The sequence below is a fragment of the Pomacea canaliculata genome, linkage group LG1 (genome assembly GCF_003073045.1).
Source record: "Pomacea canaliculata isolate SZHN2017 linkage group LG1, ASM307304v1, whole genome shotgun sequence".
In the NCBI taxonomy this organism is placed as follows: Eukaryota; Metazoa; Mollusca; class Gastropoda; order Architaenioglossa; family Ampullariidae; genus Pomacea; species Pomacea canaliculata.
This window is the reverse complement of record NC_037590.1, coordinates 13,200,569-13,255,203: the sequence shown is the minus strand read 5'-3', so window position 1 is coordinate 13,255,203 and position 54,635 is coordinate 13,200,569. Positions and strand designations below refer to the sequence as shown.

The following is a 54,635-nucleotide window of genomic DNA, read 5'->3' as shown; positions in this document are numbered from 1 at the left end:
CCATGCCATTCATATCGACGTGTCATTTCATCACCCAAATTACAGTTTGGATGTCCCTTTCCGTTCCCACTGGCGCCAATGATCGGAACGCCATGCCCCTGGGAGTGTGTTGTCGACAAAGTCCGGTCCGTTTTCATGCCAGAGCGAGCGGTACACGTTATTACATGGTTTATCTTCTTGGAGTCCAGATTCTCGCCGGGTGATAGTTATTATGTGATCTCGGGGTGCTGCTTTTTCTGACCTACGAGGTCCTTCGGAGAAAAGTCAAGTTGCAAAGAATAAGCAGTAAACTATCATATTCATGAAGCATTATTGCGCATTTGATGATAATTGTTCACCGATAGTACCGCGCGGAGGTTTGCAATCAATCACTTTTTCTTCGGCATACATGAGAGTTCTCGGTCCATAGGGAGAATCTCCCGCTTTAGGCAGTCTTGCAACAACTCTACACGGCTATCGCCATTCAGGCAACGTCATACCGTCGTTTAATTAATTAATCCCTTATTTTCTACTACACTGTTTCCTGCAAATGCAGCGTGACTGTATGCCTCTTACGTGGAGCGAAGCACCTTCACGATGAGGAGGTCAGATAGAGGGAAGGAGAGTTCTGCATTTTAAAGGAAGTCCCTATAGAAATTGCTGGTGGACTTGTATCTACCAAGTTTTAAAACCAGCCCTTAAGTTATTCATCCACTAATTGCCCGAGTTTGGGGTGTATGTCACACTAAGGCTCATGTGGAGACCAGTGCATAATTGCGAAAAGATCACTCTTTAGTGCGCATGTTAAGTGCATTATACACTGGTAATATCTATTTCTCTCGTTCAAAGTTGTCACAGTGAATGATTTGTAATGGCATATAGAACATCTAGTATTGAGTGGTTCTGTTATCGGGTAAGCAAATGCCTACCAGGAAGGCGTAGTTGAATTGCAGCTATGACCGCAGAGATCGTGAGAGTGTTACTTCTTCCAGTTGCCGGTTCCCCTACAGCGGATTGAGAAGGGAGCATAAAACTGTGGGAGTTGGGACCACGTAGGTGTTATGAAAGATGTTGGCCCCCTACAGTGTCCATAAAGTATTTTCCCAAAAACAAGCCATCATCAAGTCTGTCGAGATTCTGTCGGGGACATGGCGTCCGAGAAATTCGCAATACCGCGAAGTTCTTCTCATGTTCGTCGGTGACCGTTAGAAACAGAAATTCCATGCGGGCGCAGAGAGAATTTCCTACAGACCGTCATTGCTGTTGCTTGCTTTCTTTCTCTATTCCAGAACAAATTGTATCTAGGCATCTATTGCCCGGAAATTTTTTCGATTAGGATCAGGAATGGTTGTCTCGTGGGTCCGAGCGAAATTTACGTCGACGCCGCGTTGTACTATATAGCTGTCGCCAAAAGGATTTTCGTCCCGTGTTTGTCAATGCTGCGGTTTCTTTCACAGAACAGATTACCTTTGCAGTCTTTGGATTTCGCCGAGACTATTATTTGTCAGGTTTCTAAAGGATCGAGAAAAATTTTTGCTCTCACCAGCCTGAATTATTGAACTACGGCACTCTAGCTTACGATAGGGATACCGTGGCGGCCTGCGGAGCGACCTGTTATTAACGTGGTGGCTGCGTAGGAACAGCCAACAAGCCAAGTTTCGTAGTTTTCGAGTCACACTGCATAATTTCTCTTCATCAAATGTACTTGGGCGGGAAGACACCCAGCAAGCACAAATACCAACTGACAATAATGTTATACCAGGATCCGTGCTCGTACAGATTGTACGTGGACCTCGAATATCGGCACCCTGCCGGCGCAATGGTATTAATTTGTGGGCATTCATCTATCATACACACTCTGACGGACATACAATGCCATAAATTATTAGGGCTGTTTTATTATTCTATTGCATTTGCCACTCTCCGTCTAATGGTTACAGACATGCTAACTGAAAATGAAGGAAGTGTAAAAGAGAATAGCTAATCATCAAAAATAAACGAGTGCATCCTCACTAGTACTAGTCAAAGTTGAGAAACAGAGACGTAAATCATTTCACAGTATTATGCCAGATATCATCTTAAAAGAAAAAAAACTTCCGTTCTGGCACTGTTCGTTACTGATTTTTCGATCATGTGGTGAAATTCCAGAAGTTCACAGCGTCTCCCTAATTAATCACTTCATGTGTCACATAGTCGTCGTTAACAGTTTCAGCTTAATGTCCCTACATAAGGGCGATTACAAGGTTCCCGCCTCCTGCGCTACGCTGAACACGTCCTATCCTAGAGCAAGACGGACTCTCTCGTCCTGGACGCTCTTTACCCGGGCGGTACAGGCCACTCGCTGCCGCGAGATTCACCTCACGAAAAAAGTGACGGTTTCTATACTACCGCGCTGCACATAGAATGTCTTTTTCCAGTCGCAGAAGGCTTTGAATCTTTTCGGTTGTTCTCCGCATTCTCCCCTGCCAAGTGAGCGTATCCTTTGCCTCCCGGTGATCCTTGGAGTGGTAGGGAAGATCTAAAGACCATTTTTAAGCGCGCGAGTGTGGGCTGAATGACCGACGAATATTTTTTTGGGCGGAAAGCCGGGATGGAAGCAGGCTGCTGGCCGCCGTCGGGTCTCGATCGAGCCTTTACGACGCAGATCCTGGACACTCAACGGGGGTAGGACTGGCTTATTAACCCCAAGAATTTCTAGATGATCGGTCGCATCAATCTGCTGATCCGTGCCCGAAATACATCATCTGGTCATACAGTTGTGAGTTATTTTCGCATCTGTTTACTATAAACACACAGAGGGCCTGCGATAAAGGTCTCCGGGACTTCACAATTTAACATACATTTTGTAAGATTCGTAATTGACCTTAGTAGACGACAGAGAAGCACAGAAATGGTAAGTTAAACCAGTAAAACCAAAAATAAAAACTTCACCCCAAAAAATTCTGTTCTCTTTGATTTACCGTCCGTATCTCTTTTCTTCACTGTGCACGTTCCCTGGCTGACATTCGTATTGTGCTATATAGGCGTCGAGTTTTTCAGGCTTGTTGTTCGTCCATGCAGTTCTCCACGATGGCACATGACTTCAATTCTTTTGGGATGGCTGCTGAATTACGAATTAGCTCGAGAACTTCCACTGTAAGGTTTGTTAGTAACGTTGAACTCACTAATTGGCTTAAGTAGATTAACTTATCGATCCGGGCGAAGAGTTAAATAAAAAGTATAAATAGACCACCAGTATGTTTTTTTTTTCGGAATTTCCCCGGTATGCAAAGACACTGTTACAACAATTTGAAGAATCTTCACTGCACTTCACGGGTCCAATGTACTCACCACTAGACATTTTGAAGGGCTTCGGACTATGGACAACATCATACAGTAATTTGGATCAGAAATTTCGTCTTTTCGTTACAAAATAAGAAACGCGCTTCCCTATTGATGTCGAACGTCTATAGTCACCAACAACAGGAAAGTTTTCAAAAGATGTGTTCTATACCCTCTTAAAAAAATTAAAAAACGATTCGACAATAACAGAAATTTCTCATGATATGGTCAGCAATTCCAAATTGTACTGGCGAGCGACGAGGGGATGAATGTCTAAAATTGTATTTGTTGATCTGTGGCGTCCCGCTTGGCTGCCATTTGTGTTTGGTTTCGTTGGCGATAGCACATGCGCTGCATACAGGGTCAATGTCCTCCCATCTTACTACACTCCTTCTGCAGACAACCCTTCTCATCCTTCACTCTTTAAGCTACACGCTCATACAGGGTTATGCAAAACTCTTGCCTGTGACGTTGACAGAAGCAAGAGGAAAGTGAAAAGATGTAGAAAAAGGGGACACGCACGACCGAAAAGTGGGGTTCGAGGACCCGCCACTTTGCTATGGAGACGCACCCAGCGCATATTCAGCCGCGCAGGAACTGTACACCTGAAGCGTTCACAAATCCCATTCACAGAAGCAGCATGCTTCACATGACATGATCACATGACTCGCTGTGGTCGCCACGGTGCGTCCTCTGAAAGGATCAATCAGAAGTTAGTGCATGACGCCTTTCCGTCCATCCGACCAGTCAGAAGAAAAACTCACATGCTTACCACGCCTGTCTGGTTGTGTTAAAGCGGGGAGGAGCAGTTGAATGGCGATTGGATCTGGCAAGGGCCTGTCTCTCCCGCAAGCGCCTTTCAAACATGTTGGTGCTCCGCGCACTGATCAGCTCCACCAAGAGCGGTTTCATCGCTGAGAAACTGTCTTTGTCGTATTGGCGCGGCCACGCTCCGTGGGTCATGCGAAAATTTTGTCTCGCTTTACAATATTCTAATCATATTTGAGAGAAACAACTTCTGACCTTGCACACGTGCCGACAGCCAGCAAAGATTAATTCGCAAACCTCGACTGGTTGGAGCAGCAAACAATTATCTGTGGATATTGCTCTTCATTTTGTCGTTAAATCCGAGAGAGGCAGCGAATCAACACCTGGAACGAATGGCCCGAAAGACAGACTGAAGGAAAGTTGGATGGAAGTAGAGAGCCAGAAGAAGAGGAAAGATTACAGTGGGTAGCGTAGGCATAGACATGTGGAGGGAGGAGTTCGTGGACAGCCGCTGGTGTGGTTAAACATCCCCATGGGCGCTTTGAGGGAAGGTCAGAAGAAGGAATGGATTAGAACTGGGCCGAGTCACCGTTGGTCAACGCAGCATCGAAAGGCCTGGGGGTCACATGAACGGATTTGGTCACTGGCCACGTTACATAGAACTCTCAGCTTCATCTCATGTCCGCGTGAGATGGTCGAGGGAACTCGGGCCGAAACTTTTTGCTTCCTGGGGGAGAGATCGGAATGAGGAACATTGATGTTACAACCAGGGTAACCAGATGCGTAGGTAGAAATTGTAGGCGTTGGCCCATGAAAGACCGCTTGCGTGTAGCGTTAAATGGTATTCGATAATATGAAACGTCTCTGGGTGGGCTGTTGAAGTCGCCATATGTACTCCGTGCTTTCAACAGCAATGACTGCATTGACGCAACTTACAAAAATGGGGTAGGAGTTAGCAGGACACACACACATCGGGTACACACACAAAACCACGTATGACTTTTAGTCTCTTGTTTTTGCTCCTCCACTATGTGCCGGGTGCAACCCACACCCTACCCCCAAGGCAGATCACCTGGTTTCTGTGGCCGAGGGTGGCGTCGCACGTCTCCTCCTGGTCCCTGTCTCCGATACCCTGTGGCGTTTCATTGGGCCTGTGGGTTGTAGAAAGTCAGAACTGTCTCGTTGACTCGGTGTGTGCAAATTGCATGCATAAAAAATCAACAATGTCAACCTCGTCACTGCAGTATGCAAAAACGTTAGAAAGTACAGTCTTTTATTTATCTAAAAACAAGGACTACACTGCGGCCCGCGCAGCCTTCCCTCTGCGATGCGTAAGTGTAGAAGCAGGACTTGAAGATATCGGTTGGAAAGAGTCAGAGAACAAATGCTTGCAGTGTGAACTGTCACCGTCAAGCAACTGTCGTGTAAGCCAGAACAGTAAGACAAGACCCCTTAAGAGATGGCTTTTTGTCAATTACACAACGCCACGAGTGCGTGTTTCTGCATCGCACAAGACGCGTCCGATTGTCTGAGTTGAAGACCTTAGTGAAGTATTTTCCGGTCGAGTCCCGGTTGTGTGTCCTGGATGACGTCAGTCTACGACCCCGCGGTTCTGTGTCGCGTAGATCACTTGGGCTCACGCTGGAAATGTCATTAGGCTCATTTGACATCACAGCCGTTGGTTTCTGTGCTTGTCTGCTTCCGCTCGGCGCTGACAAGTTCTCGCAGATTGGGAGCGACTAGCTGGAGTGCCAGATTGTTCATGAACTGTGGAGGACCCGGGGCCCCACTCTGTCACTTAGTTTCTTTGGTTTGGTGTTCGGTTGTAGGTACTGTTGTCCGTGTTTCGGATGTCTCTGCCATTGACTGGGGCAAGGAAAAGCAACGTCCTGGACTGCACTTTTTCCGCGTGATAAGTGGTGTCTGGGATGCCCGGGGAGAGGATCGGGGAAGATTGATTGTTGCGCCGGGAAATTTTTGCGGTCGTGTCACGCCGATCGTTGTTCATCTAATGTGAGTAGGAGAGCGGGATGTGTTCCCGGGCAGTTGGAGGTAGCCACGTGAATATCGGTGGGGGTGACAGTGAGCGACGGGTTGTTGTACGGTCCTGCTCCGTTCCTGCCCGGGACATTGCTGTCGAGTTCGTTAACAGTTCCAGCCGCCTCGGTTGCGATCGACGTCACGGCTTGCGTGGTGACGACGTGTGCGTCTGCGGTTCTAGGCGGAATAGGTTCGGGGTTGTACCAACGGGCCCGGATTTGGACGCTGTGATCTTCTGCACCGGAGACTGTTTAGACCGTGTGTTTGGCAGTACCCGTAACGGATGTCATTCGCCGTGTGTGTTTAGCGCAACGAGGTTGGTAAGTTGCCTGAAGAGGTGGTGGTGTCAAAGAAGCATCTGAAGTGCAAGAAAAAGAGTGAGGATCGATGCAGACTGAGGTGAGGTGGGTTGAGTATGGGGGGGGTGAGAGCACGAGGCGTAACAAGGGACAGTGGTAGCAAGCACACACGAATCAGCGCTGCTTTATAGCCTCTGTGAAAAGAGGGAAAGCAGCAACGGATGAATATAAAAAAACGAAATTAAGAAGTGATGTGACCCTACCCCGGGCTAATAGCGGCCAGTGTCACAGAGGAAATTGGTTGATAGTAACGTATAATCATATAAATCATAATAATTATTTATTTTTTTTTAAGGGGGTGGGCAATTGGTGTTCCAAAAAAACGCTGCGTACTCTTCGGTGAATTGTTCCGTTCAGGATAACTACAGCACTGGCAATCTCGGTCCTAATTATGCGCAGATCAACCACTCTCTTCTAAAATACCATGCACAAATGAGACAGTTAGTTTCAAAGGCTTGGTGTCATCCGGAACTTCTCTCAGGGTTATGTTTTTGTGTAATTCCGTCTTATCAAGGCAGCAAAGAGACTGCAGGTTCTGGCAGTGCCGGCTGGGTAACGTCGTGGAGATAGGTGGTACAAGATACAGTTTCAAAAGGCTTATCGAGGTCCTCCGCTGGCTGGGACAGGCTGATTCTCACTAACTTCCCTACTCCTGGCCAAGAGCAATCCCCGTACCCGTCTCCCATGTTACCGGAAATCTAGTTCTTATCCTGTTACTGTGTCAGGCCTTCCAGTATCCTCCTCTATCTTTTACGCAGTACGATCCCACAACCAAGCAGTCGGATACGTACCACAAAAGAAAAACACGTACCAAACAGCCCGTGACGCAACCGATCAACCTTCCCACGCCTGCTGCCCATATACACGCCAGAGCGCGCGCGGGAGAATTCTTCGCACCCTATCGCAGGCAAGGGAAATATGACGCGTCTGATGCAGCATGTCATGTGACGTCAGTCACAACGGTCCAATCAAGCTCGGGTCATCATGCAGCCCCGTGGGTGAAGTAGAGGCGAATGGGTGGCGGGATGTTTTTGTTGGTTCCAAAGTCACGGAAAACCCGCCTGTAAATAGAAGGGGCGTCGACATATCGGGGAGGGGGAGTGGGACGAACTCGATTACCGGATGTACTTTCGGCTGCTCTTCGCTTCACTGCAGTGCTGCTTCAATTCACAGCCTGCCAAAGCGATTGCGCAAACAAGACGCAAGTCGGGACTCGTCCCGATCTGATTGTCAGTCAGAGGTCGTTTAGGCCACAATCCACTTGCCATCAGGGCTCCGCTTTTGTACGCGTGTATGACCGTCGACCTCCTCTCTACCGTCCGACTACTTTCCTTTCAGTCTTTTGCCTCTCTTGCTCGAAGGAATTCTCTGCAAATATTTTGGGGGGGGGCAAAGGAAGTTCCTGCCCCACCTAGTGATTCCCTTGGGGGGGGGGCGGCGGCCTGCCCCCCGCTGCCCACCTGGTTTCCTCTACGCCACATGGCGTGGTGAGGGGAGTTCGAACAGTGACACAAACGTCACACCAGCACTCAAATCAGCAGAAGGAAAACACCGTGTAGTAGTTACTGATGTTTGCACAGCCCTTTAAGCCGGGCTTAGATGAGACAGTCTGACGGCTTATGGTCAGCCTGTGGTCATGGCGCTTTCACTTTCGTGCAGGTTTTTGCTCCCCCTGTCCTTGGCGTCATCGCAGCTCTGCAGCTTATAATATCTCTCGGGTGAGTCCACGTTTTTCGGGCGTCGTTAATATGGCAATGCAGCACTCTTCCTCGCATGCATACATAATTTCGTATATTTCACGGTCTTTCACAATCGTCGTTGTTGTTAGTTGTTATTGTATTTTGTTTTAATTAATTATTATTGTTGTTGTTCAAGGGGACCTCTTACTCATTTTTACCTTACTCGTCAAAATGAAGACAGCGTGTGCAGTCACAATGCAAATATAGCTGGTGACGCATGCAGTTAAGGCTCATTTAGAATCCATCTTTATTAACATTCTCTGCTGGGACATGTGTTTCCAAAGTTTCGCTTCATGCGCGTGCCAGACCATAAGTCCGTGACTTTAGAATAACATCAGATTTGGCCCGGACATTCTACTCCTGCTCTACTGCTGTTACACGGACCCACGCTTATTGACTCCGGATATTTTTAACGCACTTTGCCCGCCGTATTTTTACAGTCGAATACGTCGCCCGGGGACGTTTTTACGACGCACTGATAATGTCGGAACATTGTTTTACATAAATAGCTTGGACATTTTTATGTGCTATAAGTTTTTAACTATTTCATATTAGATAACGAGCCATCTTTAATGTTGGTTGCCTTGACAGTCTGTCCCAATAGAAATGCCACTATTGCCGTTCCGTGCTCCATCTCGATCGCTCGTCTGTTATTGATATGATGTAAGACCAGGTGTAGCAGTCAATGCTGTCCATCTTGCTCATGATGCTGTTCCATGTAGTAGTTAGTTGCCCGGTATATTCGTATTATTGCACTTATTGTTGTTTGCGGCGACGTTTTTAAAAAAAATAAAAGTTAGTTTTCATCACAAACCAATAGTGTTCATGGCAGGCATTTTTTATTGCTATATAGTTTAACCATCTGTCGGCTGTTCTGTTTCAGAATCTCCCCTTTCCCCAGTCATAGCCGATTCCGTGTTCTCTTCTTTCCTTTTATGGTTGTTGTTGATCATGTGATGTGTGTATTGTTACGGATCCTTGGATCGGTTCGCTCGTCGTCGTTGTTTTGTTGTTGTATAAGGACCCTTATATATCATCTTTGCATACTTCAAATAAACAGTGTAGCAGTCACATGCAATATATGGTGATGCATCATAGTTAAAGCTTTCATTCCAGAAATCCCATTTATTAACATCTCTGCTGGGACATGTGTCTTCCAGAATGTGTTCCAAGTTTCGCTCACATGCGCGTGCGCAGACCATAGCCCGGACATGCGCATTTGGCCCGGACCATTCTAACCGGAACATTTAGATTTTGCCCGGACATTCTATCTTGCTGTCGTACACGCATGCTGAAGGAACCCCCCCGGTTACACGCACTATGACGGATAATTTTAAACGCACTTTGCCCGGATATTTTCTATTTTACAAGCGATAGTCCGGACGGTTTTTTACACGCATATGCCCCGGACAATTTACAACCAATATGCCTGGAATTTTATTGCTATAAGTTTTTACTCTTGTATCTCATCGACCTTCATCTTTATGTGTTCAGAGTCCAATATGCACGTCACTAGCCGTTCGGTTCTCTTCTTTTATTTATTGATGTGGTTTTTGTGTTGCGAGACATGTCTCGTCCCATCTTCACATGAATCATCGATGCTGTGTAGTATTTAGTTTATATTCGTCTATGTCGGTTATTGGTTGTTGTTGTTGTTGGTTGTCGTCGTCAACTCGTCGTCGTCGTCGTTGTTGTTGTTGTTAAGGACCCCTTCGATGATCATTTTTGCAATACATACTCAAACTAAACAGGTGTTAAAACGGTTGACAGTCACATCACATGCATATACTGGTGATCGCATCAGTTAATTCCTTTCCAGTTCAGAAAATCCCATTTGTACTAACAACATTCCTGCTGGGACATGTGTTTCCAAAGTGTCCGCATCATTTTCTTTTTTTGTGCGACAGTGTTCCAATTTCGACTCCACTTGGTTATTTGCTTAGACATTGTTTCCAAAGTTTTTTTTTTTTTTTTTTTTTTGTTCACTGCGTGCGCATACCCCTAGACACAACGGACTATTTAGATTTGCCCGACCATTCTACATTTGCTCTATGCTGTTACACGCACTATACCGACACGATATTTTTTAAACCACGCAACTTTGCCCCGGAATTTTTTACATGCGATATTCTGCACATAAACGATTTTTTTACAACGCACTATGCCCGGAATTTTTATAACAACCATATGCCTGGACATTTTTATTGCTATACTCGGCTGCTAAAATGTTTTTACTCTCAATGTACCTCATCTTTATGTGTTGTTCAAGTGCGTCCCAATGAATATGCACGTCACTAGGCCGTCGTCCGTTCCATCTTTCTTTTATTATTCGTGGTCTGTCTGCAGACAATGCTGTCATCTTGATCACATTATGATCCGCTGTGTTCGTTATAACATGTTTATATCTTCGTATTTATTGTTATTTATTGTTATGTTGTTGAGTCAGTACGTCGTCGTACGTCGTCGTCGTCAGGTCGATCAGTTTAGTAATGTTGTTGTTAACTCCCGAGACCTACTGATCATTTTGCAATACTCAAATAAACAAGTGTACCAATCACATCAGTCACATGCAATATACTGGTGATCATCATAAGCATCAGTTAAAGCTCATTTCCAGATAATCCAGAAATCCATTTATTAATCACATTCTTGCCCCTGCTTTGGACAATGTTGGACATTTCCAATCACATTTCGCAAATTTGCGCCTCGTCATGCGCGTTGTCCGGCGCATCGTCGACCATACCCGGAAACATTAGCCTCATTTGCCCCGGACTTCTATCTTGCATCTATCTATGTTAAACGCACTAATGACCGGATAATTTTTAAAACGCAGCACTTGCCCGGATATTTTTTACAAGCGAATATCGCCGCGACGTTTTTACACGCACTATGCCCTCGACATTTTTACAACCAACTATGGCCTGGACAATTTTTATTCATCTGCATACGCAAGTTTTTTTACTCTGAGCTGAATACCTCTCAATCTTTATTTGTTTATCAGAGTCCCAATATAGCACGTCACTCGCCGTTCCGTGTTCTCTTTCTTTCATTTATTATTGATGGTCTGTGTTTGACAGACATGCGTCCATCCGGGTCCATTGATTCCACTGATCATGATGTGGCTCCTGTAGTATTGTCTATATTCGTATTATAGTGTTATTGTGCTATTGTTGTTGTTGTTCCGTCCGTCGTCATCGTCGTCGTCGTTGTTGTTGTTGGCTTCGTTAAGGACCTTATGATCATTTTTTTAGTTAGCATCCTCCAAAATAACACCAGGTGCAGTCACATTGCAATGTATCACTGGTGATGACATCATCAGTTTAAGATACTTTCCATTTCCAGAAATCCCAGTTTATTAACATTCTCTGCTGGGACACATTGTTCCAAAGTTTCGATGCTCATGCGCTGTGGCGCAGACCATACCCGGAGGACATTCTAGATTTGCCTGGCGGATCATTCTATCTTGCTCTATGCTGCTTACATCGCACTAATACCGGATATTTTTATATCGCACTTATGCCCGAAATTTTTACAAGCGATATGCCCGGTACGTTTTTATACAACGCACTATGCCCGGTACATTTTTACAACCAATATGCCTGGACATTTTTATTGCTATATTTTTACTCTTGTACCCTCATCTTATAATGTGTGTTCAGAGTCCCAATATGCACGTCACTAGCCGTTCGTGTTCTCTTTCTTTTATTATATGATCGGTCTTGTGCAGCACAATCGCTGTCCCTCTTCCATATCATGAGCTGTGTAGTTCAGTTTTTATATTCGTATTATTGTTATTGTTGTTCATCCGGTCGCATCGTCTTATGCCTTGTATCGCACAAAATATAACAGTTACAGTCACAATGCATAAACCTTTGGTGACTTGAACGCTCTCCAAATTCGCTCAAATGTCGACATTGCTCTGTGTTATACCGGATATTTTGTTTATAAGCGATATCCCGACTCGCACTATGCCCGAATATTAATTGCCTGGCCAATAATTGGTGTATGCCAATGCTTCACTGTCAATGGTCTGTCGCTGATCATATGATTGTGGTTACACCTACGAGGTTTCGTGAGCTAAGATCAATCGGTCGACATCGTCCACCTATAGATCATTTTTGCAATACTCAATAAACAGGTGAGCAGTCACATGCAATCGTGATGCCTATCAGTTACTAAGCTTCATTCCAGAAATCCCATTTATTAACATTCTCTGCTCGGGCATGTGTTTTCCAAAGTTTCGCTTCATGCGCGTGCGCAGACCATACCCGGACATTTAGATTTTGCCGACAATTCTATCTTGCTCTATTGCTGTTTACACGCAACTATGACGGATATTTTTAAACGCACTTTGCCGCCGGATAGTTTTTACAAGCGATATTGCACGGACGTTTTTACACGCCTATGCCGGACATTTTTACAACCAATATGCCTGGACATTTTTATTGCTATAAGTTTTTACTCTTGTACCTCATCTTTATGTTGTTCAGAGTCCCAATATGCACGTCACTAGCCGTTCCGTGTTCTCTTTCTTTTATTATTGATGGTCTGTGCAGACAATGCTGTCCATCTTGATCATGATGCTGTGTAGTATTAGTTTATATTCGTATTATTGTTATTGTTATTGTTGTTGTTGTTGTCGTCGTCATCGTCGTCGTCGTTGTTGTTGTTGTTAAGGACCTTGATCATTTTTGCAATACTCAAAATAAACAGGTGTAGCAGTCACATGCAATATACTGGTGATGCATCAGTTAAAGCTTTCATTCCAGAAATCCCATTTATTAACATTCTCTGCTGGGACATGTGTTCCAAAGTTTCGCTTCATGCGCGTGCGCAGACCATACCCGGACATTTAGATTTGCCCGGACATTCTATCTTGCTCTATGCTGTTACACGCACTATGACCGGATATTTTTAAACGCACTTTGCCCGGATTATTTACAAGCGATATGCCGGACGTTTTTTAACACGCACTAGCTCGCATTTTACTATTGCCCGGACATTTTTATTGCTCATGCCTGATTTATTGCGTTTTTTACTCTTGTACCTCATCTTTATGTTGTTCAGAGTCCCAATATGCACGTCACTAGCCGTTCCGTGTTCTCTTTCTTATTATTATTGATGGTCTGTGCAGACAATGCTGTCCATCTTGATCATGATTGTGTATAATAGTTTATATTCGTATTATGTTGTTTGTTGTTGGTGTCGTCGTTCGTCATCGTCGTCGTCGTCGTTGTTGTTGTTGTTAAGGACCTTGATCATTTTTGCAATACTCAAAAAACAGGTGTAGCAGTCACATGCAATATACTGGTTGATGCATCAGTTAAGCTTCATTCCAGAAATCCCATTTATTAACATTCTCTGCTGGACATGTGTTCCAAAGTTTCGCTTCATGCGCGTGCGCAGACCATACCCGGACATTTAGATTTGCCCGACATTCTATCTTGCTCTATGCTGTTAACGCACTATGACGGATATTTTTAAACGCACTTTGCCCGGATATTTTTACAAGCGATATGCCCGGACGTTTTTACACGCACTATGCCCGGACATTTTTACAACCAATATGCCTGGACATTTTTATTGCTATAAGTTTTTACTCTTGTACCTCATCTTTATGTTGTTCAGAGTCCCAATATGCACGTCACTAGCCGTTCCGTGTTCTCTTTCCTTTATTATTGATGGTCTGTGCAGACAATGCTGTCCATCTTGATCATGATGCTGTGTAGTATTAGTTTATATTCGTATTATTGTATTTGTTGTTGTTGTTGTCGTCGTCATCGTCGTCGTCGTCGTTGTTGTTGTTGTTAAGGACCTTGATCATTTTTGCAATACTCAAAATAAACAGGTGTAGCAGTCACATGCAATATACTGGTGATGCATCAGTTAAAGCTTTCATTCCAGAAATCCCATTTATTAACATTCTCTGCTGGGACATGTGTTCCAAAGTTTCGCTTCATGCGCGTGCGCAGACCATACCCGGACATTTAGATTTGCCCGGACATTCTATCTTGCTCTATGCTGTTACACGCACTATGACCGGATATTTTTAAACGCACTTTGCCCGGATATTTTTACAAGCGATATGCCCGGACGTTTTTACACGCACTATGCCCGGACATTTTTACAACCAATATGCCTGGACATTTTTATTGCTATAAGTTTTTACTCTTGTACCTCATCTTTATGTTGTTCAGAGTCCCAATATGCACGTCACTAGCCGTTCCGTGTTCTCTTTCTTTTATTATTGATGGTCTGTGCAGAGTATGCTGTCCATCTTGATCATAATGCTGTGTAGTATTAATTTATATTCGTATTATTGTTATTTTTGTTGTTGTCGTCGTTGTTGTTGTTGTTGTTGTTGTTGTTGTTGTTGTTGTTGTTGTTGTTGTTCAGGACCTTTATCATTTTTGCATTACTCAAAATAAACAGGTGTAGCAGTCACATGCAATATACTGGTGGTGCTCTATGCTCCCCTGGAGTTTTAGTTATTGTGCTACAAAACAGTGGAACTCTCTCATTTCATGCCTACCATTGAATCCCTGAGACGTGCTCTAAAAACACATTTGTTCCATAAGCATTAATCAAACATCTGCCCTGATTATTTCTCGGAACTATTCTTCCTCTACATCCCAGTTAGACAACTCTGTTCCTCGTCTGATGACCGTACACCGAGAGTATGGCTACTTCATGACGTGAGCATGCACGTATAGATCCACGTGTGTATTGTGTGTTATTATTAGTAGAGAAATAGCATATTCACTTGCACAGTGTCCTAGCGGAGATTTTATTCATTCATAAAGTCCAGGTTCTTTTGGCGGTAAGATGCACTGCATGGTATTCTCGCGGTTTTCAATGCATTGTAATATCAAGCTCGGTGTGACAGTTTGTTAATGCTTAGATGTTGTTAATTAGACGAGCAACTGCGTTAGCAGATGGCTGTGAACTGCAGTTAATTCTCGTACTCTCAAATTAGTTTATCTAAACTACTAGCTTACCTTCTTGTTCCGTAGGTGGGCAAAAATCTTTTCCTTTCCAGCTTCAATTTAAACCTGGCCTTAGAGTTACTACACAATATAATCACAGAAGGCGTCACCATCAAGTCAGAGAAAAATACCCGAACCGACGAATGAGACTGCAACTGTAGTGTGGACTGTGTGAAGGCAATAGTGTAGAGAGAGCCAGACTAGTCGCATTCACAACATTAAGACACTGATCTCACGATTGTATCACCCCTTCCATCCTGCCCCCACACATCAACTTGCTATCTTTCTATCCCAAGCAATGATAAACACATTGATTATATCCAATATATTCTAACTTTAATCCGTTAATTTTCAAACCGTTTGCAATTTTAATCGAATACAGAAATAGAAAGGAAAGTCTTTTTTAAACTCACATATTCACTGACTCGTTTGATCGTCTGTTAGCTCAACTGACAACATTCAGTTAGTTTGGATTTGAAAGTATATTCTTGTTAGATGACAACGGCTCTTCTACCCGCGGTGAAGGAAGAGCTTTTACCACAGCGAACAAAGTTGTTGGTACCTTGGCAGGTGTCACAGTGGCAGTGAACTGCCCGTTATTTCCATGTTTTACATAAGACATTCGGATTTTCTGTCAAAGCATTGTATACGCACCAGGAGGTCAGAAAGTCTGAAGTTTTGTGAAGATTAATTGCGAGTGTGTTGGATAGAGCAACAGTGAAAGCTAGGGATGAATTGTAAATGTTTTGACTGAATAAACTGAAGTAAAGTTCAAGCTATCATTTCCAATACCATATATATGTACACTTCAGTTTATGCCAAACATACAAAATAAAAATACCTTCTAGTCATTCCATGAAAGTCACATTTTCGGCGAAAGAATGACACGAACCTTGTGGTGCAGAAAGGTGAACATGGTGTGAATACAAGTTTAAAGAACAATGTACTGTCATTACATCCTCTGCAGGCAGATCGTATGTCTGGAGGCAGATCGTATGATCGTATAGGCTCCGATCTTTTAAATTCAACTTTTCACTGACATTTATCAACGAACTATTCCAATATTTGGCATAGCTGACAGTGCCACTGTTAGGCTCATCGTGATGTAGATGATGTCAAACATGGTGTCGGTGACAAGATTGAGAAGACACCACTTGATGACTTGCACACAGGACCATCTGCAAGCAGTCACAACTATGATACAAGTCAGTTGAAGCATGGATGGTGGGTTGTAGCATCTTGCACATGACTCAAAGACAGTAAAAATCCTCGCCTCAGTCGGACACTACAGTCCACTCGGGTCTACATGGACTTTGGTTAATTATTCTTCTTGTGAGGCGGGTATCAGGCCTTGTACACAGCGGGGTCTCCATCTGCAATGTTAGAAACATGTCCATTGTATGTAGCTACATGAATGTAAACATCAGTCTCGTGTTAAACAGGCCAACCCGGTACTAAGTGAAAATTGTACAACCGGAACATGTGACCATTAGTCTAGTCTACATGAAGCCACCCAGGGTCAAAATGATTTCCCATATAACATCTGACTAGCTTTCGCCATCTGCAGTGACATTTTACTTCAGATCATTGAAATTAGTTCGGTGAAATAATCGAGACGAACAAAAAAAAAAAAAGCTCTATCGTCGTGGGCAGCACATTGTGTGAGGCTAAGAAGCAAGGTGTTACGAGGAACAAACAAATAGACGAAATTCGATGAACAGGCTGATGACAATTTTTTTTTCCTCTATTTGTCTTTTGGACGACGCAAAGCAAACTTAAGACTGCTTACGTATGGTACAGTCCCGTTCCGAAGTTGACCCGGTGGAAGGAGTGATCAGGTCAAGGTTACGCAAGACGCACGTAGAGCTTTCCGGGTTGAGGTCAGTGTTGTAGAAGCCGATTGGACACTTCTCGCACCTTGTCTCATTCTCCAGTAACTGCTGACCAGCGGGACAGTCCACTGAAACATGAACACGTGACTTCATCATCCTTATCTTCAGACGGACGGACGGACGGACGGACGGACAGGGGGAAAACCTTAACTGAGACAGAGTACGCGCGCGTAGCGATTGCTGTTGTGTTAGACACAAAGTTTGCGACAATGCTTTATGATGTCCTTACTCCTACTTGGAGTTGAAAACTCATCCTGTCTGCCTTGCATATCACTAACATACGGCGAGGACCAAGACAGGCTGTCATAGTATCTGTGGAGCTGTTAGGTCCCGCTCCGACCTGTCGTAGGCGAAACTATGAAGTTCTGTCGTTTAACGAAACCACGCCACTGACCCCGGTCCTGCGCCATTCTGCACATCTCCTGGAGGTAACGACCTGTCCACTTTTTGACATTACTCGCCCAAGTAATCTTTTGCCCACCTGCCCTTTTACTGCCCTCCACCAGGCCTCGCGTTGCGACTTTTGGAATTCCGCCATGCCTGATTATGTGGCCGAACTATTTTACTTTCCGACCTTTCACGACCGTGAGGAGTGACTCCTGGGGTCCCACCAAGCTACGAACCAGGTTTCGTACACATTCGTTTGTTTTCTCCTCTCTGTAGGAGATACGCAACATTCGTCTGAAACATCGCATTTCGAACGATTGGATGCATTGCTCATGCGTTCGATGCAATGTCCATGTCTCACATCCGTATAGAAAAACTGCTATGACCAGAGACTTATACAGAACGAATTTGGTTTGGAATATCTTATTGCTATCCCACACTTTATGTAATCTCATCAGGGCCGCTATTGCGGCCGTAATGCGTGAACGAATATCATCTGTACTAAGCCCGTTCTTGGTGAGAATCGAGCCGAGATACTTGAAGGACTCTACCTCTTCCAATTTCTGCCCGTCCAAGCTGATTTCTGCCTTTTCTTTTCCAGTGCTGTTCACCATGACCTTGCTCTTCTCCATGTTGGTCTCCATTCCATAAGCCTTTGAGCATGCGTGACTAACATACACTAACACAGTGGTTCTCAAAGTGTGGTCCGCGGCTGACAGTCGTCATATGTCAGCAAAGTGATGTTTAAAGTGATGCATTCCTCGCATTAACATTTTAATTACAAAGAACGAGGTGTACGTAGTTTTATGTCATCTTATTACTATATTACTTTTACAAAAGGACATTTAGTTTTGAATTAAAATGAAACAAATGCGGCAATTTAAATTTGAAATTCATAGTACAGACTGACTTTTAGGCCTTGGTGGTCCGCCATAGTTTTTACTTAAGTAAAGTGGTCCGCGGTCTGAAACGCTTTGAGAACCACTGCACTAACACAATAGCACAATAACAGACAGTAACACACGCCATCTGTTGGACACTGAGCATGGTGCTTGTGTTGTGTGAGTGTGTCAATGGAGTTGCTAGTGCAATAAATCAGCGGGCAATTAGCGCTGTACAAATGTTAATATTCATTATTGTTATGTTTGGTGATACGGGAAGAGAGAGCGGGTGATGTGGATGGCCGACACTCACAGACACTCGAGCTGGGAAACGAACCTGCTTCGCACGCTTGAGACACTGTGTGACTGCCACCAGTAGGGCTGGTACAGGCCGTAGTCACACAGGTTGCAGTTGCTGCCTCCCATAGGTATGTACTGGCCCGGGCTGCAGTTACCTGCACATACACACAAGGGTGCATTTAGTCACGTGACACACTGCGTCACGCGAAGCCTCTAGAGGTGCTTGCACGCGCTGAGAGTCTGTGGTGCAATGGACATGGGAACGAAATTACAGGTGCGAAATGGAGATTGCCGTAATAGTGAGACCTATAGTGAAGGAGGGAAAATACTTTTTCTCGACAGCTTTTCTTTTCAGCTACTTGTTTCAAATTTTGAGTTATCTTAGTAGAAATCACAAAAGCTGCTACACGAGATTGACAAACGTTGTATTATGTTTTTGTTTTGCAGCGTAGACTTCCATGTCTTCCCAACTGAAATTCAAATCAACACAGTATCAGGCAGCAAGTACCTTCCAGAAAATAATTAGTAAGCGGAAAGCTCATTTCATGTGCTTGTACGTGTTGATGCTGTTGTAACTCAGTACGTCACTGTTGGAGAGTTCAAGGGTCAAGCAGGTGACGTACTGGCGGAGTCACTTACGAACAATGCAGTCCGACACCTGGCTCGACCCGTTGTTGAGCGTGGCATAGTCCGTGGGACACAAGAATGCAGTCCATGAGCAGGTAGCTGTTGTTATTTTTGTAGAAGCCTCTCTGGCATTCATCACACGTGTCTGTCACCGAGTTCTTCTCAAAGCCAATCTGGCAAAACGCTGCGAGACCCAGGGGTGAAGGTCAGCATGAAAACCTTTCATTGGCGACATGAGACAACCTACTCCCTCATTGAAGGTTTTCTTGAATGTATACCGTATGTAGATTGCGTGCATTTTAAGAAAAGGAACAGATGAAAGAAACTAACAGTACAGGAAGAAAACCACTGAAAGATAAAAGAGAACATTGGGCAGAATTGCAGTGTGAAGGATGCATTAAATGTCAAGGCACGTCTTCTTTTTTCTCGTCAGAATCTACAACTTTGTGACCTATGTCTGTTTAGTCTTCTCCTGGTTTTACCTTTTGCCTGCGTTGACTTTTCATGTCCAGAAACATTTGACTAGTGCAGAGGTGCACAGTTTTTCAATCCTAGGCACAAGTATACTTACTCTCACAGTCCGAGGCCAGTCTCGTGCCATTGGTACTTGTACTCATTCCTGCGGAACAGTTCTTACAGCTTGTCTGGTAAGGTTCGTCCTGGTAGGTCCCAGAGGGCACTCTTCCCAGATTCTCTTGCCGTAGTTGATGCGTGTGCCCTCGGTACAGTTTACTGCAAGCACAGCAAAGACTCTTGGTGCCAACAGAGGCAGGACAAGCTCACCTTAGTACACACAGGTCAAACGCGCATTTCTTGCCAACAGACAAATAAAACACACTTTTCATGACAGTATAACCTCTGTCTTGGAAACACCCTGTGTTGTGGCCGATGTAACCATCACGTCACACAGAGAGACTTGGTTTCCTGGGAACTGTACAGACACGTCACACAGACAGACAAGGACCTGGAGGAGACGGACGAGGGCAGTCTACTTAACACACGGTGCACAGCATCTCCCCCACAGCGATCTCAGATAACAGACTTCTGTGAATGGGCTTAGCAACAGTTAAAAAGCTATGTTGCACCTATACACGAACTTTAAAACACACATGAAACTGACATGCATACTTGCCTTGCAAGTTTATAAAACACACAAGCTGGCCTACCAATTACATAAGTTTGTAATTTCTATTGAGGCACATGACAACAAAATGGAGTAAAACCAAAAAACTCACTTTCCAAAATGTGTTTCTTTGATGCCCTCCGTATTCTCTTTTTATCCGTTTCAACTGCACCTTCCCAATATTTAACGGCTGACATGTATGTGCATATATGCTCGATTTCAAGCCTGTTTTTCTCCAATCTCTCGCGACTTCCATTAATGCTGCTGGAACAAATACTGGAGAACTTCCACTGAAGTTTGTTAGTAACGTGGAATCACAATAGTAAGTAATTAACTAATCATGTGCAAGGCAAGAGTTAAATACAAAGTAAAATATACCAGCACCTACAACACTGTTACACAAATGAAGATCTACAGCAACAAAGCTGTTGAGAAAAATGTTGCTGATGAATTACATAAAAAGCTAAAGCAGGAATCACTCATAACCTGTACAGTAAATCGACGGAAAGTGAGACTTGACAAGCGACGCCAAAGAAAGAGAGTAAGTTAGAACAAAACAAAGCTCCAAAGGCTATCGTACGCAAAATTTCTACCAGAAAGACTGTGGACGACATATCATGACATTTGTAAGTCTGACAACATTTTTACACGTACTATGTCCGGACTTATTTTACACGCACTTTGCCCGGCCATTTTTACACGCACTATGACCAGTCCTTTTTACACGCACTATGCCCGGTCATTTTTACACGCACTTTGCCCGGTCATTTTTACACGCACTGTGCCCGGTCATTTTTACACGCACTGTGCCCGGTCATTTTTACACGCACTGTGCCCGGTCATTTTTACACGCACTGTGCCCGGTCATTTTACACGCACTATGCCCGGTCATTTTTACACGCACTGTGCCCGGTCATTTTTACACGCACTGTGCCCGGTCATTTTTACACGCACTGTGCCCGGTCATTTTTAAACGCACTGTGCCCGGTCATTTTTACACGCACTGTGCCCGGTCATTTTTACACGCACTGTGCCCGGTCATTTTTACACGCACTGTGCCCGGTCATTTTTAAACGCACTGTGCCCGGTCATTTTTACACGCACTCTGCCCGTATTTTTACACGCACTATGCCCGGTCATTTTTTACACGCACTTTGCCCGGTCATTTTTACACGCACTGTGCCCGGTCATTTTACACGCACTGTGCCCGGTCATTTTTACACCGCACTGTGCCCGTCATTTTTACACGCACTGTGCCCGGTCATTTTTACTAGCACTATGCCCGGACCCGGACATTTTTACACGCACTATGCCCGGACCCGGAAATTTTTACACGCACTATGCCCGGTCATTTTTACACGCACTTTGCCCGGACATTTTTACACGCACTATGCCGGTCATTTTTACACGCACTTTGCCCGGTCATTTTTACACGCACTATGCCCGGTCATTTTTACACGCACTTTGCCCGGTCATTTTTACACGCACTATGCCGGACCCGGACATTTTTACACGCACTATGCCCAGACCCGGTCATTTTTACACGCACTATGCCCGGTCATTTTTACACGCACTATGCCGGACCGGAAATTTTTACACGCACTATGCCCGGTCATTTTTACACGCACTTGCCCGGACATTTTTACACGCACTATGCCCGGTCATTTTTACACGCACTATGCCCGGACCCGGTCATTTTTACACGCACTATACCCGGACCGGTCATTTTTACACGCACTATGCCCAGACCCGGACATTTTTACACGCACTATGCCCGGTCATTTTTACACGCACTATGCCCGGACATTTTTACACGCACTATGCCCAGTCATTTTTACACGCACTATGCCCGGACATTTTTACACGCACTATGCCCGGTCATTTTTACACGCACTATGCCCGGTCATTTTTACACGCACTATGCCCGGTCATTTTTACACGCACTATGCCCGGTCATTTTCACGCACTTTGCCCGGTCATTTTACACGCACTATGCCGGACCCGGACATTTTTACACGCACTATGCCCAGACCCGGACATTTTTACACGCACTATGCCCGGTCATTTTTACACGCACTTTGCCCGGACATTTTTACACGCACTATGCCCAGACCCGGTCATTTTTACACGCACTATGCCCGGACCCGGTCATTTTTACACGCACTATGTCCGGACATTTTTACACGCACTATGCCCAGACCCGGTCATTTTCACACGCACTATGCCCGGACCCGGTCATTTTTACACGCACTATGCCCGGACATTTTTACACGCACTATGCCCGGTCATTTTTACACGCACTATGCCCGGAAATTTTTACACGCATTATGCCCGGTCATTTTTACACGCACTATGCCCGGTCATTTTTACACGCACTTTGCCCGGACATTTTTACACGCACTATGCCCGGTCATTTTTACACGCACTATGCCCGGACCCGGTCATTTTTACACGCACTATACCCGGTCATTTTTACACGCACTATGCCCGGTCATTTTTACACGCACTATGCCCGGACCCGGACATTTTTACACGCACTATGCCCTTTCATTTTTACACGCACTTTGCCCGGACATTTTTACACGCACTATGCCCAGACCCGGTCATTTTTACACGCACTATGCCCGGACCCGGACATTTTTACACGCACTATGCCCGGTCATTTTTACACGCACTATGCCCAGACCCGGACATTTTTACACGCACTATGCCCAGACCGGACATTTTTACACGCACTATGCCCAGACCCGGACATTTTTACACGCACTATGCCCGGTCATTTTTACACGCACTTTGCCGGACATTTTTACACACACTATGCCCAGACCGGTCATTTTTACACGCACTATGCCCGACCCGGACATTTTTACACGCACTATGCCCGGTCATTTTTACACACACTATGCCCAGACCCGGACATTTTTACACGCACTATGCCCAGACCCGGACATTTTTTACACGCACTATGCCGGTCATTTTTACACGCACTTTGCACGACATTTTTACACGCACTATGCCCAGACCCGGTCATTTTTACACGCACTATGCCCGGACCCGGACATTTTTACACGCACTATGCCCGGTCATTTTTACACGCACTATGCCCAGACCCGGACATTTTTACACGCACTATGCCCAGACCCGGACATTTTTACACGCACTATGCCCGGTCATTTTTACACGCACTATGCCCGGACATTTTTACAACTTGTACCTCATCTTTATGTTGTTCGTAGTCCCGATATGTACGTCACTGGCCGCTCCCTGTTCTCTTTCTTATATTATTGATGGTCTGTGCAGAGTATGCTATCCATCTTGATCATGATGCTGTGTAGTATTAGTTTATATTCGTATTATTGTTATTGTTATTGTTGTTGTTGTCGTCGTCGTTGTAGTTGTTGTTGTTGTTAAGGACCTTTATCATTTTTTCATTACTCAAAATAAACAGGTGTAGCAGTCACATGCAATTTTCTGGTGATGCATCAGCTAAAGCTTTCATTCCAGAAATCCCATTTATTAACATTCTCTGCTGGGACATGTGTTCCAAAGTTTCGCTTCATGCGCATGCGCAGACCATACCCGGACAATTAGAACTACCCAGACATTCTATCTTGCTCTATGCCGGACATTTTTACACGCACTTTGCCTGGATATTTTTACACGCACTATGCCCGGACATTTTTACAAGCACTATGCCCGGACATTTTTACACGCACTATGCCCGGACATTTTTACACGCACTATGCCCGGTCATTTTTACACGCACTTTGCCCGGACATTTTTACACGCACTATGCCGGACCCGGTCATTTTTACACGCACTATGCCCGGACATTTTTACACGCACTATGCCCGGTCATTTTTACACGCACTATGCCGGTCATTTTTACACGCATATGCCCGGTCATTTTTACACGCACTTTGCCCGTCATTTTTACACGCACTATGCCGGACCCGGACATTTTTACACGCACTATGCCCAGACCCGGACATTTTTACACGCACTATGCCCGGTCATTTTACACGCACTTTGCCGGTCATTTTTACACGCACTATGCCCGGTCATTTTTACACGCACTATGCGCGGTCATTTTACACGCACTATGCCCGGTCATTTTTACTCGCACTATGCCCGGACCCGGACATTTTTACACGCACTATGCCCGGTCATTTTTACACGCACTTTTGCCCGGTCATTTTTACACGCACTATGCCGGTCATTTTTACACGCACTTTGCCCGGTCATTTTTACACGCACTAAGCCCGGACATTTTACACGCACTATGCCCGGTCATTTTTACACGCACTATGCCCGGTCATTTCTACACGCACTTTGCCCGGTCATTTTTACACGCACTATGCCCGGACCCGGACATTTTACACGCACTATGCCCAGACCTGGACATTTTTACACGCACTATACCCGGTCATTTTTACACGTACTTTGCCCGGACATTTTTACACGCACTATGCCCAGACCCGGTCATTTTTACACGCACTATGCCCAGACCTGGACATTTTTACACGCACTATGCCCGGTCATTTTTACACGTACTTTTCCCGGACATTTTTACACGCACTATGCCCGGACCCGGTCATTTTTACACGCACTATGCCCGACATTTTTACACGCACTATGCCCGGTCATTTTTACACGCACTATGCCCGGACATTTTTACACGCACTATGCCCGGTCATTTTTACACGCACTATGGCCCGGTCATTTTTACACGCACTATGCCCGGTCACTTTTACACGCACTTTGCCCGTCATTTTTACACGCACTATGCCCGGTCACTTTTACACGCACTATGCCCGTCATTTTTACACGCACTATGCCCGGTCATTTTTACACGCACTTTGCCGGTCATTTTTACACGCACTATGCCCGACCCGGACATTTTTACACGCACTATGCCCAGACCCGGACATTTTTACACGCACTATGCCCGGTCATTTTACACGCACTATTCCCGGACATTTTTACACGCACTATGCCCGGACATTTTTACACGCACTATGCCCAGACCCGGACATTTTTACACGCACTATGCCCGGTCATTTTTACACGCACTATTCCCGGACATTTTTACACGCACTATTCCCGGACATTTTTACAACCAATATCCCTGTACATTTTCATTGCGATAAGTTTTTACTCTTGTACCTCATCTTTATGTTGTTCGTAGTCCCGATATGTACGTCACTGGCCGCTCCCTGTTCTCTTTCTTTTATTATTGATGGTCTGTGCAGAGTGTGCTATCCATCTTGATCATGATGCTGTGTAGTATTAGTTTATATTCGTATTATTGTTATTGTTATTGTTGTTGTCGTCGTTGTAGTTGTTGTTGTTAAGGACCTTTATCATTTTTGCATTACTCAAAATAAACAGGTGTAGCAGTCACATGCAATTTTCTGGTGATGCATCAGCTAAAGCTTTCATTCCAGAAATCCCATTTATTAACATTCTCTGCTGGGACATGTGTTCCAAAGTTTCGCTTCATGCGCATGCGCAGACCATACCCGGACATTTAGAACTACCCAGACATTCTATCTTGCTCTATGCCGGACATTTTTACACGCACTTTGCCTGGATATTTTTACACGCACTATGCCCGGACATTTTTACACGCACTATGCCCGGACATTTTTAGACCCAATATGCCTGGACATTTTCATTGCTTTACTTTTTACTTTTGTACCACATCTTTATGTTGTTCAGAGTCCCGATATGTACCTCACTGTCCACTCCCTGTTCTCTTTCTTTAATTATTGATGGTCTGTGCAGAGTGTGCTATCCATCTTGATCATGATGCTGTAGTATTAGTTTATATTCGCATTACTATTGTTATTGTTGTTGTTTTTACACGCAATACCTTGGATGAAAACGTCCGGGCAGATCTATATGTCCGGTTGAGTCTGCGAATGCGTGGGAACTTAAGTGACGCTCGTGCACCATGGCCAGATGTTTGCTTACACAGTTAAACGGATCGAAAGTTCTGTGTGTGTGGATTAGTAAACATTTTCTTGGGTTTATAAATCAACGCCAGCTCAAAGCATTTGAGTTGTAGAATTTTGCTTTTAATGTGTTTTTTTTTTTTTCGTGTGTCCTGTAATGTTTTGTCGCTTATGTTCAAAGCTATTTGTATCAATTCCCACATTTGATGTCCGACTACTCTTTTTTCCAGCAAGAGCCTAGTGGAAAGTATTTAATGTGGTGCGCGTATTTACCCAGATTCAACAATAAAGCCATATTTCCGATGGAATTCCAAAATTCTTACTTTTGTTTCTCATTGTCAAGCATCTCTAGCATGTAACATGAGTTATCATTAGGCATCAACATGCGTTTTACAATTTCATTCGCTATCAGTGTAGAGGGCCGGTAGTCCGGCGTTGTTGCTAGTTTTGGCGGGATCTGCTAGGGCAGGGCGAGAGATGGTAATGAGCGGTGATTGGCTAGGGAAAAACGGTGTATTGCCCCGACCGTATCAGATCATCGCAAAGTTTTCCCCTTCCCAGAGGTATATAAGGGCAGAGCTGAAACGAAAGGACAGAATACAGCGGCCCGGTGGCGCAACGGTTAGCGCCTGTCACCAATACAGTGAAGGTTGGCTGCCCAGAGTTCATTTCTCGTCTCGGGCACGCTGTTCTTTCTCTGCACGTGGCATCTGTTTACAGGGCTGGCTGCCTTGCAGTGATATAGCCATAGTTGCTAGCATGGCGTAAAACACCAATCCCCCCTCCCCTCCCCCCACATAGTGCGAAATCGCCGTAAGGTGGAAGCACTTTCCTACTAAAACAACGAAAGGACAGAACAGAGTCGGCGGAGGAGACAGCGCGCACAGCTACACGACGAAGAAGAGACAGCCCCGACCTCTAGCGCCTCGGGCGATATGACGCAGCCGTGACCATCGTACAAGAACAAAAGGGTCGCACACCTGCTGACTGTTCCTGCCTTTTTGGTTCGAGTGTTGGACTGTTGTCGTCACTATACAACCCCTCACCACTCGGTTACATCAGTAACATCACTTATAACTATCTCCGTTACACACACACACTCTCTCTCTTGCTCATGCACACACGATGGAGGAAAGCAGATAAAAACCATTGATGGTCAGCCCTGTAAACAGGTGTCACATTCAGAAAGAGGTATTTCTGTGGGTCTACAGTGCAAATGGGCATGCTTCTGTTTGTTTGTTTGTTTGTTTGAAACTCAGTACTATCTATGGCATCTCAGGGTCTCCACTCTACTGGTTTCAGTCCTATTTCTCAGACAGGACTCAGTCGTACGCAAGCACGTACACAAGCAAGCACGCACGCAAGCAAGCACACAAACAAACAAGCAAGCACGCAAGCAAGAAGGCACGCACGCAAGCAAGGAAGCACGCGAGCAAGCACACAAGAAAGCATGCAAGCACACACGCATGCAAGCACGCACACAAGCACCCACCCAAGCAAGTACGCATGCAAGCACGCAAGCAAGCATGCAAGCACACGCATGCAAGCACACAAGAACGCATGGAAGCACGCTCGCAGGGTTTAAACGTCATATTTATCTTGTGTTTTATCTTTCCTTTCTCCCATCGTTCCATTTCTTTCACGTTAAGCATTAAATGTGCTAACCGTTGGCCGGACCTTTTTGTTGAAAAAGTTGGAAGAGTGCGTGGAGCGTGGTTTACATGTAGATGTTTACACGCGCTCGCATACATTCGTAACACACCCTTCCCAAAACGTTACAGTGGTTCGTTCAGTCTTGTGTCCAAACATTGCTGCAAACACATCAATTCCGTCAATGGGCTTTTCTGTCTTCTGTTTCTTTTTAGTCTCTGAAGCAAAGTCTCCATTTTCGTTATTACAGGAAGCCTTCTTTTGTGTTCTCTTCAGGTTCTTGCAACGACATGTCACACGCTGCTTTCTTGGCTTCATCTCTGCAACAAAATCAATTACAACATTCACATCAACATCAACATTATTACACACAATACCACCTTGACCTACTCCCATATGTGGTGATGTTACCAGTGCTGAATTCTCAACAGCCTGCACTACATCATCCATATTGTGTTTCTCCATTCTCTCGACTTCCATCTTTCAACGCTCTACTATTCCTGAATGGCTCCCTGACCAGATAGTTATGAGTGATGTTACTGATAGTGAATGAAATTGTAAGACACATGCTGATGCCTAATGATAGCTTACACGCTGAAGTGGAGTGTTCTTTGAAAGTGGCTTACTTTTGTTTTCTTGTACATGTCTCAGTTTCTTTTTGAGAAGGGTTTGCGTGTATCCACATTGTTTGCACAATTCACATTCTGATTCTAACAACAGTTCACAAGATTTTGACCTAACTGAAGACAAATGTGTTATGTTGCCTATTTCATCTGTTGTATATTGTATATGTGTGAAATACAGTTGCTGACTGTCAACAGTAAGCAATTCAGCAAAATTCTGCAAAGCATGATCTGTTACACCAACACAAAGTTGCAAAGAGGATATTCTTTTTAAGAGCTCAGTAACTGAAGTTTTTTCAATGTTTCTTGTAAAGTTATGGACTCTAACTGCAAGATCTGGCATGATTGTTACTTTCACTCTCACTTGGAAATTTTCTGAAAAAGTACCTAGAATAATGTTGTCACTGGTATCCGACAGCAGGCGCCATGGAAAAGGTAGCTCTTTAACTGCTGCCTTGCGGACCTCTCTGTAAATGTAGCATTTCACTCTCTCAACAGGTTCTGGAAGTGGGCTCTGAGTCTGAAAAGTGAAATAATGCAGTGTTGGTTTTACTTTACATTTTAGGATAATTCAAGTGTATGTAATGACTCAATCTGAAGAACATTAAATAAGTAGAGTAGGAATAAGAGAGAGAGAATGTGACACATTATCATTTATGCATTGCTCTTGACAGTGGCTGTCTCGTGTCATAGTAATGATAAATTAATGCTCACTGGTGGCTTCCTAGTTTCAGGCTTGGGTGTTTCAACGGTCTTTTTTGGCATAAACTCCATGGGTAGACTTCCTGGGATAAGCTGACGACAACTGCCTTTACCTGAAGGTAGAATATAGGTAGAGCGATCCACATGGAGAAATAATAGCAGATTGTATCCAATATATCAGATTAATATTAGGCGCCAAGACCTGTATCTGATCTTTTGAGCAGTTGTCATCACAAGCTAATTTAACTTAAGTAACGCATTAGCTCACTGGTTTTGGCATCCCTTTCCCTACCCCATTTCACTGAAGTTAGGCCAAGCAAACAAAATTTAAAAGTCATAATGTTAACATTAATTTGCTGAATTAATTCCAGCCTCCAAAAGCTACTTTTGCAGAAGGAACATATTGAGATTATGTGTTCTGATTTATTTTTAAATGATCCATTGCTAAATAGGGTTTGAATTTAAGTAATCCTATTCATAATATTATTGTCTACAAAAATGCATCGTTTAATTTACTTCTCAATTTTTGTTTTACCTTGGGTTGGTTATATTATAAGAAATTAAATATTGTAATAGGTTATTTATTCTCTTCACTCACACACGCGTGCACTCTCTCTCTCTAATATGCACCATATCCAGTACTCGATCAGCAGTTTCAAAACAGCAGTGTTAAACAATGCTGATACTATAAGTTGATTAATAGTTTGATTATTTTTACGACTATGAATCTTTTCATCTGGCACATTAATACTTAGAACCACTGGAAAGGCGAATTATTCTAAAATGTAAAAATTATATTTATCTCACAAGGTGTCTTACCTTCAATATAACATTCCGGTTTGAAATGTCGCTCTTTCAATGTTGAAGCTAGAATCACAAGGATTCACAGCACTCACAAGAGCTTTTTCTCAGTCTTTATCATCTAGTCTTCTTATCCGGAAAAATGATAAGCCTTTGTGTCGACTTTTAAAAGCAGGGCATCCTGGAATCGCACAGTTCTTGCCTGGCATCTCAAAATAATAAGTAGCTCTGAGTCACACTGGCTTATCAGGTAGCTTTATGCACCAGCAATGATTCCATACTTTTCACTAGGCTCTTGCTAGAAAAGAGTAGTCAGACATCAAATCTGGGAATGGATAGAAATAGCTTTGAACATAAGGGACAAAACATTACAGGACACACGAAATAAAATAACATTGTAAAAGCAAAATTCTACAACTCACAATATGCCTTGAGCTGGTTTTGATATATAAACCCAAGAAAATGTTTAAAAATCTATCGGACGTTTGAACACTGCCAAATAGCTTTGAACATTTCTTACTATTGGAAAGAACAGCAGCGAAACAGAGCGTCTGACCACATACTGACATACAGCAGCATGAACTAGTGTCGGTAGTGGTATAGAATATTTTGAAAATATCAGCGTACTATTCGAAGGTACAGCAGCAAAACCAAACGTCTGATCATGAAGCGAAGAAAATAGAGCCTATCGGTCATGTGAATCTTCGATTGGCAGTTTACTTGAAATAAAAGTTAAGAACGAAACAGTACAGGACATACGAAATAAAATAACATTGCAAAATCAAAGTTATACAACTCACAATATGCTTTGAGCTGGTTTTGATAAATAAACCCAAGAAAATGTTTACTAATCCATCGGATGTGTGAGCACATCCAGAGCTTTCAATCCGTTTAGCCATATGTTGTAGTTAAAGCGTTGTCCGTTGTATAGCAGACGAGACCGCAAAAATGATGACGTCAAATAAAAAAAATGATTTTTTTATAGATCAAGCTTCATTAAACTTACAATATTTAAATTCTGATTAATTATTAATACAATGAGCGTTTTCTTCACTGCTGCCTCCGAAATGTTTTAAACATAGCATACGTATAACCGTGATGGTTTGAGATGCGGTAACAACGCAAGCCATTCTTACTTCCTGTCTGTCATGGCGACTCTGTTCGAAGCTATACCATTTGCTGTGGAAACATCTCTTTTCGGTGTAGAAGCGGGGAAAGATGAAGATTCGATTATAATTTCGAATAAAAAGGGTTTTATTAATACAGTTAAGGTATGTTGTCTTCAGAATTTGAGGTCAATTTTCAGATAGTGCTGAATCTGACACAAGATAACGCATACAACACGTGTATTGCAGAATTCTATGTAATGAAAAAGCTGCTATGGCATTTGTTCGTACCATGAAAAACACTTGTTATATGTTAGGTGTGTGACATAATGTTCCCGCTCATTACGCGTTATTGTTTAAGATCGCCGTGAGTTTTTTCTGGAATAAAAATTAATACACTATTTGATACTGCTAGTTTCGTAAATAGTTGTATATTATCGAATTGTAACATTTTACATAGTTCTTTACAGTCGATAACGCAACCATATTACTGTGGGAAAAAATTGTGTTTTCAGTATATGATCTTAATTTTATTTTCAGCTATCAGATTGTAAACTTCTAACAAGCCTCCCAATCAGACACGGTGTTCAGGTGACCAGTCCAGCAGTTTGGAATAATGTTCGAGAAGAGTACCTTCTGGTTCAAAACAAACAGGTAAGGAGCCCTTTATTAAGATGCGTAAAATAAGCTTCTCTATGCTTTGCTTTTTAGGTATTTTCTAAGAATTCTGAGCCTTACGTTTTCATGGAATATCAGATTTTATTCTTTGCTTATTGCTTTTTGTCATAAATTTTCAGTTGAGATGTAATGCTGGAAAAAAATAGTTTGAATGATTTTGATTATTTTATAACAAAGGTTATTATTACAATAATCTTACTATTTTTAATTTATTTGCAGGAGATTCGACTATGGCAAGATGGCATAAAAAACCTTGACAAAGCCAAAAGACGTCATGTAAGTAAAGCCTATAGTAGTAAAGTAGGCATAAAGATGAGAAAATAATAGAGATAATATGCTTTAAGAATATCTTTAGTATCTTATGAAAAAAAAACTACGTAAGCAATGTGGGAGTCCAAAGAGAATACTGAGGCATTATAAATATTTCTGGATCATAACAAGAAGCAAGCTGATGTAGAAAAAATGGAGTGTGGGGATATCTTAAGATTGTTGATATGGCTGTGAAGAACTGAAGTGGAACACAATGCATTACTCAAGAGCATATGATGCCATGAACCATTAAGTGAGGTATAGTGAGATATTGTCTTCCAAATTGACTGGACAAGTAGCACACCGTAAGGTAAGTCAGGTACAAGTTCAGGTTAGAAAGCCCTGACCTAAGTTTAACTGAAACAAAGTAAAATATCTCCATTACCTGGTTCATTACATGCAGCTCGATGCCACTCCCCTCTGTTCAGTAGGATCATACTTAAAGGTGGAACTTCTTCTGGCCGACAGAATTGAATGGTATCGCCCCTGTGAGGGACGGTAGGAGTGCACACAGTTCTGGCTACTTGTGTCCAGTCGTCTCCAATTACTACCCGGACAATAGGCAGGGTACAGGTCACAGGCACTACCCACTAGCCTAGGAATGAAATGTCTTTCTTACCCTACCAGTCATTGCTTTAGGGTCTGAGAGCTGAGTCAAAATGACTTTTATCTGAACATAGTGTCATGGTTAGGACTGAATGTATTCTCCAGAAATTAACAAAAATCGAATATATATAGGAGAGAAGGATGAACACTGCAAATGACACAAACATAAAGACAAATGAATTTTCAAACTTTACTTTTATTGCTTTTTTTTATCTTTCTCTATATCTCTTATCTTTCTTTTCCTTATAAGTGAGGATATCAATATTTGGCTTGTAGTCTGTGTTTACATCTGCGGTCTGTGTACATTCCACCTAAATTCTGAGTGTAATGTGCATGTATGCTAGTGTCCATCGGTATTAACAATGGAAACACAAAAATTAACACTGCTATTGATTCTACAATTGATATCACAGAATAACAAACATGTAAAGTGAACATGATAAAAAATATGTTATAACACACGAGTCAGTCTTGCAGTTTTAGACTGGAATGAACATGTCTATAGAGACAACACATTTCTCAGTGTGGAACTGTACCATGATTAGAACAATTCCTGTTTTGAATGTGCAAACATTAATGGTAAATTATTTCCTCATTTATCAATGATGGTAGGATTTTGTTATTCAAATTGTATTATTCATTTCCAAATCTTCATCAGAACTACTGTCTCTTTCAGTTTTCTTCATGTTCGGAGTCAAATTTATGTCGTTCAGCGACACATCTCCAGATATCCTCTACTAGTTTATAAGTTTTTTAATTTAAAGTGCGTTGTCCAAGTCATCTCCGGTTGTGCTGAACACTTGTTTTGCTGTAATTTGAAGTAGAGTCTCTATCAGTTATTTTGGAAAAAACACCCACAAGAAGTTCCGCCTTTAATACCTTTTTTGCTTAAGCGCCTGATTTTCATATCTCTACCCTTCTGCTGGTGCTTAGGATGGTGTTGCATGCCCTCATGTTTTGCCTTTGAAGAGACTGACAGAGTTTAGCAGATTACAGAGAATGATAGGAAAGTGGGTGGTGCTCCAAAGGCAATAAGAAATGATACTGATAGTGATAATGATGAAATCCTATCATAAGTTGATAAGAAACCTGAAAAGCATCGCTATCTTCGAAAGATTTCTGACATCTAACATAGGATAGCGTCCTGCTTTATTTTCAGGTATCAACAAACATACACAAGCTTTTCTGCCTCCCAAACTTTAACCCCATCATTCTGTATGAAGATGGTCACACAGAATTCCTAGGAAATGTGAAACCTGACCAAGAACCATTGCTGAAACAAGGGGAGATAATCACATGGTGCTCTACAGTGACTATTGCAGAAGGTGTTTGTGTTCTTTATACAACTTCTGTTAAACATGTAAGTTCAAAAATGATCTCACAATGTGTATCATAATTTGAGCATAAACAATTGATAGCAAATAAAATTTAGACCCGTTTACTTGTAATTAACTAAGTAAGCTTATTGCTATTCTCGCACTTTTTTCCTGCATGCCATCATATAGATAATAAATGATTTTTGTTAACTTAAAGTACATTTTTATTCATAATATTTTATCGTTTTGATATGAAGTTTGCTAGAGACATTAGTAAAAAGTTGAAATCTAAAAGAAAATTTTAAAATAGGGTTCTAGAAGACCTTCTAATATAAGGTATAGTTTTCATTTGACTGGTTTTAGTTTATTACAAAATTTATATTATCAGTCATGGTAGAACTGCTTGTGCATGATTACCAATCTATTCGTGGTCTCTCAGTGGCTATAGTCTTGAGGTCAATCATCACTGTTCTACTTCTGAAAGGGGAAAAGTAAATATGGTGAATCTTTAAAAAGCGAAGCTTGTCCTTTTCGTTTGCAAAAACATTAAAGCTCCATTATTTAAAACTGTTTTCATCCAAATATTTTTAAACAGGTTTTGTAGATATGCAGATTATTTTTTTACACATTTGTCTCTTTTTCCTTCTTTTTTTTTTTTTTTTTTTTTTTTTTTTTTTTTTTTTAATTATTTGTTCTTGATAACATTTCTAGAATTAAGGCAATTCAACTTTGCAGGAAAACAGACTTTGTGTCTACAGCTTCTGGTACAGCTTAGACACTCAGAGATGGCATCAGAAAACCTCAACAGTTCTTTCACATGGAGCACTTTCTGGCTGTGCGTGCACAGCAGAACCTGACCAAAAGGCTGTGAGATTTTTCTCATTATGTGAGTACTGAAACACAGCAAAATATTAATTTTTATCATTGGAATAAAAGGGGTTTTTTCCCTAAATTTTTTTTCCTGTCTCTTCCTCATGCTGCCTTTCATTTCTTGAGTATGAATGCATGTGTGTATGCACAAGACAACACCAGTCAGTATTGTGTATTTACAATCTCATCTGTGAATTTTTGATAAAACCTTTCTTTACAGCTCTATCTAATAGCTAATCTCAAATGCTTAGCACTTATAGATCCATTTGTTTCCAGGGAGTGATGGAACATTAAAGGAAACACTTTTGACGGAAAGTTCCCAAGAGGAAGATATCCAGTCTGCTGTAATACCGGGAATAAAAGCTGGCTGTTCCCTTGTCTGCCTTTCTAAAGATCATGTTGTCATTGTTGGGCTGCAAAAGGATGAACAAGGTGAGGTTGAATAGAAATGACTCTTCATAAGGAGCATAATGTTGAATTTTTATTGTTGTTACTAAACTGCTCTTTAAGCACAATAGTTCAAAGCCCCTTGTTTGTTTGTTGCTGTTGTTTTTTTTTTATCTTTTACTGTTTATCTTTCTGTTTGCAATTTGTACGATATCAATGTTTTGTTGGTGATATTGCAGTCTCAAAATAGCCACTATGTTGAGAGCAGCTGGCTAAACAGGAGTCAGTTCTTGTGAACAATGTTTTCATCTTTCTTGGTTTTAGTGGGAAAATTTATGTAAGAATAAAATATTGTAAGAACAGATAAGAATAGCCTTCGTATTTACTTCCAGACCTGTTCAAGATGCTGTAGCCATTTCTAATAAAAATGCCTAATGTTAACATCTTCCTTTGGTTTCTCAACAGATGGTATTGGCATACTTGATGCTAAGTTTGGAACACTGCAAGCTTGGCAGCCTCTCCCGCCAAGTTTTACATCTAGCAAACAGGCAAGTGAGAGTAAACTCGATGGGTCTCAGTATATAAGTTGAAATTCGTTTTTTTTCCTTCACTTTTTAAGTCTTTAAGAAGTAATGTAACCAGCAAAATGTTAGCATAAAAACAGCATTGCCAAACTACCTTGAACATGATTAAAAGTGCTTTCCACTGAGATTGTGTTGCACATGAGGGGGAGAAATAGGGAGTGGGGAGGGAATTGGTGCTTTACCCTGAGCCAACAATTAAGCAAGGCAACCAGCACTGTAAACAGATGCTACATGCAGAGAAAGAACATGCCCAAGACGAGAGCTGAACCCAGGACAGCCATTCCTCACTGTATTGGTGACAGGCAGGAAATAGGGACCGATTTACTGGCTTATAAACAGTAGTTGATGCATAAGATTATAAAATGTAGACAATCTATTTTTTTTTAGTCAAATTTTAACATTGGACAGTGCTTTTTTACTTCTTTGCAGGTTTTTTGTCTACAAAATCACATATTTGTGCATGGAGGAAAAGTCCTGTGCATGTATCGCTATGAGTGCCACTCTTCCACTCTTGCAGTCATATTAGGTCAGCAGACAGAGACAGTGAACACCATAGAATCATGTCCAACATATATCTCACTCGCTGAATGGAAGACTTCAGAAAGTCAGGTAGCTAAATGGAACATATTTTGCTTATTATCAGCACTGATTACATGCTAAAACATGTGCACCTTCTATTTTGGCAATGCTTGTGTATATAACATATTTAAACATTATATCTGGCTTATGAAAGAAATGTTAAACATACTATGCATTTTGTTTTTAAAGGAAAATTCATAATTTAAAAAAATTTAATGTCAAAGATTTCAGAATAATTTTGGGGAAAGTTCTTTGCTATGCCGTTTTTTTCTCTTTAAAATCTTGAACCCATTCTTGTTTCTTTTATTTTAACATTGCTTATTTTTCTGTGATTTCAGCAAGTATCTGGCAGTGTTGGTAGTGAGGTTTTAGATTTTTTCAGAAGTCTTATTGACCCTTCACAGGTAATTGACATAGAAGTTTTCTCATTATGTTTTAGGCATATAAAATAGATAATATAATCAGTAAGGTGCTTGATGTGAAAAGAAGAAAAAGATAATATTTTATCTTGTAAGCATTGTTGAAGGTTAAGTGGATGCTATATTGTCTTCCACATCTTAAGTCTCACTGTTACATTCTCTGTTGCATATGGTGAAATGGCCTCTATCACATATACATGCTTGTTTGATCAGATTTTTTTTTATTTTGAAATAAGACAAACCCAGCCACTTAAATAAAAAAAAAAGCTTTTTATTCTCTATAATATGTTTAAAAAGTATTATTGCTTAACTAAAGGAATGTTAATATATTTCTGTATTTTTTCTTCAGACATCAACATACACAACTTTTAAGGAAGTGTTTTGTAAAGTAACGGACATACTGCAGGAGGGTCTGAAAGATTGGGCTGCTACTAGTGCAGTATCCTTGCTTATTTTGCGCTGCTGTTCAGAGACAAATTTCTGGCCGAGAGCAGAGATAGAACTTCTTGTTTCACAAAAATGCATTACATCAAGGTAAAAAAGAGCCTCTTGCTGCTGTATTGAGAACAGTGGTCTGCTTTAATCTTTTTTAAATGCATGTTTTAGGCTGATTTTAATTTAACTTGTTCTTTTGCAATTATCTGAGCTGCTCCAACCCCATTCCCATATCATATATAAATGCATTCCAGGTTCATGCCTGTCAGTTATATTTACATAAGCATGCATGTTTTCTAATCATTATAATAAGTTTATTTGAAAAAGAGCAAACAGATTTAATAGGTGGAAGAGAAAGGCATAATGCACACAGTTTCTTACACCATCAACACAATCACATAGTTTAAAAGGTAACTCTGTCCTGAAACTGGTAGACCAAACTGCACCATACACTAGACAACTTAAAAAATATTCATGGAGTCAACTGCACAGGTCACAGTATTTAATTCCAGATGTGTAACAGGTTAAGTACATGCGCATATTTGTGTGTAAGGACTTGTATTAGTATTCTTTTCAGTGCCTGGCAGTGTACCTGCTACAGGTTTTCTAAACCATAAGCTGGCCTTTACTGTTGTCTAGAGACAAACACCAATAGAAGTAATTTCTAAATCATCAGAGAACAGGTTGATTCTGGTTTGTGTTCTCTTGTCCAACATATTCAAGCAGATCAACCATTTGGCACAATTTTGAAGGAGGAGGTGGATTTTTTTTTTTTTTATTTTTGAGTAGGCCTGCATCTATGTTTTAGTAGACCTGTTATAATTTTTTTCTATGCCTAGCTCTTAAATAAAAATGTATTTTGATTAATATTCTTGCAGATGTGCACAGTATTAGAGCATATCGATGGAGATAACTGCAAATTCCCGAGAAATAAAAGTAATAGGCTCAAAATGCATCATTTATATCCAGCATCTTTAAAATAGGATTCCTGGCTGTATTTTTATTTCTTTGTACATCACAGCATGCCAATTAATTTTCCAGTAACGTTGGTATCTTGTTTGATGCACTGGTGAAAAGAAAGGAAGTGGCTTTGATTCACAAAGCTCTCAAATTGTTGGACGAGGTACCAGAGTCATGCCTGATCAAGGCCTTACACTGCATTATGACGTAAGAAACTTACTGTGTATATTGAGTGATCGGTAAAGCGCATTTGCTAGATTTCTATCAAATATTTGAAGCTATTTTAGTAGGGATCTGCTCATTCACACTAGTAAATTACACATATAACTATGTTTTCTATGGGCTTTTACTTAATTGTTCCCTGTAAGTTCACAATCATCTGTCTACCATTTTTTGTTTTATTGTCTTTTACTTTGCTTTCACTGGAATAATACTATGCCTGGTTATTTTCTGGATGTGAACACCTGTCAGTACACATCATTTGGAGGCTTAGGATAAGTACAAATGCAAAATTGTATAAAATATAATGTATATGGATGTATGATCATGCAATGTCTTCTTTTATTTTCTGCACGAAGCACAAGTGATGAAGCTTTGGCGCATGCAGTAGATGGCATAGAGGCCGAAAAGACTTTTGACAAAGACATCATGGACGAGTGTCCATTGTCAGAGCCTAAGCAACACTTTGTGTATCCTTTATTACTTGCCAAAAGTGTCTTGTTTCTTATTGCCTGTATTGTTTTTGAATCGTGCAAAATCTTCTTTTTTTTTTTTTTTTATTTGTGTGCAAAGGGGATGTGAAGTATTCAGAATTTGCGCTTGACTGTTACTCAGAAATCTGATCTTGTGTTGCCCATTCAGTGACATATACTTGCAGGAGAGCTTATGCAAACTGCCTTTCAGTGTCGTTTTGGTAAGATCCCTTGTTTGTTTGTTTTTTTTCAAATGGGATGGTGGAGAAGACTGTTTCTTTAAAGAGAAATAAAATAAAATTAAAAAAGATTAGACTATTGATGTTTAGAACAGAATGCATTACATTTTTCACATTCTTTGCTGTGTTTGTTATAGGATTTCTTGAAGTATATCCTTTTCCTAATGAAGCTGCCAATGAAGACAAGCTCTGACGCTAAAGGGCCATCATCAGAGAAAGTAAGAAAGCTGCTGCTTGCATGCTATACGAGTGAAATAGAAAAGTGACAGATGTGGTTCTGTAACTTACATGGGTTTGACAAAACAGCTTTTAACCTAGAGAGATTATGGCTAAAATATGTAAAAAGCACATAAGTGTGTAGACTAAACATAATGCTGGAATTAGATAGACTGTCTTATTTAGACCTTGTCTAGACAGTTTATAATCTAAACATTACAAATCATGAATTAAAACAAGCAAAACGTTTGATTAGAAATTGCATCTGTTGTAATATAATGTTGTTACAGGTGTATGACTGGTTAGCCGTCACAATTGATGCTCATTTCACACACTTGTCGCTTGCAAAAGATGCACAGGAACTAGTTGCGCAGCTTCGCGATGAAGTCATGATTCAGGTTGGTACATTATTAAAAAAATAAAATCTTCTTCAAAATTTTGTAGAATAAAAATGCTTAGAAAAGTGTCACATTTCTTGATCAAGTATTCACGGCATTTTAATTATCTGAGGTCTGTGCTGCAGCTTGGACCACAATTTCCTGTTCATTAATGTTGTCATGCATTGCCGGCAGATAGTACTAACTATTATTGCTAAAATATATTTTAAATGTTAGACTGATTTTTAGTACGGATTGATCAGTTTAGCTACCATCTACAGAGATACAAATAATGTTTCATAGCACGTGACAACATCAAACAAAGCAGTATCACCAAAAAAGTATGCTTTTATTGGTCTAGCCATCTGTACAGCTTGAATTTATGTAAATAATTTTTTTCAGAATACTTTTTCAAAGAGCATGCTTAAAGGGCGCTGAGTAACATGAAAAACAAGCTGGATTATCTATTGACAGTTGTACATATATCATGTATTTGATCAACAGGCTGTTTCATTCATTAGCTATGGTCTTTATATTTCAGGCAAAGTTTTCAGATTTGTGGAAGCTCGAACAGCTTATATCAAACTGTCTGAAGAGAAAGCGTGATAACAAAGCAACCAAATATGTTGGACAATATTGCATTGAAGTGCTGCATTTATATTAAAAGCATTAAAATAAAATCATTTTTGTGTTATTTGTACTAAAAGGTTAATAGGTTGTTTGGTATTAGAATTTTTATATACATTACTGATGTCTTTTTTGTTAGTGATGATGCAGGTCGGCACAGACACATCAAACGATGTGCATATGCGCCAAAAATCAGAAGTGTTATCAGTCAACTACTACAGACTAAAGTGACAATGTATGTAACACAGTCAGTTCAACAATAAATGCAGGTCTCCTCACAACTTTTCAAAGTAAAGAATTCAACCGTTGCACTCCTTGAAATCAACATATATTTTGCAGATAAATGAGACAAGTACACTTTTCATCAAATAACCATACTTTATAGACATACAAGAGACTGGAAGATTGCATTTTTGTGTCTACAATGCTTTCACGAAGCTTTCGATCTCGTCATCATCCTTCAAACCAATGAATGATTTGACGATGCTACCATTCTTGATTGCATATACTGTTGGTACAGACTGGACCTGAACACAACAGAGAAGGCATGAAAATGACAAGCTGTCCAGTAGCATTCAAATTAAAATGACAGATAACAGCACATAATGGAAATTCCAAAATGCAGATTTATAAGCACATCTGGTGTTAGCCTTGAGACTTGTCGGTTTTAAAAGCTATTCAAACATTACCGCCAGTGTACTACTTTTCCCTCCAAGCAAGGTCACAAGTTTAAAGATGCGGTCAAAAGCAGGATAAAGGGCATTTTGCTACTAAATTCACAAAATGGCATGTTGCTTATAATTTAACATCAAGCTTTGATTTTATACTGGATCCAATGGGTACTGATGTTAAAGAACAATATCTAAGTCTGAAATACTTTTTCTTAGGCCAAAAAAACCCCAGCTTCAAAAAACAAAAAACTACTTACATTAAATCTCATGGCTAGTTCTGCATTTTCATCAATGTCAACTTTTGCCAGAGTAACGCGACCTTTTTCTCCAGCTATGATTGACTCCAATCGTGGCCCCAGAAGCTTGCATGGTCCACACCAGCTGTATAAATATATATATACACCACTAAATGCAACAAATTTAAAAAACAGAACTGGATCTACTTAAAACAGTAGACCTGAAAAAGTAAATATGAACTATCGTTTCACATCTGAAACCTTGTTTTGGGATGAAAGCAACTCCTAACCACACATCCACAACATTTGTCATAAGGTATACTAAATTTCATTTACATGAATAAACAGAATAAAAAAAAATACCTATATAACCTAAATCTGTTCAGTCCTGCTGAACAAATCACATTTGTAAATTTGCAAGGGAAATGGTCTGCACATTTAAGAATCAAATTTGTAGAACGCCTTTCCGTATGCAGCGGCGAACTCAATGTACTTTGCAAAATGTCATAACAGCTTCCTTCTTTTTTTGCACAGATATAAGACTAGTTGCAACAGTTGCTGACACTATGAAAGAAACAGAGCAGAGCACACAGTAAATAAGTCAACTTAGTCTTATCCCTTTAATAAAAAATCTCTCCAAACAGCAGGTGACCCAGGGTGATGCAACGTGAATGTTGCTTCACTTGCTGCAAAAGGAGCATTATGCTAAATTTGTGCCCAAGTCTAAACCTTGCATTCTGCCATAGTTTTATTTTTCTATATAGCAGCCATAATTTAAAATGACGAGACAGTTTAGTTTATTCCTTGATACTCCTCAAGGAACATAGGGCCGTAACACCACCTCGCCAGCAGACCCTGTTTTGGGTAGCACCTCTCAGTTGGGCCTATGTAGTTCCGATGTCCTTTGCCTCACTCTCTATTGTTCTTTTCCCAGTCTGCTTTGGTCTCCCAACTCTCTTCTTCCCCTGAGGGTTCCAGTCAAGTGCCTGCTTGGCAATGGCGTCAGCTAGTTTGCACAGGGTGTGTCCTATCCAGCCCCATTTGTGCTTTTTGATACCTTGGCTAGTGGGATTCTGGTTGGTTCTTTTCCACAGGCTGCTGTTGATCTTTTCAGGCCATCTTATTCCCAGGATATGGTATAAGCATCCATAAAGGTCTGGAGCTTGTTGCTGACGGCGTTTGTCACTATCCAGGTTTCAAAACCAGGACAGCTTTCACATTGGTGTTACGGATGCAGGTCTTACTGCGGAACGATAATGTTCGGGAGTTTCAGATGGGGCTGTTGAAAGCATGCCTGGCCTTGTTGATGCAGCTTTTGATGTCATCGTCTGATCTACCATCCTTGTTGACAATGCTCACCAGATACAAAAAGCGATCGGTTTCCAGAATGTTCTCTCCTTGAAGTTGGATTGGGAGTACCTGCTTGTTGATTCTCTTCACTTTGGTCTTCTTTCTATTGACCTTTAAGCCAGTCTTCTCTGCTAGCTTACTCAGTTTGGTTTGTGTATGTTGCTGCCGATGAGATAGGAGACTAATGTTATCTGCAAAGTCCAGGTCCTCTAGCTGTTTGGTGAAGGTCCACTGGATACCGGTGTTGTTGTCTTGGGTTGTCTTGCGCATAATCAAGTCTATGACCAGCAGGAAGATTGTTGGTGATAATATGCAACCCTGTCTTATGTCGGTCTTCATTACGAAAGATTTAGTGAGTTTGCCGTTGTGGATAACATGTCAGGACCAGTCTTCGTACAATCCCTGGATAATGTTTATGACCTTATGTGAAATGCCGTAGTGGATCATCAGTCTCCAGATGACATCCCTGTCTCCACTGCCAAGGGAGGACATCCATTCAACAGACTGCTCGATGATATCGAGGGTGGCAATGTGGTCATGGCATGATATATCCTGGCAAAACCCTGCTTGTTCTGGTCTCGGTCTCTTGTCTAGTGCCTTCTTCAGTCTCTAGAACTACCCTTGTCAGGACTTTGCTGGGGATGGACAGCAGCATGATCCCCTGCCAACTGTTGCACTGGAAGAGGTCTCCTTTCTTTGGTAACTTGACCAGGTGGCCTAGCTTCCAGTCTGTTAGTACTAGCTGTTGTTCCCATCTCTCATGTAAGAAGGGCTGTAAAATGTTTGCTGTTGTTTCTGGGTCTGCTTTCAGTGCTTCTGGGGGTATGCCATCCTGGCCTGCTGCTTTGCCACTTTTCATGCGTTTGATAGCTTTGATGATTTCTGTCTTAGTGGTAGGGCTGGTGTTGTTCAGTTGTTGGTGGTATGTCAGGTAAAGATTGTGGACGAGATCGATTCAGGATTTCCTAAAAGTGTTCCATTCAGTGGTCTCTTTTATCCTGCATCGTTTGTTACAGTCTTGCCGTCCTTGTCTTTCACCGGCTTGTTTGGATTAATGTTTCTGCCTGACAGAGTTCGTGTTATTTCGTATAGTCACTTCATGTTTCTCTGTATAACTGCTGTCTCTGCTTCCTCTGTCAGTTCATGGGTGAAGCATCTCATGTCCTCCCTGACAGACCTCTTCACTTGGCGGTTGGCTTCCCAATATTCAGCTCTGAGACCTACCTTCTCTTGCTGGTCATGACAATGGATGAGCTTCTGTTTCAGTTCCTTTCTTGATTCAGTCTTTGCCCAGGTCTCTGGAGTCATCTATTCATTGTGTTTTCTTTCCCTCTTTCTAGAACATCTGTAAAGTTGTCTTCCGAATGCTCTTGAGTGTTGACAAGTGTTTATCCACAGATTCTTCTGTCAGTCCTGAAAGGGCCTCATACTTATTCTTGACCACAGTTATAAATTTCCCTTGTTTCCTTGTTCTTGAGGTACTAAGTATTGAACTTGTGGTGTGGTCTGCCTACTGGATCAATGAAGGACCGGCGTAATCTTGAAGACTGCCACTAGGAGCTGGTGGTCTGAAGCAACATCTCCACCTCTTCTCACTCCAAAATCTTGAAGACTCCTCCACTTTTGAGCAACTATTATATGGTCAATCTGGTTTTCCTTCTGGCCATCAGGGGAAGTCCAAGTTGTCTTGTGTATATTTTTGTGTGGGAATACTGTCACCTATGACATGGTCATTGAAAGCGCAGAAGTCTGTGAAGAGCTCCCTGTTTTCATTGCAGGTGCCGATGCCATCTCTTCCTATGATGAGTTCCCTGTTGGTGTTATCATCTCCCACTTAAGCATTTAGGTCTGCCACAATGATCTTTAGATCTCTTCTTGGTGTGTGGTCAAGCAGAGACTGCAGGGAACTGTAGAAGTCTTCTTTTTCCTCTTAATCTGCTGCAGTTGTTGGTGCATAGCATTGAATGATGGTGATCTTCCTTCCTTTAGCATTTGAATTTTGCTGACATGAGCTGTGGTTCCTAGAGTAGGTCATCAGCGCCTTTGTTGCCTCTGTTGACATCAGCAGTGCTACTCCCTGGGTATGATCATGGTCCAGGTCTTTGTGGCCAGAGTAAATAATGATTTCTCCTGATGTTAGTCTGGTCTGGTCACTTTCATTCTATCTGGTTTCGCATAGCTCAAGAACCCTGATGTTGTATTTTCTCATTTCGCTAGCCACTTGACCTGACTTGCCACTTTTGTAGAGGGTTCTGATGTTTCAGGTTCCTATCCTGGTTCTAGCCTTGGTCTTCAAAAGATGAGCCGGCGAGCTGGCTTCTCTAAGGCTTTCACCAGCGTAGGTCATAAGTTCTTCTAGAGAGGAATCTTCCTGACCAGGCCCTTGCTGTGGTACTGTTGCAGTTTCTATAACAGCAGCTTTTTTTTTTTTTTAAATGATATCAGTTTCCAAAAATGTAAAAATAATCATAATTAAAACTGAGTAAATAACTTACTGTGCATGAAAGTCCACAACAATTGGTGATTTGGTACTGGCTTCAATTACACGTTTCATGAAGTCATCTTCATCCTGTATGTTGATTATCTGTGGATCTACAGTTGAAGAAAAGTATCTTGAACCTGTGAGATTTTTGGCCAAATTTTGTCTTATCACAAAATGGCGGTTTAGACAGTTTATGCTATTGTTAATTGATGGTACTAAAGTGGATGTACAGCGAAAGACCGGTGTAAGCCTCCTTAAGATTTGTCGGCAGCTCATTCTGATTCTGGAAATGTAAAAAAAACAAAAAAATGAGGCATTTATATAAGTTCTCTGACTTATAAGTTGCAGTGCAATATAATTATTTTTAACTTTATTCCATAATTTTTGAAAATTGCACAAACATATTTCAAAACGCGCGTTAAATTTCCTTTTCATAATACTTTAAATCTCATACCAAACTTTGCCATGTAGACCTAAATAGTCAAATTTGGCATGGGAAGTCAAAGTTTAGTTCTGAGGTAGAACATAAAATTTAATATTTTTCCATTGTTATAAAGTATCAGTGATCGACTTTTACATGCGTAACACATGACATTATTCGAGTCGTTTGCTGATATCAGGGACTAAAGATCGTGATATTCACATATAGATTGATTTGGGGAGGGGTTACGACTAATAGATGAAACATCCGATAATTTTAGTTCGGGATCTGAGTTCATTCTTTGTTACTCCTCGAGGAGCATGGGGCCACAATAACACCCCGTCAGCGGACCCGTTTTTGGGCAGCCCCCTCTCAGTTGGGCTCGGGTCTGAATACCTAAACAATTTTAAATGGAGGTCTGGATGTTAACGTCTGCATTTAAAAGATGGGACAGGCTAGTTTCCTGATCTTTTTGATACACATGCCTTGGAAGTAAGAATAAATAGAAAGAAATAAAAGAACTTATGTTAAATGAAAAGGAATGCAAATCCTACGTACCTATCGTACAATCAATACAGGCACGAAGACGGAAATAGCGTTAAAAGTGTCATAGTTATAAAATGATAAGAACAGCACACTGTTATAGAATGACCTTTTTCTAGATACAGCGCATGCACGTCTTATTTATATGAAAAACCCGTTACTGGTCAAGCTATGTGTTAAAAATTGTTTAGTGTGACCCTGCTGGTGTTATTGTTATTCACCTTGGAAGAACCACGTTCTGGGGATCACACAGTGAAAAACGTCACGAGTACCGACGACCGGAAGTCGTCATCACAAAGTGCTCTTCACCGGAAACGATTGCTACCTAGTAACGCTATGCCGCCAAGGAAGCGGTGAAATTGGAAGAAGCCAGTTGGACGCAAACGTCTTTTGTCTGATGCGGTGATGGCTGTCATTTATCTTCAAGGCTAATTGGTACGCTGTGATATTTTAGGAAACGTTGTTTTTTTTTTTTTTGCTCTGTTTCTGACAATACTGCAAATCCTGAACACTTTTCAGAAAATAACAATGTATGGAATGTATGACCACGATCAACTTGTATAAACCTATACACGTCCGTGGTGTGACTCATTAATTTATTCAATGTGAAGCCTCTCAAGGCATAGTTCAGCTTTTTTCATTCCTTTGCAAGAGTGTAGATTTTGAAAACAAGGTTTAAATTGAGGCAGGGACATGCATGCGTGTGAATTTAATGTTGGTGTGATAAAGATACAATTTCGGCAGGTATATTGTTTTCCAACGACATTCTTAAAGTATTGCGTCTCACTGAAAATATACAAATATTTCACATTAATTTTCACTAAACTGCTCGAATTGCAGACAGCCAAAAATATTCTTTAGAACGTTGTTTAAATGTGTCTTTTAAAAAATGATATCTGTCCATGATGCCTTATACTATAATGTATAGATTCTTACCGTTTAATCTTTCTCTCTATTCTAGTAGTAGTAGTAGTATAAAAATACTACATTTATGTAGCGCATACTCACACTCCTAAGGAGCATGCTCATAGTGCTTAAAAATGAGACATGGGCAGCATACAATTGACAGAAGAACAAGCAAAAACATATAAACAATAGAAGGATAAACAATTAACAGTACTGATCACAAATAAAAGACAAATATAAAAACATAAAGAGGATTCAAGTAACAAGGACTGTACATGTGTATGTGAAGGTATATGGCTCACATTTGCAGGAAATTGTGGAAAGTTGTTAAAACAAGAGCAGAACTTATTTAAAACTATTTATTTCTTTAATTCTTTTATATTTTAAGTGACAGTTATTGAAATTATTTGCAAGACATAAATTATTATATGCACTATTATTTCAATGTTATAGTTTGCAGTTAAGATACTCCAGTAGTTAAATCTTTCAGCTGTAAGGATATGTTAAATGAATGTGCTCTTTCTTTGCAGCAGTTGTACCAAATGTGTTAGACATCATAGATCTTTAAAGCCATATTTAGCCATGACAGCAGCAGAAGCCACTTTTGCTCCAAGTAAAAGAAATATATCTCTCCTTGCACAACAAACACTTGCTCAACCCAAGCATTCTCTCTTTGGAACAACTTTGGAACATTATGAGAAAAAAGAACTACCATCCATTGTTGCCATAAAGGCAAATCCCACTGATATGCAACGTCAGTCACAGCAATATCCAGTTCCTGATCATCTTAAACATTTTATATCAGGTACTAATTTTTTGGAACACTTTTAATTTCTGCTTTTCAAATTTTATTTAATAAGTACAAGTTGTATTACTCTCTAGCAAGCAAGATAAGTGAATACAAGCATTACATAAAAACCAGTTTTAGTCAAAGTTTAATCATATTTCACATATGATAATCACATAATCATATTTCATCATAATATACTTTTTATGTTAAAAATATCTGACACTTCGTATGCAGCTCAAGCTAACATGGAAAAAGCTCAGAGAAGAGTTGAGGAACAAAACAGAATAGTGTCTAACGTGTGCGCAGATCTTGAAGAGAAGGAAAAAAGAGCCTTGATGTTTAAGCCAGACCGCACAGAATGTTTGCAAGAGAATATGAAAGGTATAAGCAGAATCATAGATCAGGACCGAGAACACGCAGAAGAAATTAATAATGTGGGGCTCAACAAGACAGGCAGTTACAATCATGATAAATATGGCAAGAAACCACCTACACACAATTATTCACTTATTGGCAACTTACTATCTCCTGGCAATGATTTCGGCTATCCACAAAGATATAGCCCAGATGACGCTTTACTGAAACTGAATAAGCAGTCAAATAATGTTGTTACTAATGAAGCAATTCGTCTGGGCTTCAACTCTTTTGATTACCCAGAACAAAGCCAAAACAAGTCCAAGATAAAAATCAAAGTGCCTGCCAACATTAAACATCAGTTTGGTAGTCGTGTTTGTGAAGAGCTTCTTTCTGATGAGAAAGCTTTTGAAGATTTTCTCAAGCAACAGAAAGAGCAAAACAAACCTGCTGAAAAACACCAGAAGACACCAGACATCAAGGAGTATGAGGCAGCAACTTCAAGCAGCTATTTTGAGTTAGGAAGTGGGCTGCGGGCAAATCTTTTTCCTGATCATTCAGTGAGAAAGCCTCTGGGTATCTTCAAAGCTGTGCACAATGCAGAAGTATACCTTCGCCGTGAACCCTTGACAGATCAGTTTCGCAGAAAACGTGATGAGCACAGTAAGAAATTCTTTTTGTAATAAAGTTTGAAGAAAATCCTCCATCTTTCTTTCCAAGAAAAAAAACAACAACAAAAAACAGCTAAAATATAATTGTCAATATTTTAATACATTTAAAATTAAAGCAGATGCATTTTGGCCAGAAATGTTTGCTGATGAAGGGAGCCATTTTATGGTTGAATACATGTTTTTACAGTACTTTTAATTGTTTTAGGTCAAGTTTGCTTAGCCGTGATATTTTAGATTGTTGAGTAGACATATTTTTGAAGCTGTTTTTAAAATTTTATTTTTCCAGGTATTGGGCTGAACAAAACATTGTTCTGCAAAATCTCAGAAAGGTCAATCCGAATCCTCAAAGTTAAATAAGAGCTTTAATTTACTTGTGCATTTGGCCTGTCATCTCAGTGTGATGGGAGTTTTATATGAAAGTATGCATTGACAAGCATGACCAATTGTCGAGTATTTACTGGAGGTTAGGGGAGTGTCAGGGATGCCTTTCTTTCTATGGCTTGTGCAGTTTTGTTATGTCACCAGCCATGACTGGCTTGCCAAGAGGAAATGAAAGCAATGCAATAATATTTACATACAAACACATTCACACATATTCTCCCTTTCTAAACTTTCTAAAGAACATGTGATTTAAATCCATATCATATGGATGCACATACATGCACACGCGTGCGCACGCACACACACACACACAGAATCATACACAAACCAGCTATTTTTATGAATATTGACTGGTTAATGGCATTCATCAACCACTGCCATTTGATTCAAAGTACAAAAAGTATTATTGCACCCCCAATTCTGATGCTTTTGATAATTAACGTACATATTATTATTATTAAACCATCCTGTAATGATCATTATGATTATTCAATTACAGAATGTACGTTTTTTTCATAATACACTTTTGCACTCCAGTAATGGAATGACCAAGAATAGCTTGTTCAATGAGAACTGGTAAGAAAATTTTACATTGATGGTGTGTCTTTGTGGTGAATAATATATATTTGTGTGTTCAAACTGGTTTACTTGTAGTTGTTGTTTACTGTATTGATTTGTTTTAGATATTTAGCTGATTGGTTAGAGAACTGACATCTGAAGCTGGAGATACAAGCTGTTTTTTTTTCTGTAAGAGTATTGAAATATCTTTGACCTCTAACATTTTGAAACATTTCATCTAGGACATCAATGAAACGACAAATTATAAGGCACATTCACAAAAGATTTAATTAATTACCAACATATTTTATTCAACTTTAAGAATGAGTTTAAATGAAACGTATTTATTAATGGATCACATTATTGTATTCCTGCGTTATTGCCCATATTTCAAGCCTCAGATGTCGTTGCATCTGCACTTCAGGACTAACCACAGCGATTTCCTGAGCCTTCTGTCTTTCCACGCGTAGATGAAGACGTTGATACCAGAGTTGATGTAAACAAAAATTCCGTCCAGACGTATGAAAAAGTTCGTCTTCTCCCGCGCCACAGGAGAACTAGAATTATGAGTGTGAAAACCACACTGGGGACGATGGTCAAGAAGTAGATGCCCCAGACGAGGAAGAACATACGGCACGACTTCCACGCCCCTGCAGATACCGCCTGCACAGAACTTCTCGTCCCTATACTCGAGTCGTCTCCCCTCTTGACGCGACTCTCCCCGATAATGACGTATGACGATGACGTTGGAATTTCGGTCGTCAGTAATGACGACTGTCCTTGCGTGGGCGCGGCTTTAGTACACTTGGCGGCAGAAAGTGCCGAGAGGGCGTCTCGGCCGCACCCTGGTGCCACTGACCGGAGAACGCGTGTCTCATGGGTGGACACCGCTGGGTGCACTACTGAGACTGTGCTTGCAGAACAGACAGAACCATCTGATGTCGATCTTCTTTGGCTTTGCTCACCCCTGTAAAAGTTGCTTGAAGTCAAAGACTTTTTCTCTATTATCCTTGGAGCTAAGCTGACGCTGGAACTTGTTTCTGATGTCGCTGTGAACTGATACCTATCGGCTGCACCAAAGCCGACGTTAATTGTGGACATAGCTCCTGCCTCTACATCGGCACTTGCATTTACTTCACAGAAAGCACTTTCTGCTGGGTAGCTGCATTGTCTTTGAGCCACCCGAATGGTGAAGACTGGTGTATCTTTCTCTTTTGATCTGTAATTGTTGCTGGTGTTGGTGTTTTTGCTGCTTCTGATACTATTTCTCTTGCAACTGGCTATCAAAGACTGACCCACGTAGTTTGTTTGTTTTTCTGTTCCCGTCGTTTTGATCTTGTCCACGCCAAGAGCTGCATCTTGCAAACAACAAGGTGAGCTTGATGATAGGGACGACGATGCCGGCGACTCTATTGGCGACAGGCCAATCTTTTCTTGAACGTTGGCGAGCACCACCCCTACTACCCTGCCTTCCTGCACCAGCAGCTTTCCTCCGCCGCTTTCGTTGGTCGCAAACGGCAGACGACCAGCAACCGGAGAGAGTCGACCCTGCTGGGCGCAGCGTCGTCCTTAACACAGCCGTGACCAAGTTGTTCGGCCGATAGCAAAGACGCGCGGAGGTCTGCTGCAGGGTTCACTGTGGACGCCAACAGCGTGCTGGTCGAAGAACCGTGTGGATGAATTCTGACATTCTCCTTCTCTTGGAGTAAAGTCAACGGTCTTTGGGTTCTGGCTGGTGCAGACGTAGATTCCGCTCGTTCTCTGCCCAGCCTCGCTTCCGTCCAACTGAGCGTTTGCTGTGGGCCGACGGGCAGAGGACGAATGCGGTGCATCTTAGCGATTGCGGCCCGTTGGCGACACGCTATGGTCAGGATGTGCAGATACAGGCAGCCACTGATAGGCACGAACAGGACGACGGGACTCAGCTCCTTTAGGATGCGGTCGTGGGTTTCGGTGTTAGTCCAGATGTCGCATACGGCCGGTGACCACGACATCTGAGAAAAAGGCAAGCATCGTGAATGATAGAACGGCAGGACAATTATGAAATGACACGAGTGTTGAATCTTCCTGATATTAAATGCAAATATAGGAGCTACGCAATCTGCTGTTCTCTACTAGTTGGTGGCAGAGGGGCTAGAGCATCGCCTCTGGAGGCCAGGATGCTCGAATACTCTAATTGGTTGGATATCCGTGCAATTCCCCACCTGACCCAGGTGTTGAATGAACCTAGTAAATGGTTGGGGCAAGGCAGAAGATATGGGCATCACCATTCAAACCTTTTTTTAAAAGTTGGTTCCGAGATGGATGTCATCTTGAACACATCACTCCCAACGTCCAAAATGTTAGGGAATACTGCTTTAAAAAAAAACAAAAACCTAGAATTCTCGAAAGAGAACAACTAAACGGGCTGGCACGAATGTAATAACCATCCTAAAGAACGCACATTTCGAGTATAGTTGACAAGATCTCTCAGATGTGCAAGCTGGTGTGAACATCATTCAGATTTAATTTCAGTCGTAAGGATGCCCAGTGAAGCCGTTGATTTCTTTGGTCGTATTCAGTAAGAAAAAGAGATATTTGCTGGTGGCTGAAGTTTCTTGCTACGAGGTACCTTTTGGGAAATTAGTCCTTTGATTCTAGGATCTTTCCGGGGAAATACAGAGCATTGTATGTAAACTGATCTCAAACTTGCTGTGGCCGTAGTTATGAAGCAGGGTAAATGTTACCTCAGAGTTAGCGACTGGGTGAGACACGCAGAGTAGTAATGAAGTAGGAGTAACGCTGCCTATGAGTTAGGTATGGATCGGAAGCATTGCTATGTCCTATAACTGGACATCAGTACAGACCTAGGTGTTCGACTGATAATCTAGGGGGCATTGTCTTGTGTACGTTAAACCTGTGGTTAAAAAAAAATCTCGTTAGGGCTGTAGGTAATGAGTGAATTCAAAAGAAGTAGCACCAGTTTGAGAGAGAGGGAGAGAGATTATGAAGCCATGTTTTGAATTACACAATTAATAGACTAGTGGATGTGTGCACAGCAAACAGAAGACGAGCCGTTGTTAACTGGGATAGTACTAAAATTTGCGTGGGCAGAATGTGAATGACTGCCATCATGACACGCAAGGTGAAGACGAATGCAACAAAAATTACTCCAACTTCTGCCGTAACATATAACATAACCGTATACTTGACACAGCAAACGAGAAAAGAATCAGAAACAGAGCAGAAGCTGAAACGAAACTTCTTGAAATCTAGATACAGAGTTCTCCAAGAGGCTGCTCTTCCTGCATAACACGGCAAGAGGCACTACCAAATGACGTTCCAGTTCAATCACGCAGAGCATTGACCTGGAGCTGTTTCGGCGCTTGATGATAATGCTCACGCGCACGCACGCACGCTCTCTCTCTCTCACACACACACACATAGCTGACCTAGTCAACCTCACCTCATTGACCATGATTGCGGCATACGTCAAAGACGCCACGACAGACAGCGCCACCACTGCTACGGCTCTAGCGTTGGTCATCCACAAGGGATAGTGCAAGGATACTTGATGGCGAGGGTGCGGTCCAGCGCGATGAGGACGGTGCACTGGGCGGCCTGCACAATGGCCGCGATGACCAAGAAGTTGACGGGACAGGAGAGCAAGGGAAGGAAGCTGGGCGCTGCCAAGACCAACATGTCGTACACGCCGCTCAGACCTGCATTACGACATAGAGCTGAGTTACATCACAGATTTTCCTCACGTCACAGACCTGTGTCGCGTTACCGAACTTGTCTTAGTATAGTGACATCACACCACGCCACATGGCAGTCCTTCGAAGGCAAAGTGCCATATACCGACGTCTCTTCTTATGCATGGGACAATCTTACAGAATCGGCGTGGCATTTGTACATTTGCAATACATATTTTTTGTGTTGCCTAGACCACAACGATCTGTGCAAAGTGCAAAGACGATAAACGGTGCAAATGCGCTTACGTGTGTGTGTGTGTGTGATTTATATATATATATGTACCGAAAGAGAAAGATTGTTTTCTGACAGCAGCTTCTATAACACACGTCTTTACCTGGGATTAAATCAGTCTTTCGTATGTAATCGTCACTCGAGACAGCTTACAACTCTGTCTCTACATAGCATTCTATTTATTGTACAATATATATTCACTGTTAGACAAGATGTCAACATCTTTTTAATACGCTGAAATAATGCTAACGAAAACACCGAGAACATGTCTGCTGAGAGAGAGAGGAAAGAAACAAAGAGTAAGATAACTGAAGACATTTACAACAGACTGCATGTCTAGGGACTTACCGACAAGAAGGTCGGCCTCTGCTAGCAAGGCAGTGAAGATGTAAGCAGGCGTGTGCAGAGCGCTGTCCACACAGATGGTGACCACAGTGAGGAGGTTACCTCCGAAGATGACGCCCTTCATCACGATATACACCACCAGGAAAATCACCGACACATCGGAAAGACTGAGCCACGACTCTTGTTCCTCCGTCACGTTGTCCAACATCTTGACGTCCCTGTACTAGAAGGACAAAACCAAAGCCAGAAGAAAACTTGGTTTAAAAGTACTTGGAGTGACTTCGCAGTTAAGCAACACACAACAAATGGCAGGCGACAAGTTTTATTGCTCCAAAAGCAAACAAAGTAAAAAGCCAAAACAAACCAAGATATATTTTCCCATTATAGATATGTCCACTATCCACTTCATATATCTAAATCGTCACT

At 41.7% G+C, this 54,635-nt stretch overlaps 5 protein-coding genes and 1 long non-coding RNA gene across 11 annotated transcripts; 2 read left to right on the top strand and 4 right to left on the bottom strand.

Moving 5' to 3' along the window:
- Positions 1 to 19,387: 19,387 nt before the first annotated feature.
- On the bottom strand, positions 19,388 to 20,304 carry LOC112570016. The gene is made up of 2 exons (XR_003100570.1): positions 19,851 to 20,304; positions 19,388 to 19,463 (listed from the first exon to the last, which is right to left on the bottom strand). It is a non-coding gene; the product is annotated as an uncharacterized LOC112570016 (long non-coding RNA).
- A 7,630-nt stretch (positions 20,305 to 27,934) lies between these two features.
- Positions 27,935 to 31,120, bottom strand: LOC112564716. Of its 4 annotated transcripts, none has more exons than XM_025239739.1 (5): positions 30,936 to 31,120; positions 30,154 to 30,460; positions 29,347 to 29,447; positions 29,020 to 29,152; positions 27,935 to 28,329 (listed from the first exon to the last, which is right to left on the bottom strand). In XM_025239739.1, the coding sequence occupies exons 3-5, from the start codon at positions 29,404 to 29,406 to the stop codon at positions 28,091 to 28,093; spliced, it is 432 nt and encodes a 143-aa protein (XP_025095524.1). In that variant the 5' UTR covers positions 29,407 to 29,447; positions 30,154 to 30,460; positions 30,936 to 31,120; the 3' UTR covers positions 27,935 to 28,090. The 4 variants fall into 4 exon arrangements, with proteins under 4 accessions (XP_025095524.1, XP_025095516.1, XP_025095542.1 ...); XM_025239731.1 differs by having other exon boundaries at positions 30,154 to 30,433; XM_025239757.1 differs by lacking the exon at positions 30,936 to 31,120 and adding an exon at positions 30,763 to 30,857 and having other exon boundaries at positions 30,154 to 30,433.
- A 127-nt stretch (positions 31,121 to 31,247) lies between these two features.
- Positions 31,248 to 40,588, top strand: LOC112564682 (nucleolar protein 11-like). Its single transcript, XM_025239678.1, has 16 exons — positions 31,248 to 31,406; positions 31,782 to 31,895; positions 32,139 to 32,195; positions 33,994 to 34,194; positions 34,886 to 35,036; positions 35,297 to 35,452; positions 35,873 to 35,955; positions 36,421 to 36,600; positions 36,909 to 36,974; positions 37,339 to 37,523; positions 38,466 to 38,591; positions 38,963 to 39,073; positions 39,219 to 39,297; positions 39,453 to 39,533; positions 39,822 to 39,929; positions 40,450 to 40,588. The coding sequence occupies exons 1-16, from the start codon at positions 31,284 to 31,286 to the stop codon at positions 40,570 to 40,572; spliced, it is 1,944 nt and encodes a 647-aa protein (XP_025095463.1). The 5' UTR covers positions 31,248 to 31,283; the 3' UTR covers positions 40,573 to 40,588.
- Positions 40,237 to 46,555, bottom strand: LOC112564702 (thioredoxin, mitochondrial-like). 2 transcript variants are annotated; one of them, XM_025239711.1, is made up of 4 exons: positions 46,460 to 46,555; positions 45,288 to 45,557; positions 41,464 to 41,587; positions 40,237 to 41,062 (listed from the first exon to the last, which is right to left on the bottom strand). In XM_025239711.1, exons 2-4 carry the CDS (start codon positions 45,548 to 45,550, stop codon positions 40,955 to 40,957), a joined length of 495 nt encoding a protein of 164 aa, XP_025095496.1. In that variant the 5' UTR covers positions 45,551 to 45,557; positions 46,460 to 46,555; the 3' UTR covers positions 40,237 to 40,954. The 2 variants fall into 2 exon arrangements, with proteins under 2 accessions (XP_025095496.1, XP_025095505.1); XM_025239720.1 differs by lacking the exon at positions 46,460 to 46,555 and adding an exon at positions 46,254 to 46,440.
- Positions 46,547 to 49,984, top strand: LOC112564689. Of its 2 annotated transcripts, none has more exons than XM_025239691.1 (4): positions 46,547 to 46,673; positions 47,675 to 47,949; positions 48,169 to 48,951; positions 49,246 to 49,984. In XM_025239691.1, exons 2-4 carry the CDS (start codon positions 47,727 to 47,729, stop codon positions 49,314 to 49,316), a joined length of 1,077 nt encoding a protein of 358 aa, XP_025095476.1. In that variant the 5' UTR covers positions 46,547 to 46,673; positions 47,675 to 47,726; the 3' UTR covers positions 49,317 to 49,984. The 2 variants fall into 2 exon arrangements, with proteins under 2 accessions (XP_025095476.1, XP_025095484.1); XM_025239699.1 differs by having other exon boundaries at positions 46,549 to 46,673; positions 47,678 to 47,949.
- A 3,436-nt stretch (positions 49,985 to 53,420) lies between these two features.
- Positions 53,421 to 54,417, bottom strand: LOC112561878 (olfactory receptor 7C1-like). Its single transcript, XM_025234745.1, has 2 exons — positions 54,213 to 54,417; positions 53,421 to 53,599 (listed from the first exon to the last, which is right to left on the bottom strand). The coding sequence occupies exons 1-2, from the start codon at positions 54,415 to 54,417 to the stop codon at positions 53,421 to 53,423; spliced, it is 384 nt and encodes a 127-aa protein (XP_025090530.1).
- Between the last annotated feature and the right edge of the window lie 218 nt (positions 54,418 to 54,635).

Excerpts from the sequence above, each read along its gene's own strand:
- LOC112564716 (XM_025239739.1), bottom strand. The coding sequence starts at position 29,406 with ATGGAGTTTATGCCAAAAAAGACCGTTGAAACACCCAAGCCTGAAACT. Across the intron at positions 29,153-29,346 it reads CTGAAACTAGGAAGCCACCA|ACTCAGAGCCCACTTCCAGA; the intron begins GTGAGCATTAAT and ends TTCACTTTTCAG. Across the intron at positions 28,330-29,019 it reads CAGTGACAACATTATTCTAG|AGATGAAGCCAAGAAAGCAG; the intron begins GTACTTTTTCAG and ends ATTTTGTTGCAG.
- LOC112564682 (XM_025239678.1), top strand. The coding sequence starts at position 31,284 with ATGGCGACTCTGTTCGAAGCTATACCATTTGCTGTGGAAACATCTCTT. Across the intron at positions 36,601-36,908 it reads GGAAGACTTCAGAAAGTCAG|CAAGTATCTGGCAGTGTTGG; the intron begins GTAGCTAAATGG and ends CTGTGATTTCAG. Across the intron at positions 37,524-38,465 it reads CAAAAATGCATTACATCAAG|TAACGTTGGTATCTTGTTTG; the intron begins GTAAAAAAGAGC and ends TTAATTTTCCAG.
- LOC112564702 (XM_025239711.1), bottom strand. The coding sequence starts at position 45,550 with ATGAGCTGCCGACAAATCTTAAGGAGGCTTACACCGGTCTTTCGCTGT. Across the intron at positions 41,588-45,287 it reads GTTGTGGACTTTCATGCACA|CTGGTGTGGACCATGCAAGC; the intron begins GTAAGTTATTTA and ends ATATTTATACAG. Across the intron at positions 41,063-41,463 it reads AACTAGCCATGAGATTTAAT|GTCCAGTCTGTACCAACAGT; the intron begins GTAAGTAGTTTT and ends TGTTGTGTTCAG.
- LOC112564689 (XM_025239691.1), top strand. The coding sequence starts at position 47,727 with ATGACAGCAGCAGAAGCCACTTTTGCTCCAAGTAAAAGAAATATATCT. Across the intron at positions 47,950-48,168 it reads TCTTAAACATTTTATATCAG|CTCAAGCTAACATGGAAAAA; the intron begins GTACTAATTTTT and ends CTTCGTATGCAG. Across the intron at positions 48,952-49,245 it reads CAGAAAACGTGATGAGCACA|GTATTGGGCTGAACAAAACA; the intron begins GTAAGAAATTCT and ends TTATTTTTCCAG.
- LOC112561878 (XM_025234745.1), bottom strand. The coding sequence starts at position 54,417 with ATGTTGGACAACGTGACGGAGGAACAAGAGTCGTGGCTCAGTCTTTCC. Across the intron at positions 53,600-54,212 it reads AGAGGCCGACCTTCTTGTCG|GTCTGAGCGGCGTGTACGAC; the intron begins GTAAGTCCCTAG and ends GTCGTAATGCAG.